We start from the raw sequence: 72089 nt of genomic DNA on the forward strand, positions 1-72089 counted from the left end.
GGTGATAATATACTCCTCCCCCAACCCAAAGGGTAGGATCTTTGTTTATTTTCTTTCTTTATAAATGCTTTTTGAAACATTATTTTTGTGAACTAACTCCCTTTGTGCTTTTCAGGCGAAGAGGTGGAACAACCAAAAGCTCTCGATCTCTAAACTGCTTTCTAGGCTAAGAAAGTCAGCTCGGTCCTCGTTGTAAAGAGGCCCAGGTTTACGAAGAAGGCCACCCCTATAATGGGGAACACCTCAAAATCCCCCTCCAAAAATAAGGAGACAAGCTCGACTTGGGAGCCAACTCCGATGGCTAAGGTCACTACCGAGCAACTTCCTCCTCCCCTACCTCGCTTCATGGCCCCTCAAATTATACAGACCGAGGCCCCAGCCCCCACCGTCCGAATACCAGTAGACCCTCAGGACCTGGAGAAGATCCTTGAAGCCTTTTGGGGTATCGTTTATGAGACTGCGACTCACATGGTGGGGCACGCCTACAAGGCCAGCATGAGGGACCTGAGGACCATCGAGGAACGCAGCATGGAGAATGTTATGGAATCAGCCATGGGGATGACCTTCACTGTAAGTTCTCTTTCCTTGGTGAATTTTTTTTATTGTGACTAGGTTTACATCTCTGACTTATTATGCAGTCTGCCCTGGCCTAGTACCGCAGCATAGCCTGTGCCAGGTCTAGAAATGAGGAGCTCCGGGTTGAACTGAATGCTGCCAAAACTGCCCTGACTGCTGCTCCAGAAAGTGAGCTGGCCGCCAAAGATGCTTTGATGGCTACTCAGAAGAATGAGCATGATGCCAAGGCTGCCCTCACCTCGTCCCAAGAAAATGAGCAGGCTACAAAGACTGCATTGTCTGCCTCCCAGGCTCAAACTACACAACTTCAGGCCGAGGTTGATGAGGTTAAAGCAAAGCTGCTCGAGGCCAAAGTCACAGCCAAAGAAGAAAAGGTCGCGTCATCATCGGCCATGGAAGAGATGTTGTACCATTGCTGGGCCTTCAACACAAATGGGAACTTCTCTTTCATGGAACCTGGGCTGTGGGATCCGTAACTTGCAAAATTCAAGGCTCAGCTCTTGCAAGAACTGTCAGAGATTGGTGATGTGTCTGGAATGGCGGAGGGAGATGGCGAGGAGGTCACATCTTCGAGGCGAGCTGATGGAGCTCAATAATATCTTTGTATTTGTTTTTCATTTGTAATTGTTTAACCATTTTTTGATATTAAACAATTGCCTTCGGGCTCAATTCGAGGTTTTTTCTTCTCATGTAATTTATTGGCTTTATTTCAATATATATCCATCTTTTGATCCACTTATATTTCATTTACTATCTCTCATGCTTGTGAATCCTTAGACCCTTACATTTGAGATTTTAGGAATCGATTTTTAGATCGAGATAGATTTTATCGAGCTTGGTTATGTCCAAGTTTTTGTTTGGTTATTTGTACCATACTTGTCAAGAATCAGGCCTTGAACCTGGTTATATCCAGGGTTTTTAATTTTTTAAACTTAGTTCGCGTTAGGTTGATTGAAACTCAAACTTTAAGAAGCTGTTGAATAATCAATTTTTCCAAACTTCTAAGTTTCGGACTTGGTTACGTCCAGGGTTTTAAATGATTTTAAATTTAGTTCGCGCTGGGTTTATTGAAAATTCAAACTTTAAAAAGCCATTGAATAATCAATTTTTCCAAGCTTCTAAATTTTGGACCTGGGTACGTCCAGGATTTTAAATGACTTTAAACTTAGTTCACGCTAGGTTTATTGAACACTCGAGCTTTAAAAAGCCGTTGAATATTCAATTTTCCAAGCTTTTAAGTTTCGGACCTGGTTACGTCCAGGATTTTAAATGATTTTAAACTTAGTCTGCGCTAGGTTTATTGAACACTCGAGCTTTAAAAATCCGTTGAATATTCAATTTTTCCATGCTTCTAAGTTTCCTAATCTTATCAAGCAGGCTTAATTTTTCCAACCTCAGGTTATGTGCCCCCAAGTAACCAGAATGTAGAAACTTTCTTGGTTGCTTTTACAAACATTTGAACACGAACTAATACAATCTTAAAATGAAAATTTATTTAATAATCCATCCATTATTTTATCAAATGGCTTTTATAAATATGCCTTACATTGATGGTGGTACTACTGATAATACTTTTTCAAATGTAGGGCTTTCCAGGTCCGTGGGACTATATCTTGAAAGTTCCTTCATGCAAAACCTCAACGACCTGGTATGGTCCCTCCCAGTTCGAGCCTAATACACCGCCCTTGGGATCCTTATTCGCCAAAAAGACCCTTCGGAGAACCAGGTCGCCCAGTCCAAATCTACGCCTCTTAACTTTAGAATTAAAATAGCGAGCGATTTTTTGTTGATAATGGGCAAGCTGTAACTGCAATTCTTCTCGTTTTTCTTAAGTCAGGTAGAGAGATGCGTTAAGTAGTTCGTCATTCTATTTCTAGCCGAATTTCATTTTCCTGTGGGTGGCTACCTTAGCTTTGACTGGAAGCACAGCCTCGCTTCCAAAAGTTAAGGAAAAAGGAGTATGTCCCGTGGAGGTTCTATGAAAAGTTCGGTAGGCCCAAATTACTTACGGGAGTTGTTAGGGCCATAATACTTTGGCTTCATCTAACCTCTTCTTCAAGCTCGCCTTTAGGGTTTTGTTCACAGACTTGACCTGCCCGTTGTCCTGCGGATATGCTACTAAGGAGAAACTCTTAGTAATGTCATATTTTTCACAGATGTCAGTGAAGAGATCAATGTCGAACTGTGTCCCATTGTCTGACACGATATTTTTAGGGAGCCCAAACTGACATATAATACTCTTCACCACAAAGTCTAGGACTCTTTTTGAAGTGATGGTTGCCAGAGGTTCGGCTTCTACCCACTTCGTGAAATAGTTGATCGCCACCACCGCTTAACGAACTCCTCCCTTTCCCATGGGTAGGGACCCTATTAGGTCGATTCCCCATACTGCAAATGGCCATGGGGATGAGATCATTGTTAGCTCAACTGGAGCAACTGGGCAACTATGGCGAAACGCTAGCATTTTTCGCACTTCTAAACATACAAGATTGAGTCTTTTGTTAAAGTGGGCCAAAAATAACCCTGCCTCGGTATTTTCAGTGCTAGGTTTTGTCCCCCAGCATGATCTCCACAAAAGCTTTCGTGAACTTCTTGTAAAATGGTTTTAGCTTCCTCGAGCAGAACACATCGTAGGAAAGGCAATGAATGACCACGTCGGTACAAGGTCCCATCCACTATTACATACCGCGGAGCTTGATAAAGTATTTTTCTTGCGTCCTTTCTGTCGATAGGTAGCCATCACGTTGTGAGGTATCCATTATGGCAGTCATCCAGGTCGGTCTTATGTCGATCATTTTGACCTCTATCATTTCTTTTGTCATACTTTGACTTTCCAAGAACTCTACTGGCACCACATTCAATGTCTCAGCTTCTTTGGTGGTGGCAAGCTGCACCAAAGCGTTAGCATTAGAGTTCTGCTCGCGAGGTATCTGTTCAACAGTACTGTACTCAAATTCAGACAGTTCTTCCTTCACTTTAGCTAGGTAGGCTGCCATCTTGGTACCTCGAGCTTGATATTCTACCAACACATGATTAACCACGAGCTAAGAATCACTATAGCATTGGACAGCCTTCACCTTGAGCTCCCTTGCCACTCTCACCCCAGCTAATAAGGCCTCATGTTCAGCTTCGTTGTTGGACGCCTCGAATCCAAATCTCAGAGTTATATGAAATTGATGCCCTTCTGGGGAGATTAAGATGATCCCAGCTCCCGATCCGTTCTTGTTTGATGATCCATCCACGAATATTTTCCATAACTCCTGCACCGGTTCCTTCAAGAGCTCCTCTTGAAATATGGTGCATTCAGCCATAAAATTAGCAAGGACCTGAATTTTGATTGAGGTCTGTGGCACGTACAATATCTCAAACTGGCTAAGCTCGATAGCCCATTTTAAAAGACGTCCCGACGTTTCAGGTTTTTGCAACACCTGCCTTAAAGGTTGGTCGGTCATGACGTTGATTAAATGGGACTGGAAATATGGCCGAAGCTTCCTGGAAGCCAATATCAGACAGAATGCCAGCTTCACTATCAGTGGGTATCGTGACTCAGCTCCGAGAAGTCTCTTGCTTATATAATGTACTGGTTTTTTAGCACGGTCTTCTTCTCGAACTAACACGACACTGATTGCATTTTTTGTCACGGCCAAATAAAGGAATAGAGGTTCTCCAGACATAGGCCTAGATAACACTGGGGGCTCGACCAGGTGCATTTTTAAGTCGAGGAATGCATGTCCGCACTCCTCAGTCCATTCAAATTTTTTGTTTCCCCTGAGCAAGTTGTAGAATGGTAGACACTTATCAGTTGATTTTCAAATGAAACGATTCAAAGCTGCCACCTTTCCAGTCAGGCTTTGAACTTCTTTATGCGACCTGGGCAAGGGCATTTCTAACAACGATCTGATTTTATCAGGATTCGCCTCTATCCCCCTCATGTTGACTATAAATCCCAGAAATTTTCCAAATGCCACTCCGAAAGTGCACTTCTGAGGATTCAGCTTCATGTCATACCTCCTCAATATCCCAAAACATTCTTCTAGATCAGACACATGGTTATCGTCAGTCTTTAATTTAACAAGCATATCATCGACATTCACTTCCATACTTCTCCCAATCTGATTAGCAAACATCTTGCTGACCAAGCGTTGATATGTAGCTCCGACATTTTTTAGCCCGAAGGGCATAACTTTATAACCATATACGTTATTTGGGGTCATGAAGCTAGTATGTTCCTGGTCTGTAGGATTCATCGCGATCTGGTTATATCCAGAATACGAATCCATGAAGGACATGAGCTCGTGACCTGCCGTGACATCTACCAATTGATCAATTCTTGGCAATGGGAAACAATCTTTAGGACAAGCTTTGTTCAGATCGGAGAAGTCGATGTATGTCCTCCATTTCCCATTTGGCTTGGGGACCAGCACGGGATTGGCGACCCAGATCGGGTATTTTGTCTCGCGAATAAATCTGCACTTTAATAGTCATGCTACTTCTTCCTCAAGAGCTTTAGCTCGGACCGTTCCCAAGCGTCTCCGTTTTTGGGATTTTGCAGGCACATTCTTGTCCAAATTGAATTTGTGCATTATTACACTCGGGCTTATTCCCACCATATCTTCATGTGACCAGGTGAAAACGTCCAGATTCTCTTGTAAGAAATTGACCAACTCCTTCTTCCTTTTATCATCCAGATTCTTCCCAACCTTTACGACTCTTGAAGCTTATTTTGGGTCAATATTTACTTCCTCGAGCTCCTCTATAACTTGGAGTTCTGATCTGTCTTCGCCTATCAGTGGGTCAATGTCATCGCGTTGGGCGACATTACTGTCCTCTTCTTGTTGAGGTTCTTCCGTCCCGCAAGTAACTTCTACTTCCTGGGACTCCTCACCTCCGTTATTTATGACCATAGCTTGCTGCCCAGGTTGTGATTTTCCCTTCATAGAAATGCTATAGCATTCTCTGGCAGCGAGCTGATCACCTCTGATGGTGCATATTCCCGCAGCTGAGGGGAATTTTATTGCTAGGTGGCGAATAGAGGTTATGGCTTCAAACGCCATCAGTGCAGGTCGGCCCAAAATCGCATTGTATGCAACTGGACAGTCGATTACCACGAACTCACGTATCTTGGAAACAATTCGTGAGTCCTCTTCCGATGTTACCACTAATCTAATCGTCCCGATGGCTACTGACCCTTCACCAGAAAACCCGTACAGAGTCATTAAGGTTTCCTTCAAATTAGTTACAGATAACCCCCTTTTTTCAAAGGTGGACTTGAAAGTAGATTCACAGAACTTCCGTTATCTACTAGTGTCCTCCAGACTCTCCGGTTGGTGAGCTGAACGGTTGTGACCAATGGATCGTTATGTGGGAACTGGACGTGGCTAGCATCCTCTTCCAAGAAAATGATTGGTTGCTTTTCCAATCGCTGTTGTTTCGACAACCGCTGTTTCGGGATGAACTCCACTCCGTTATGGGACTTCAGCTCGTTGATGTACCTCTTCTGGGCCCCGCTGCTCGTGCCTGCCAAATGAGGTCCTCCAGATATGGCGGTTATATCTCCCCCTACTATTGGAGGAGGGTCGACATGACTTGCTTGAGCTCCGATTTGACTTATTGGAGCTTCGGGGACTGATTGAGGGTTTGTTCCAGCAGGCTGATTAGGGACCACCTGATTTCGAGCGTACTGGGCCAAAGGTCCCGCTCTAATGAGAGTTTTGACCTCATCCTTCAGCTGTCGACAGTCATCAGTGTTATGACTGATGTCATTATGGAATCGGCAGAACTTTGAAGAATCTCTCTTAGCCCTCTGGTTCTTCAACGGTTCTGGCTTCTTCCACGGAAGGCGAGCAAAATTTTCCAGGAAGATGTGCTCCCTAGTGTCCGTTAGGTCAGTATAACTAGCGTAAATGGGTTTGAATTTCTCCCCAGACTTATTTTTCTTCGTTCTGCTCTGTTCGCCCTCACCATTTCCCTTTCTTTTGTTATTCCCCCCTTGGTTATTCTAGGTAACGGTTTGAGCCGTAGCTGCAACATCCGTTACCGCGGGGCTGGACAGGGGTCTGGCTGGTTCCCGCAATGGAAGCTCACGCTTCTTCTAGGTTAATCCACTCTTGAGCTCGGGCCAAGAATTCATCCACACTCTTAACTCCTTTCCTTTGGAGTTCTTGCCACAGGTCACCCCCGACGAGGATTCCTGTCCTTAGTTCCATGAGCTAGGAGCTGTCATCAGCATCCCTAGCTCGTGCAGCGACATTAGCAAACCGACTTAGATATGCCTTTAACGTCTCACCAGGTTGCTACTTTACATTGTTCAATGAATCGGTATCAACCCGAGCTTCCTGTGAAGCTCGGATTGCTTTTTTGATATCAGAAGAAAACTTCTTCCACGAGCTTATGGAATGCTTCTTATATTTCTTAAACCACTGCCTGGCTGGCCCGACCAGAGTTACAAGGAATAAAATACACCTTAGATCGAGTCCGACATTGTAGGCCATCATCATGATGTTAAACATTCTGAGGTGGTCTGACGGATCTCCATCTCAATCAAATTTTGACAAGTGTGGCATTCTGAAGCCCACCGGATATGTGGCCGCCGCAATATTTGGAGCGAAAGGCTTGAGCTCATCCTCTGAGTCTCAATCATCTTTGTCTTTTCTAGATAAAAGCCTCTTTATTTGATCTTCAATCATAGTTAACCTCTCGAGGGTTTGGTCTATGGTCCCTAGGTTATCTGGGGGCTGTTCAACAGCTCCCATCCTATCATATGTGTTTGATGGGTTATTTTCCCTCCAAGCTCGAGCTTAGTTTTGTGGGGCATTCCCATTATCACGTACTATGGATGGACCTCCCTCTTGTTGAGTATAACTAACATCTTCATTCTGAGCTGGATTCCTTCTCTGCGAATTCAGACGATCACGCAAATCGGGTTGTGGATCGTACCGAGGGCTTTGTACTGAACTCAACCTTAGGTCGCCCTCGGACCTACCACTACAACAACTTTCAGTCTAGTAACTCCCATTTGCGAAGCTTACAACTCGCGGTTGGGGCCAAGGATCTGGATTTTCAACACGTGTCCATGGGATGTAAGTATTGGCAGATGGGGGAGGATTTCTCCTACTGTCTCCATAAGCTGGAATGTCCCGTGTAGGACGAGGTGGCGTCGGATGTCTTATAGGTGACGGGGGATGCCTTATTGGTGAGGCAATCCTTGTTCCATCAGGGCGGACTAAATTAACCCGCCTATGTTCTACTCCATTGTCTCTAGCTCTCTACGCCTGGCAGTTTGATTGCGATGTAGGAGGGTTTGTTGGAACATTTTGTCTTTGTGAGCCTGTCCCAGCCCCTTCTCATGGATTGCCATGGGCATTTCTATGGACCTGTGAAGGAGGCACCGAACTTTGGGTTGCGGTTCTAACCGACCGACTGACATGCTAATGACCCCTATGAGGGACACTAGGTTGAGCATTCTGGCGATCACGCCCTATAGGTACAGAACTTGGGGGTGGCAGTTCTGACTGATCAACTTGGTTTGGATCAATTTTTCCTGTGGGACTTGTGAGACACACTTTGCCTCTTTCCGACATTAACGTCGGTTGCAAGAGGGGGTAACCAAGCCAAAACTTCCTCAATCTGGTTGTTTGCCTTAGCAAGATGGCTTCTTAATTGCATGTTTTCCAATTCGACGGTAGTTAGGTACTCTGGATTTGGATTCGGTGGCAATGACGCCGAACTCTCAGTGTCGCCATGACCCGTCGGTTGTTTTCCCGGACTCTGCTGGATCTCAAGGCCATGTTCGTTCAAAACAGCGGTATGATGGGCCTCCTGCCCACCAGGCTGTTCTATCTCATTATCGTGCATTGAGCGAGTGAGTACCATGATGAGAATCGAGTGGGATTTTGAAGAAGCACTAATTTTCTCTCAATGAAAGCACCAAACTGTTGACGCAGTATTTCACCAACAGTGTATTAAGAAATAATAAGGCAGATTAGTGCTTAATAAACTGTAATGAAAAATAAAATGAATTCACTCAAGAACACAATTTTTACGTGGTTCAGTGGTTAAAATCCACCTAGTCCACGAGTCAATATTATTGCTGTTTTTTTTCCTCTTTATTTTGGCAGAGTTTTGGTATTACAGAATAATGGTCCATTTTCTTGTCCAATATTCCCTGTATTTATAAGGGAATTTCATGGACAGGTTTGGGTAACCGTGTGAGTCAATCACGCATTTACATAATTATTACATTTAATACAAACAATTCCCATTTATATTAGGATATGATTTGATCACAAAGTAAATGTACTCCTAATATCTATGATATTAAATATGACAGCCTGGTCATAAATAAACGTATAAGGGGATCCCGAGTCTCCGGGGATCCTTGAGTAGGCAATATACTAGAATTACCACGAGCTGGATATCTCCTCCAAGTTCATGCTTTGACAGCTACTTTAACATTCTGAGCTCGCGCTTCATAGCCATTGCATCCTTAGTTCGAGTTAAACCCAGGACGCCTAACACCATGTATGACCACGTGAAACTTGAGTTGTCCACGTAGATAATAAGCAGATATCATTCCCTTGGTTATCTCTCTGTATATTTATTTGCTAGCTATACCCGAGCTGAGTGAATGAACTCGGGCTAAAATTAGGGTACAACAAGTGGTATTTCGGTTTCTTATGTATTGTCCGAAATATCCTCTCAAGATCAAGCCTTCGATCTCGTCTTTTAATTTTCGGTACTCATCGGTGGTGTGTCCAACATCCCTGTGGAACCTGGAGTACTTGTTGATGTCTCTCTTTGACTTCTGATTTCGCATTGGGCCAGGTCGCCTGAACGGGACCTCATTCTCATTTGCGACAAATATATTCTCCCGAGATTGATTGAGCTCGGTGTAAACCGTATAAATGGAGAAATACTTGTCTCCCTTCTTCTTTTACCCTCATTCCCCTCTGAGTTATTCCCTTCATTTTTCTTTCTTTTTGAAGGGTTATCTCCTGAGGGTCGAGACATTGATGGGGTAGCCGAGGTCGAGACGTTGATGGGGTAGCCGAGTTCGAGGCTGAGTTAACATTCGTCATTGTAGTTATAATGGGCTGAGGGGTAAGTTTTAATGTTGACCTTGCCTCTTCTACATTGACGAATCTCTGAGCCCTTTTGTTAAACTCGGTTATTGTTCTTATCAGTTTTCTCTGCATATCATCCCAGAGGGGACCACCTGGCAATATTCCAGCTTGAACAACCATAATATGACCACTATCATCAACATTACAGGCTCGTGCCACCTCTATGTTAAACCTCGCCAAGTAGCTTTTTAATGACTTTCTCGACTATTGTCTAACATTGGTCAAGGTCGAGGCCTTGGGCCTGACGCCTACCATGGCCTTGAATTATTTTTAAATTCCTTTGCTAATTGATCCCAAGACAAGATCGAATGTCTTCTGAATTTATCGAACTAATTTTTCGCTGGTCTTGTGAAAGTAGTTGGAAATAACATGCATCTGAGCTCGTAGCCAACGTTACTAGCTCGCATGATGGTCTTAAATGTGCTCAGATGGTTGTACGGGTCTGAGTTCCCGTCAAAAGGAGCTACATAGGGTATCTTGAACCCATAAGGGAATGGTGTGTTTGAAATATGTGGAGCGAAAGGCTCGAGCTCCTCATCAGAGTCGTCGGCCTTGTCCTTGTTCCTTTCGTCCTGAAGGAACCTAAACGCTCTTTCGAGCTGATTAATTCTCTCCTGGACCAAGTCCACTGGAGGTTGAGCTTGTGCTTGGGGTAGCTGGTTATTGTTTATAAAAAAAATCCAGCTCCTTGTCCCGGTATAGGGTTATGCTGGTTCCCATATACTAGTTGCATAGGTTCCTTTCGGCTATTCAGATGTGCACATAAATCGAAGTTCAAGGGATTAGCTTGCCTCCGACTCTGGTTCAGGTGATCTCGAAGATCAGGATTATTATCATAATTCCCAGTATTCCTAGGTTCGATATTATATACGCTTACAAACCTAGTGAGGTCTAAACTCCCACTCATAAAACTAACGTTTCATTCTAGTTGAGGGGCTCAATGGTTGCGAGGTGGATCTTCCATCGACTCTCTTACTCCAGTCATTTGTGATCTCGACATGTGGCTTCCTGCTGTTTGGGTGACCCTATGTCCTCGGGTTGCCTCTCGCTCGCCCCCGTGTCCGGGTCGAGTTCAACAGTTCCCGTCTCGACTGCCACTTTGAGATGGCCTTTATGGTGCATGCTCCCCTGTCCGGTTCCTATTAGGAGCTGTGCCTCTCGGAGTGGTGCCTCTCGGAGTGGTGATGGGTGTCTTATAGGAGACAGTGGATGTCTTATAGGCTATGGTGGTGGCCTTCCATTGTTGGTCCTGGAAGGTCTAGAATTGGCCCGGACTGGTTCCGGGTTATTTCTGACAGATTAAGGGTTAGTGCTCCGAGCTGTTGGAGGAGCTCGGTTATTCCTTGTTCCTGTAGTTACCTCTACTGTCGTATTACCAGCAGTATTAGCTTGAGTATTCCTCCCAGGGCGATCGTTGTCCATGTTTGGCCTGGGCCTTGGCTGGGTCTGCTAGGCCCCTTGTTCGACCCTCCTGGCAGCCGTGCTCCTGCACGGATGCCCTCTTTGCCTCTGGGGTGGTGTCTGGACCTCAGCGGTCTGCCTAGCCAATTCTTCATTGTGTCGTGTGGCCTCTGGCAATTTTTGGCACAGTTGGCGATTCTCCAATTCTACAATGGGAATGTACCTCGTAGGATTATAATAGAGGTCCTTGTCGGGCCTGGGAGCAGGCGACCCCCTGGAATCAGATGATGCACTCCCCTCGTATGGGTCGTGATCTGTCATTGGTTGTTTCCCAGGCCTTCGGGGATAATTCTCAGCTGGAGGATTCTGCTCCTGAGGTATTTGGGGCAACGATTGCCCACCAGCTCCTGGGTTGTTTACGGCGACCATTGACGCAATGTAGGAAGTTTGTGATTAAACAATGCAAAATATTTTCTTTATGCTCTCAATGAAAGCACCAAATTTTTGAGAGCACTAAACAATATTTCAGAAAAGAAGAAAATGACAGTAGAATTTCTACGTGGTTCAGTACTTAAAATCTGCTTAGTCCACGAGTCAATATTATTGATCTTAACACTCTCTCAAAGTTTTCTCATAATAATTTGACAAAGTATTCCCAATTTCAATTTTTGCCTCTCTACAAGTAAAAATTTCCAAGCTATTAATAAGCCTGATTGGGAGAATATCTTCCATTGATTCAGGAGAGTTACAAACAATCATTCAAATATGAAATGAATGTAAATAAATACAATAAATACATAATATCCCATGATAATTGGGATTTAATACCAGATAACAACAAATCCCTAAGGAATAGGGATCTTCTAACAGTTGTCGTGTGCAAAACACGTTGCTAACCTCGAACGCAAGGTTAACGCTCTTTCGAGACCGACCAGTACTTCGAGCTTGTTATCCTCCTCCTTAGTCAGTGGTTTCATCAAACTCAATCTTCATGAACAAATATCTTCGAGCTTACAACTTAGGGTTGCATAACACCTATATGTGTCGGAGAAGATTCTTTCTCTCGAGCCTGAACCTTAAGCTCAAATCTTTTAAACTTGTGCTCGAACGCCAACAAGGACATGTCAGGAATCATGCATATTTACACAAGTGTTCAGTCACTACTTATTATTTTCGAGCTTACGTCTTACGAGCCTACATTTCGAGACTCATTTATTCATCATCAAAATTTGGGTGTAACAATAATAATATATAATCCTAAATTTTTACTAATTATATTAATATGAATTCAAATATTATAAAATATTATTATAATAATATTTAATACAAAAATAATATAAAATTTAAATATTATAAAATATCATTATAATAATATATAATACATAATCTTAATTTTTATTAAGAAATTATCATTTATGTTTAAAAAGGATATCATATTATATATATTTAAAAAAATCATAAACAATATTTTGTTTTAATTTTTTATTTAATATGGTTATGATATTCTTTTATATATAATATTGTTTATTTATTTGAAAATTATATGACAATGATAAAAATTTAATAAATATAATTAATCAATTTTATAAATAAAATTAAACAAACGTGCATTGCAAATTGTTTGTATTTAGTATAATACAAAAATTTGAAGAAAAAAAATAATTGTCAAGTGATTATAATTTTTTATTTTACACTTTAGTTTATTATTAGAACAATGTTATGGGCAGCCACACCACACACTAATATAAGTCCGTAACACTAAATTATCACAAGAAACCTACATTTATATTAATATTAGGTACAATCAACGTACAATGCATATTTGCTTAGTTTTATTTAGAAAATTTATTAATTATTTTTATTAAGTTTTTATGATTGTTATATAAATCTTAAATAAATAAACAATATTATGTATAAAAGAATGACATAAACATATTAAAAGAAAATTTAACCAAAACATTATTTATGGTTTTTTTTTAAATAATACGATAACATTTAAGATCACAAGCTACCATATATTTAATGTACAAAACATTCATGATATTATTCAAATCACACCCTAATGATTGGAGAATAAACTTCTTTATTCTTGATATAAGATAAATGTTACTCTAACTTCTTATTTAGTTACATAGTCATACTATTTGTACACACGATACTTATGTATAATGTATTTATTATGTATTATATATTATTGTAATAATAATAATTTATAACATGTGAATTAATATTAATATAATTAGTAAATAAATAGTTTTGTATTAAATATTATTATAATAATATTTTAATTTATATTAATATAGTTAATAAATATTTATTATAGCAAAATTTTATAAAAATAGGATTATATATTATATGTTATATATTATTATTATAATAATAATAATATTTTATAACATTTAAATTTATATTGATATATTATTATAATAATATTATTTTATAACATTTAAATTTATATTAATATAATTAATAAATATCTAATGATATTTTATAATATTTAAATTTATATTAATATAATTAATAAATATTTATTTTTAATTAGATTTTAAAACATATTCCGTTAAATATTTGAAATATTCGGTTAAAGTAAAAAAACCATTAAAATAAAAAAAATTTGTTATCTATGCACTTTTATTCATATTTTTCACGTGATTATGAAAATTTCCCATACGTTTAGTCCAACATTTGTGAAATAAAAAAAATAGCCCAAAATATACATATAATCATTCTACTATGTATGTTAAATAAGTAAAAGACAAAACGGAACTGAACAAATGTTAACCTATAATTAATAAATTAATACCCAGATTATCAAAATTGAGATTTTGAGGTGTATTTTTCAGAGGTTAGAGATGTGCTTTTCTCATGTACAAGCAACTTCTATATTCTATTCTCAGTGAGATTGGTGACATTGGTCCCTCCAAAACAACATTCTATTATGAAGGCCAATCAATTGGGCCAAGTGCATTGCAATTATATGTTAGCAATACACACCCAAAATCAATCCTTTTCTCCTTTGTGGCTATTTTCCCTAAAAAGAATTTGGCCTAATAGAATGACTAAAATGAACTATCAAAAAAGCTAAGTTGCATAAGCGAATGAATGGGCCTATCTGTTAGAGACTATTGCTAATCCTTATTTACATTTTTCTGAGTCTCTTCAATCAATGCTTTGAATGCAACTCTCCATTCAGCAGTCTGGGATTCACTGCAGAATAATCTATGCAATATCTTCAGCTCTTCAGGGCTTGCCTTCTTCAATAGTCTTCTGACTACTACCTTTACCTCTTCATCAATTAAACTAAAACCTTTTTCTATAAATGGATTGTTATTGTCCTGTCCCTGCTTTATCAAGTTAATACCAAACAGTTTAGTCCTCGTTTCTCCAGACGAGCAAGTTGATTCGACCAAATGCTTAGGTGTCTTTTGCCTGTTGTCCCAGTACTCCGTGCATTTATGATGAGGGTCGAGAGCCTCAATAGCCTGGTAAAAAAAAGAGCCAATATAAGATATTCGATAATAAAATCAAGTTTGTTGCAATGTAAGTTAACATCAAATGCATGGCACAACATGGCAATAAAATAACAAGATATCCAGAGACACTGCATGAAATCATAGACGAGAGAAACAAGACGATGATTAAATGTTGTGCTGTGTCAAGAAGACCCTCGAGCCAAATAACAAATAATATGGAATGGGGAAGAAATCAAAACAGCATAGTGTACATTCTTCTATTCCCCCCTCTAACCATAGAGCCCAACAAATAGCCATGGATGCCGCAACAAATAGCTTCTGTTTCTTATCCTTTGAAATAAAGCCGAGCAAATCCAAACATTGTAGCTGGACCACCCACTGCACATTGAACTCCTGGAACAACTTACAGCTGAAATAAAATTCACAATGCATAAACAAATGATGCCCAGTTTCTCCAGGATATAGATTGATATGGCCTTCTTTAATGTAACACCTCATGAAACATAAACACCAATGCAGCACATTTACTTTGGATGGAGCTAAACTTTTCCACATGACATTAAATCTGTGAGCATCTTGTAGAAAATCCTGCACCTTTAGGCATTCAAAGGCTGATTTACGAGTGAATATTATGATAAGAGGCTCCTTTCATCCAACATAACTAGCAACTCAATAAGCTTTGGCACTTCTCTATCATTTAGATTTCTTTTGAGACGTAAGGATGCATTGATTCTTCCATCCACTTCACTATTATCCATAAAAATATCACCCAAAAGCCTATCACCAACCCACAGGTCCTTCCAAAACCTAATTTTTCCCCCATCACCAACCTTGAACTAAACTAACTTTGCAAACTAATCATAAAAAGAAGTGATCCCTATCCAAGGGTATCTAGAAGTCAATATCTCCCAAATTAAGGTCCCAATTATTCTCTTGGAGGGCATACCAACTTTTGATAAGTTTGTACCATAGAGAACGTGTTTCTAAAGGAAATCTCCCTTATTTGTTTCTAAATAACCAAGCTTCGCCTCTAGGCGGGTTTACCATAAAACTATTAGGAGAAACTAACTGAAATGCCCTATGAATCAATCTTTGCCAAATTAATTACCTAAACTGGTTAACTAGTCACTCAAGAAATTTGTTATTTTCATTTCTCTAACTTGTTTAATACTCTTGCAAGGGGATTGAATAAATCAGGTGCCATTAGACATCCGGTGGTAAAAAAACTGTAGTCTCCTCAGCTTTTCTGAACACTTCTACCTTAGGACTATTGACAGTTGCCCTTACATCACAACTGAAAGTAATTTAGTTCTTCTCTTAAGCACATGAAAATAACTCTACCTGGCTCAACTTAAAGCACAAACAAAAGTGAAAATAAAATCAACAATTTACCCTACCTGCATAATCGGTGGGGAGAGAAACCCAAACATTTCAAGCCCGTCTATGCTCTGAAAAGGCTGTAAAGGCAGCAGTCCTTGTCTACCTACATTACTTCCTCTCTTTATCTCCTCCTTCAGTCTCTGCAGAACTGTTTCCCAGCACTTTTCAGCTGAGGTATTGGAAAAAGTTTCAGCAGGGTTCTCCTCCAATGAAACCTGAAACACATGCTATGACATCAGGGACATAACAAAATAAAGAGAAAAAAACTCAATAGATGCTTGAATTTATATCAGCATTAAAGCTATAATAGTAACAGTGCAAACTGTACTAAATGATGAAAATCATGACTACTAGAAAAAGTTAAGCAAGTAAATTCTGTAAAACAATTTCCCATTTTTTACCATTGAATTGTCAAGAACTCTTAAAAACCATTTCACAAAACCAAAAAGCTTGAGATCAATCAAGCAATTTAAGACTAATCAACCAAAAGCTTGGTTTGGTAGGCCCGAAGCATATAAGGCTGTTAGGATACCACAAACTTGTCTTATGAAATAGCGCAACATTTTTTTATAAAAGTTGAGTGCTTAAAATATTTAGTACAACCGCAATGTTGGCTAACTTAGTTCTTCTATTTAATAATAACAAAAAGAAAAAACACAAAATAATATACTGCTTCATTAACGACCCAGTCTCTAGCATAGGCAATTAAATGAAGCTAAATATCATGAATTACACAATTTGGACCTAGTAGCCCTTAAGATTGGCTAGCTAATGATCATATAAACACTTAGGGCCTGATTGGTATCAGGTTTGGAATCAATTTTATGTTTCCAAATACTAAAAGCATGTAGGACCCACAATAATATGTGATTGGTTAGTCATTTCTTAAAACTAAATCTAAATCTGATTTTAAAATTTTGCCTATACAGTTGAAAACGATAAAAAGATGTTTTCTCTATTTCCTAATATTTTTAGTAAGATTTGACTTACTTTCGAGTATATATGTATATACATATATATATATATAAATATATGGGTGCATTTAAATGGTTACTACACATTGATAATTACTTTAATATTAATTATTGAATTAAAATCAAAGGTCCATATTTATAGTTGTTAATTAATATTTCTAAAAATAAATTTTGATTTTTTTAAATTTTTGGAAGGGTTACCTAATGAAAAACGTGTATTTATTATAAAAATATAATATTGTAAATTTTTTATTTTTCAAATGCATGTCAATTTCTAAATATAGGTAGTATCTCATCAGTTGGAAACAACATTAATTATTACAAAAAATAACTAAATTCAAAATTAATATAGCAAAAAAATATTTACCTGATTATACCAAGTTACTGTATTGTCACATCATCATAATTGTTAGTACTCTTTTATGGGTAGTAACACCTATATACTGAAGCAATTTTATGAATATAATCAATGCACTATTATTAAATTTTACTTAATTAAATCTATTGAAAAATTTAAAATCATACAACCTATGTATATAGAATATATAAAATTAAAATAATATTCAGATTCACTTGAACCAATCACAGATTCAGTTTTTTAAAACTCAAAAACAGTTTACAGACATTGAATCAATCACATTTTCAGAAACATGTTTTTAGTCACTAAATTCAGATTTTCATTTCAGAATCTCACTTTTAAAAAATACAGTTTTCTAATCACGAACCAATCAGACCCTTTGGCATCTGATAGGAAAAAAGTGAGTTCATATCCAATTTTTTTATTGCAAAAAAGTGAAGTTAAACTAAATTATCAATAAAAAATAAAGAGATCTACAACCGCAAATAAATATGTGCCCAGGTACTTTGGCATCTGATAGGAAAGTGTAAAAACACAGATAACCAGAGAGTAAGAAACAGAAAAAACTGGAAATTGAAGGCTAGTTTGTGTTGATAACCCGGTAAATTTGAGAGACTGGCCTCTCCTAGCCAAAGTGTCTTCTAGTAAAACATTCCTCAGCCCCCTCACACATTCCCCTAATTCTAGTAATAAACCAAAGAACCTTCTCTCCACACCCAGTCAGCTAATCATTGGTTCTCGTTCTGCTCTTGCTAAATTATGCTGAGGTGTCATTATCTATTGTGGCAGCCTCCTTATAAAGCTTAGCATACCTCCGGGAGTAGGTATACATGAATGAGGGTTTATCAGCATCCTAGAATGCTTTTATGTTTTATCGTTTCTTTGTTTTCATGTTATTTCAAAGTAAGTTCCAACAATATCACAACAAATTTTCCCATAAGTTCAGTGGAAATAATAATTCAAGAAAAGAAAAAAAAGTGACCCGAAAACTAATTGAATTTGTATCTAATATATCTGGATGTCCAATTGAACTAAATGTTTAAATGAAAGAGAAGAGAGAAAGAAACCTTAAACAGAGGTCGCCCAAGCAGTCCAGCATCAAGAACTTCTGATATATAGGTACAAACTGTAGTTGGACTCAACACATTATAAAATGTGACACGGCTTTTAAATCCTGCAACAAGAAATTTAGGATAACCCAATGAAGTAAAAACAAACCAAGAACAATAACAAGTAATTCTAAAGAAATTAAAGATATTTTAAAGGCAATACTCCTACAACATACCTTTAGGAAATATGGCTTGCTTGCTGCACCATAGCTTTCCAAAGACAATACACCCAATATTTATAAGCTCGATATGAGGATCCAATTTTGATAATGAAGCTTGTCGGTCAGCCGTAAAAGTTTTTACATCCAAAGTGTTCAAAATTTCTGTTTCAGTCAAGCTGCATGATGGAACTTCTGAATGAGAGTTTGACGATAAAAGATCAACACCAAACAACTTATTACAATCAAATGCCCGATTTATATCCACGTCCCTTGAACACATTGGGTAATCTTTGTTCAAAGTGTTATTAGTAGTCGACAAATGATGGTTACTATCAAAATCCTTCACATTTTGTTCTCTTCCTGCATCAGAAGCAGAACCTTTTCCTTCATTGCACAACATTGTGCAACTCTCCTCCACATCTATCACAGTATTGTTATCACTTTTATCAGACATACACACGAACCCACTTTCATGTTCATCAGAGGTATAATCAACATTTAAATCAATACAGCACTGTTGATCCACCTTATCATCATCTTTCATGATTGCAGTTTCACCGCTGTCATTTTGACTATGCATAGTGATATTAGATGTGTTTAAACTACAATTTCTCTGTTTGGTTCCTGATTGGACCTCTTTGGAAGAACCATTACTATTTGAGCTGCAAGAAGCATTTGTGTTCAACTTCTCTTCTGTTCCTGTTCCTGTTCCTGGGCAACATGATGAAGTTTCCCTTTGATCAAGTAAGTCGCTTCTCCAGTTACCATTTTCCATCTTTGGCTTGCCTACACTATAACCTTCTTTATCAACAGAAGCTACTAGATGTGCTGATGACCATACTTCTAAAGCTTCTTTGTCTCCTTCTAATGCTTCAATAAGCACATTTAGTTCATTAATGGGGTAACGAAAAAGGACACATCTATCATCTATTTCACAGGAACAAAGATGGTTCACATGTTTAAGACATGAAAATCGGTCAGGGGAGCACTTGCAGCTGACGGCAGATAAATGCAAGTCATAGAAGCAAGAGAAACATTCTCTTTCATCTTTCAAATCATAATCTGATTCCATTTTTTGCAGCTTCAAACAAATTGGCAGATGATCTAGTCTTTCCTCTTCAATCTTTACTCTAGTCTGTTGAAAAAATAAAAACTATAAAGCAAAAGAAAATTCTCCACTCATGAAAGACAAGACATAAATTATTTTATGTAACTAAACATCAGCTATAATTTTAAGAAACGAAATATAGCAAGTAGGAATGAACAAAACTTTACCTTAATTGCCTCAGTAAGAATCCCATCCTTCCCACACATACTTTGCCAGCTTAAATTCCTAGGAGTTTTATTTCCATGTATTGACAGCTCGTAAAGGGCCTCAACAGCTGCCTTCGCAGCCCCTAACAATAATTTATCATGGGAAATTGATGTCTTGCGACACTGCTTGCTGTAGAGTTCAACTGCATTCTGTCCATGCACCAACCAATCAACAGGGGCCACATTCACTGCCTCAGCACAGTTGAAACCACAATTAAATCCAGAGTGGTATGCCCTTGGAAAGGTGAGAACAAATTCTCCAGAATGTTGAACTGCTTGATATACAGGTACACCCTCAGATTTCAGAACTGAAGGAGACAGTTGAGTGACCTGCACAAGGGTATCAAATCAAAATTTTAGTGCCTGAAATACACTTGTAAATTTAAATAAACAAGAAAAGTTAAAGCCACACATTTCAGAAGGATTTGATGCGATCACAAAACCTGGTTGGATGAAACTAGGTAATATATAAATATATATATATATATATTTAGAGAATAGACTACTATTACAATCAGATATCAATATATAAGAACAGTCATGCAGAATTCTCTAATAGAGTTGAACCCAAAAATTAGTGCTAAGCTGCTTTAAGGAAGCAGGTTCAGACAAACTAAAGGATTGAAACCCTCTTCTGATGATTGAAACCCTTGTCTGTTGAAGGTGAATACTGAAGAATACATTAAGCAACTAACAAATAAGGTTGACACCCTCTAACAGACTCGACTAGAATGTTCAATTCTTTTTTCTTTTCTTCTACAAATAAGTTTTACCTTTTGCAAAGTACTTGATCAATTAAACATGTTTATCTTAATGCTTAAGCAGCTGTGCAATCTGGTAGTTTACTCATTTATTCATCCATTACTCATTAAACAAATAAATAAGATAAGATAGGAGACGGAATTATGTCATCTAAAAACTAATATCTTATTTCAATTATCTAAGGAAATCTCACAAGGAAAATTATAATTTCGAGAAATTTCCAAAACTAAAAAGTTAATTTTGATTAAGTTTGAGCAAAACATATATATTACCAGTTCGTTAAGTAAATGTGGTTGTTCCTCAAATAAATCCGGTAAGTGCTTTCTCATTGCATCTTCCAAAGCAGAAGCATGACTTCCAGGTACACCATACCATACTTTTGGCTCGCCCCAGTGGTGATAATTTAGTGAATATAGATGGTGGTCTTCAACATGCTGTCGAAGCCTCATGGAAGTTATAATTAGCATGAATTACAACAGGAAAATAAAAGCTTACTGATGCAAGAAAGTAGTAATAATACTGCATAGGTTGTGCAGTGCAATACAGATGACATAAGATTTAACCAAACATGAGAACAATCATTATGCATAGAAAGATACATAATTCAAGATAGGTGTTTTTAGCATGTCCAGAAGTTGGTAGAAAAATATTTTATAACAAACTCCCACCCTTTAGGGGATAATAATAATTTGTTGTTTTTTTGAAACTCTATGGGCAATAATAACGACACTAATTGACATATTACTGTACATATATAGAGTAGTGAAGCCCAGTATATTTAAGTAGTGAAAAGCCACAATTCTACCACCGAGCTCCAAACACAGGATCTAATTCATCCAACCCCATAAATCCCATTGATATCATAAATACTTACTGTCTATAAATAACTTATTCAAGTAGCAATCACAATGATAAATACCTACCCAGCAAAATGAAGAAAAGCACATCCCAACATATAGCCACGGAACTAGAACTCCAGATATATCACTTTCTTCAAAACCCAGAACAGAACCTGGAAGGCGTGCTAAGTTGTTTAGATTCCACCCTGATGTCACATACTGATCCACATCATTTTTAGTTTCCATAGTAGACGCTTTAGGAAACCCACTTCCAAATACTCCTGTTTCCAAATCAGCTCCATAGTACACCTGCAATGACATATCAACAGCATTCATCAATTGCAAACAGAGTCATACATACATATAAATTAAACTTAAAAGGTCAAACAAAACTATTTTAAAACCAGTGCCTTACCTCAACCTCATCTGTTGGTTGCTCAACTATTCTCCAATATTCACCTTCGATATCCTCCACAGACGGCTCCCATCTTTTATTATGTTCAAATGGACTAGAGTTTGTTTCCTCCTTGGTGTCCTTCATCCCAAAGTAACACTTCTTGAAATGATCAGCATATCTCTGATATTCTCCGAGTGTAAAATCCGATCCTGATTGGAATCCAAACTTCTCATCAGTCTCAGAAGCAGTATTAGCTTCTGAACCAGATTCTGTCCTCCTCCTGGTTCTTCGCACTCTAGAGCCCCTCCGTCGTTTACGCTTTCGACTTTTGCTTTTCTTTCTCATGGGCTCTCTATTCTGAAGCAAGTCCACGTGCTGAATACGTGTAGAAAACTTCGCATGTTCCCAAATCTTGACATCCTTAAGAGGGCAGGGTGGTGCCCAAGAAGGTGGAGGAACAATCCGGCATATACCATATGATTCTGCTTTTGGGCGTATCTTTGCTATGTAACCAAGTGTATCTTGAAACTCCTAAAAAATTTGCACACATATGGAGTTAGTGATGCAACATACCTAATTAAGAATATTTTGCTCAAAAAACAAATACCTCAATAGTAGGATAAAATATAGGTGCTTCAACAAGAGCGGGCCTGCATGCTTCATCTGGACACCATCTAGATGATATCTGCATCACACGAAAAGTCAGAATCCAACTTCAAGGTCACAAGAGAAAGCCATCCAAAGAATCAGACCAAATCATAGGCACTTAACATTAAATTATAAGCATACCTCTATAACAATGGTTAATTCATTAATAAATATATTTAAAAAAAAAAATCTCCAAACTTCAGGAATTTAATCAACAACCATTTGCTTACGACATACTAGGTCGTGATTCCAGCCCATACTCATAGTATTCCTACATACACAATACTGTCTCAACACTGAATAGTATTTACCTTTTGATTTTGAGGGCTGCCAGGGCACTCATGATCAAGGTCACTTGTTTGGTTATTCTTAGACAAATCATCCTGCAAAACAGTATTTTGCATAAACTCATTTAAATTTCATATAATATTTTTCTTTTCCTTGTAGCTTGTAGCTTGTAATACAAAAAATAAGTACCATTCTGGCGAGAATTAGTCTTCACAATGGCATAGAATCATAATATCAAATCAGGGGAAAACTAGAAATAACATAATCACATAAAAGTACTCTTTTGAATCATCAGATATAGATCTACAATTTCAAGCAAGTCAATGATGACAAATAATAAAATATGTTTTTACCCTCTCAAAGATTTGAAGACACAACATTTATATCAACATGAAAATGTAGATAATAAAAAGTAATAAACTAGCAATCTAACCTCTTTTGGTTGAGCTTCTTCAGCCATTTTGGATGTTTCTCAACTGATAAAGCTCATGAAAAACCTAATTTTACACAAAAAAAAAACCTGCAGCCATGAAAAAAGAAAAAAAAAACTTATGAATCAACCAATAAATCAAAGGTAAAAATCTCATTACTTGAAAAAAAACAACCCTAATCCAACAAAACTAAAATAAATTGAATCCATAAGAATCCATTATCCATAGAAACAAACTAAAGAAATCAACAAAAGCAAAATCCCCCTTTTTTTTTCTTTACCACTATATGAATCAATCAAACGAAACAGAATCAAATCCAATAGCATAAACTATTCAATAAAAATTAAGACTTTGAATTGCATTACTGTTATGAAGAGAATTAACCAAATATAATAAAATAAAATCCAATGCCTTACAATATAGAAAAAGCAAATTCCACACGCTAAAGAGACAATTTCTACTCGAAACCGTTTTTTTTTTTTTTTTGGAATGTTGAAAAGATAATAAAAACAAGAATTTGACTGAGTAAACAAACCTTATTGAAGGAAAAAAAATCACAAAAGGAATAGAGAGTTGTTCTCGGCAATGAGAATGAAGGCAATAGCAAAAATAACGTAGTTTTCAATGGAAAGAAAGAAAGAAAGAAAGAAAAATATACCAAAATAAATAAAAGGAAAGGGTACCTTACGAAGACGTGTAGGTGTAAGTTTGGAGCAAAAAAAAAAGGAAGAAACTTTAACCTCTCTCCTCTTCTATTTCTCTAACCTTATTACAACTTTTTATTTATTTATTTATTTATTTATTTTGTTTGGTTTAGAAATAATAAATATTGTTGGATGAGAATATAATTGTAGAGGAAAGTTGGATCTAATTCTAGAAACCAAAAATGGGTAATTAATTAATTAATTAGAAAACAAATGTTTTGATTGGAAAGTTTTGGTAATAAAATATTAAAGAGGGTGAGTGTGTGGTAGTAATAATAAAACGTATGCCGCACGCAGTATTTAACGGAAGGAAAGGCAGAGAAGAGAAGAGAAGAGAAAGGCATCAAAAACAGAGATCGTAACTTCCCAAACTAACAAACAAAAAAGTGATTCGAAGATGCCATATGATATGGTCTTATGGATGGACCGGACCCTCTCTTTTTTTCTCTTGCTTTTTCTCTACACGTTTTGGGTTTCAAGCTTAACTGAGATATTAATATGTAATTTAATTATTTAAATTATCTTCTTGGTATGATATTCATAAAGTACACGTTTTTTTTTAAATTATAACTAGTCAAATTGTTGGTCATAAATATATTATCAAATAAAAAATTATTATGGATACTTTTTTTAAAAAAATAACAATAATAATGATATTTTAACAGAAAAATGATTTTTTTTTTAAATAAAGTTATTTTTGGGAAGGAGAATTAAATTGAATTATATATGATTAGATCATTTTTATAATGTAATTTTGTTTTGAAATTGAAAAAGATGTCAAAAAAATTAATTAAACAACCTAATTCATCACATAGTAGTTTATAATGTTATCGACTTTATATCTATATTTTCTATACATAATTTATTGTTGGCAATTGATGAACTTAGTTATTTATTTTATAATTTTTTTATCTAATCAAACATTATTTTCCAAACATGAGGTAATAGTTTTTTAAAACTAATTATTATATTTAACAAAAATGAGGGTTCTCCTGTGCACCCCTAAAATGGGGCATATCGATGCACCCTCTTAGTATTTTTGACTCGGGAAATATTTTTAGTAAATTTTTTTTTATGATCGTGTATATTGTGGTTATTTAGAACATCATGCAAATTTTCAGAAAATTCTTACAGTACCGAAAATAAGGTTCAAATATATTACTTTCTACGCGAATAAAAAAACAATCATGCATGCAACAAACTATTTTAATATTGTTTTCGGCATTGTAAATTATTTAGAATTTTCTGAAAATTTGTAGGATGCTTTAAATAACTACAATATACAAAAAAAAATTCACCGAAAATACTTTCAAAGTCAAAAACACAAAAAAAAAGTGCATCGGTGTGCTCATTTTTAAGGAGTGCTACAGAAAAACCCTTAAACTATATGTATTTACTTAAAACATATCATTGTGAAAACACAATCAAAACTAAATTAAAATAAAATAAACAAAAAAAATAGAATAATACTCTAATAGTAAAAAGTCAAATCAATTTAAAATTAAATACAATAATATCAGTATTTATTATGATATTAAGTCTGTGTGGGTACGACTTTAAAATCATTTAAAGTCTAAAATGATATATATATATATATATACTTGGTATTGAATAGATTTTAAAAAGTAATATTTTTGAAATATTTTAATCAAAGAAATAGACAACCACTAATTATTAAAATAATATTTTTTATTATAAAATTATCATTGAGGATGGTTACTCCAAATTAGCAAATAATACCGTAACCACGTGTCAATAACCTGGGATTGAAGCTTTTTCAGTCAAATCAAAACTTGAACAAATAGATCTATGCTACACATTTTAGGCTAACAATAACAAAATGGATATTTCAACTACAAATTTTGATGCAGACCACTCTTTAGAGTATCTTCAATGGTAACAACTTTGTTGGTTGTAAAAAAAATTTAAAATTTACCAACTTATCATAAAATATATTTTTTTTTAATTTTCTCTCTCATCCACGTCATTTTTGACAATTTTATCTTAAAAATGATTCAATGTTAGGCAACTCGAAAAATTACCAACCATGGTGCCAATGCCCGGTGTTGTCAACCAAAGTCTTCTTATGTACTGTCTTGGCAACACCACTTGGCATAAGGAATAACAAAACTAAGTCAAGCAACACAAGCTGCACCCAGCGCTCGAGATGCTCTTAGTGCTCGTTAGAATTGTTTGGAAGATTTTTTTCTACATAAGAACCAACAAGAAATTGGTATATAATGGCCAAATTGACTTTTTTTTGTTTTATTTTATTTTTTAAAATGGAATAATGAAAATGATAATGATAATAAATTGTTCAAATTAATTATACTATTTAGATAATTTATTTATCCAAAATTATTCTTTCTTTTTTGTCAGAAAATAGTGTATTAGATCAAGATTGTAAACGAAATTCATATCGTACAACTCAAATGAGAGATTTTTTTTTCATCCAAAAACGTTTATCGTCTAACCTAATGGTGTGCTAAGTCAATCCTTGAGTCGCAATATTAAAATTGTAATCAGACATGAAAAAGAGATGCCGCAAAATTTATAGAAGAAAACTTTAATATCAGAAAATAACTCTTCTAGCTTGAGCCAAAATTTGTCCTTAAACACTACTACAAAAATACCATTTTAGGACATTTTTTTAAGACTCTCACCTAGATAAGAGCCCTAAAAACAGCTCCTGGACTTTTTAATGCTCGCGTTGCGAGTCCTAAAAAAATGATGCATGTCCTAAAAGTTTGAATTCTTTTTTAACAAAAGTTTCTAGACTTTTTTAGGACACTCATTGAGAGTCCTTAAAAGATTTCTTTTAGGACACACAAAGCGAGCCCTAAAAACTTATGTGTGTCCTAAAAGTTTGAATTTTTTTAACAAAACTTCTTGGACTTTTTAAGACACTCATTGAGAGTCCTTAAAGAATTTCTTTTAGGACACGCAAATCGAGCCCTAAAATCTTATGTATGTCCTAAAAGTTTGAATAATTTTTTTAACTAAAGTTTTATTATATATTAAATCACAAAGAAAAAAACACAACAGCTCATACTCTCTCTCTCTCTTTCACAAAACCCCACTGCCCAACCACGAACGGCGGTGCTCCGGCCACCCCCCGCCTACACGCGCCGGCCCACGGCGTTCCCTGACCCCCGAAACCCCCAGCCCCGCGAGCCCATGGCCTCACGCGCCCCCTAGCCTAGTCGACGGAGCCTCCAAAGTTTGAAAACTTATATGGGTTTCTCTCACGAAACCCCACTGTCCAGCCATGTACGACGGCTCTCCGGCCACCCACCGCCTACATGCATCGACCCACGGTGTTCCCCGGCCCCCGAAATGTTGGATTAGCTTATTGTTATCCAAAAAATAGGCATGGATGACATGGCAGACGTTTAGTACACGTGGCTGACATCTGGCAGAAGTCTTGTTCGACCATCGACCAGAAAGATGTCTATGGCGCAACGCTCAATGGTTATATACGACCAGCTTGGTCGTATACTCATTATATTTGGAGAAAATCTTATGAAATTATGATCATATCCAAAATTATCTCCCATGATTTCTTGAGTATCCGATTATTTAGGAAAGAATATCTGTAACAAATTAATGTAATCTTCCTTGAGCCTATAAATAGAGAAAGATAGCTCAAGGAAGTGGACTTTTTGGCTTTCTAATTATCTGAGATTAGAGTTTTACGAGTGTATTAGAGCTATCATATTTGATATATTGTTTTGTTCTTCAGAGGTTGGTGAAACTCATTGAACCCTAGTTCTTTGATCACTCCTTTGAATATTATAGCAATAACAGCTCAAGTGGACATAGGTTATTACCAGATACTGGGGCCGAACCACTATAAATTCTTGTGTGCTTTATTATTTTTGTCATTATTCTCGTTCTTCAGAGGTTGGTGAAACTCATTGAACCCTAGTTCTTTGATCACTCCTTTGAATATTATATCAATAACAGCTCAAGTGGACATAGGTTATTACCAGATACTGGGGCCGAACCACTATAAATTCTTGTGTGCTTTATTATTTTTGTCATTATTCTCATTTCAACATATCTGTCCACATCAAGCAATTTTGACTCTGTGTCAGTTGACCAAAATCAGGGTCAACATTCTGGTACTTTCATTGAGAGCTTAATACAAAACTGTTGATATAGTAATGGCGAAAACAACCAAGAAAACTGGACAGGCGGCTAACGCTGCACCATCTCAGCCGCCTCCTCCTCCTCCAAACGTGACCGAAGATGAGCCACATCTGGAATTTGATGAGGAAGAGTTAGATTCCGAGGCGCTGAGGAATACCCTGGGGGTATTGCAGGATGAACTAGCCAGTCTGAGGACCAGCCAAGAAGGTGTTGCTGAGATTATGGCGCGGCAGCAACAAGAGATCGAACGACAGCGCCAGGAATTAAGTGAAAGGCAGGCGGAGATGGACCGCCGTCAGAGGGAGGCCATGGCAGCCCTCGAAGCAGCCTTACAGCTGGCTAGGAATCAAGTTGCACCTGCATCGCAGCCTGATCAACCTACAAATGGCCCGCCCCAAAGGGGTCCCAATCCTAGCCCGCCTATCCAGCCCTCGAGCCCCCAAAGGCCCAAGCAGCCACTGATGCCTCAGGACGATGTCCCGCTAAGGGACCCTGAGGCACAGCCTCCATCCCAGGCTGGTCGAGGCAATCTCCCGCAACCAAGGCAGAATAGGGTCGGGTAGCCGCCCTGCAGTCCTAGACGCCATAGGGGCGAAGAGCCAAACCCTCCGAGCAGAGGACAGCGTCCTTCTGGCAACAGAAGGAATTCAGAGACAGGCTCTGCAGTTCGGGGCCCCCCACAGCATGATAATGCACGAGGACCTACCGACCAATGCAGGCCACCCTCTAACGCTCGGGAGGTTCCAGCCCAGGAAGGCAATCGAGGGAACAGTCGATCCCATCATAGCCAATCAAGATTCAAAGATGGCCATGATTATAATGAGGCCGACTCAGGCAGAGGAAACGTTGGTCGGAGAAATGAAGAAAGAGGTGGGGGCAGAAGCCTACCACCTAGGGATGACCAACCCGAAAGACGTGACGCTGGGGGGCAGCCCAGACAAAATAACGTCTTTAACCAGCTCGGAGCTAGCGAGCAACGGAGAAGAGACGAGGATTTAAGAGATGTACTCAATGATCGCTGGGAACGGCACGACTAGTATGTTCCCCCAGCACCAGAGGCCCCGGCGATTCCTGGCGTCGTGCAGGCCCAGATAGATGCCCTCAACCAGGCAGTGCAACAGTTGGTCGGGGGAAGAACATCTTATATCGATCACGATAGGAGAAAGGGCACTCATTTCGTTCAGAGGATAGCTATGGCAGAAACTCCTAGCAAGTTTAAGATGCCTACGCTTCCGAACTTTGACGGGTATGGTGACCCAGTATCTCATGTCAACAAATTTGAGATACAAATGGACATTCAGAAAGTGTCCGAAGACGCTCGGTGCAGGATCTTCCCTGCAACACTTTCTGATGCTGCACAGGAGTGGTTTTTCAAATTCCCTCCTGCAAGTATAGTTTCCTGGGAGATGTTCGTGAAGGAATTTTACGGACAGTTCTATGCAGGTCGTGTGCACCCAACTGAGGCAAATCAGCTGGTCGGAATACGCCAGCAAGACAGAGAACCACTGAAAGATTACGTCTAGCGTTTTATGCGAGCAGCTGCTGGAGCGAAAACAGTGGGAGACGAAGGCAAGATGATGGCCATAACTGCAGGAGTTAAGCGCCGCATGCCTCTCTGGAACAGCCTCAGAAAGCATGGGGTCAGGACTACCCAGGAATTTTTGGATCGAGCTGATCACTACATCAAGCTCGAGGATGCCATCGCCAGCGAAGGAAAAACCCCAGGAAAGGATAAGGGGAATGCCGAGCTTGCCAAAGCCGCCAATGGGTCCAAGCCCAACGGCAAAGGCAATGGCAATGGCAAGAATGGGGGAAAACGGCCGCACAATGAGCCTTCCACCTCTGACAATAAACGAGCCAAGGGTAATCGTTATGAACCTCAGTTCACTAACTACACTGCCCTTATTGAGTCTCGGGGAGAGGTGTATCAGGCCACGAGTTCCAGTGTGTCTTATAAAAAACCTGCCCCCATTCGAAAAGATATTTCAAGAAGAGACACTATCAAGTTCTGTCGTTATCATAATGACTACGGACATGATACAAATGAATGCAACCAGCTGAAGGATGAAATCGAGTTCCTTATTAGACAAGGACACTTGAGAAGATATGTACGGGCCTCGGGAAATTCCCAACAAGAGGCTCCAGGTGGCAACGAGCATGCGCCCGCACGTCAACGCTCGCCACCTTTGCAGCCTAACCCCGTAGCTGGCACTTTACTCACCATCTGCGGAGGCCCGCATCTTGCGGGAAGCAGTGGAAAGGCGAGGGAACGATATGCTCGGACCCTACGCCACGACCAGGACATCGAGATGATGACTGTGGAGGACAGGGCATCAAAGAAGGCTCGGTCAGAGGAGGGTGAGATAACCTTCTCTGATAGCAATGCCCAGCATGTCCGGTTCCCACATTCCGATCCGCTGGTCGTGGACGTTCAAATCGCCAATATGATGGTGAAAAGAGTACTAGTTGATACAGGAAGTTCAGTGAACATCCTATACAAATCTTCGCTGGAGCGCATGAAGTTGTCCGTGAAGGACTTGGAGCCCTGTAACCAAACAATTTATGGCTTCTCTGGTGAGGGACTCACCCCAGCAGGGTCAATCAGACTTCCAGTGACAGCAGGTACAACGCCCGCTACCAGGACATTACTCGCTACTTTTATAGTAGTCGATTGTCCTTCGACGTACAATGCCGTCATTGGAAGGCCCATAGTGGTTGATCTTCGGGCCGTCACCTCAGTATGGCACTTGGCCATGAAATTCCCGACAGACGCAGGGGTAGGACGCGTGTTGGGAAATCAGAGAGAAGCAAGGGAGTGCTACAACGCCTCAGTTACAAAGGTGAAGAAGGGAACGTCGAAGAGCACTCCCACAGATAGGTTGCAGATGGCTATTGATAAACAAGCCCAATCCGGTGATGGAGTCACCAAATAGGGTGTTGCCCAAAGTGAGGATAGAGATTTAGATCCTTGCTTTGGGGATTTTGAGGAAAATGTCGGACCCGTCGAGGACCTGGAAGAGGTCCAACTTGACGAAAAAGACCCGACCAGAGTCATAAAGGTCGGGAAAAACTTAGAAGCAATCACGAAGCATGCACTGGTGGAATTTTTGCGAAAGAACCAGGAAGTCTTTGCCTGGTCACACAAAGACATGGCTAGGATAGATCCTGCAGTTATCAGCCATGTCCTGAACGTTGACAAGAGTTTTCCACCCATGCAACAAAAAAGAAGGCTGCTCGATAAGGATAGATCGAAAGCCTTAAAAGAAGAAGTTGAAAGATTAAAGGAGAATGGGTTCATCAGGGTAGCTTTTTATCCGTCATGGGTCTCTAATCCAGTACTGGTTCCCAAGCCTAACGGCAAATGGCGAACTTGTGTGGATTTCACAGACCTTAATAAAGCCTGCCCAAAGGATTGCTTCCCACTCCCAAGGATCGACCAGCTGGTCGATGCAACTGCAGGACATGAGATCCTCTCCTTCATGGATGCCTACTCAGGATACAATCAGATTAGTATGCATCCCCCTGACGAGGATCACACCAGCTTTCAAACCGATACAGGGTTGTACTGTTATAAAGTAATGCCCTTTGGACTGAAAAATGCGAGTGCGACTTACCAGCGATTGGTTAACCACATGTTTAAGGAGTTGATAGGAGTAAACATGGAGGTGTATGTGGATGACATGCTGGTAAAGTAAAAAAAAACAGAAGGACATGTGAAGGATTTACAAGAGTGTTTCAACATTCTGAACAAGTATCAGATGAAATTAAATCCTCTCAAATGTTCCTTCGGAGTAGGATCAGGGAAATTTTTGGGGTTTATTATTAATTCGAGAGGAATCGAGGCCAACCCCGACAAGATAAAAGCCCTGATCGACATGAAATCGCCAATGAAAATCAAGGATGTGCAAAGTTTAACTGGAAGAATTGCCGCACTAAGTAGATTCATTTCCAAGTCGACGGATAAATGCGTCCCTTTCTTTAATCTACTTAGAGGCAACAAGAAGTTTGAATGGACAAGAGACTGCGAGCAGGCTTTCCAAGCCCATATGGCACAGCCTCCTATTTTATCAAAGCCTATCGAAGGAGAAACTTTGTTCATCTACCTGGCGATCACCGAAGTTGCTGCTAGTGCGGTACTGGTACGAGAAGAAGAAGGCGTACAAAAGGCGGTTTACTATGTAAGCAAGAGGCTAATCGGAGCAGAGTTGAGGTATCCTCCCATCGAGAGGTTAGCCTATTGTTTAATCTTGGCCTCAAGGAAACTACGTCCTTACTTCTAAGCCCATCCCATTACGGTCTTAACTGACCAGCCCCTTCGGCAAGTCCTGCAAAAACTAGAGGCGGCTGGGCATTTATTAGAATGGGCAGTCGAACTCGGGCAGTTCGATATTACATACTCACTGCGAGCAGCAGTAAAAGGATAATTCTTGGCTAATCTTATTGCTGAGTTCACTGAGCTCCCAGACAGCGAGCAATGTGAAGAGTCTAGTGCACCTGAGCCCCAAGCTGAAGCTCCTTCATGGAAGTTATTCATGGATGGGTCATCCAACGAATCTCACACAGGAGTGGGAGTGATATTGATAACGCCAGAAGGGCATCGATTTCACTGCGCTATTAGGTTCGACTTCACTGCGTCAAATAATGAAGCCGAATATGAAGCACTCCTCGCTCGGTTAAGATTGGCAAAAGACATGAGTATAAAGGTGCTGGATATTTACAGTGATTCACAGCTGGTAGTGAATTAGGTCCTAGGCGAATATCAAGCACGATGCCTCAAAATGGTGGCCTACTTAAACAAAACTAAAGATATGTTGGCTCAGTTTGAGAAGTATACCCTCCAGCAAATACCTCGGGATCAGAATTCGAACGCAGATGCCTTAGCCAAACTCGCAAGCACAAAAGACGTGACACTTTGAATATTGTGCCAGTAGAAAGATTGTGCGAGCCGAGCATACGAGTAGACGAAACCAATATGGAAATCCGGATGGAGGATACATGGATGGCACCATACTTGGAGTATCTCACGAATGGAGTACTACCAGCAGATAGAAACAAAGCCAGAACTCTTCAACGATAGGCTGCTAGCTATATACTGGTCGATGGTGTTCTTTACCGAAGAGGATATTCCATGCCACTGCTCAGATGTATTACACCAGAAAAAGGCTAAAGAGCTGATGAGGGAGGTGCATGAAGGCTTCTGCGGGGATCACGCTGGGGGGCAAAGTTTGGCAAAATAGATTCTGAGGCAGGGTTACTTCTGGCCGACTATGAACGAAGACTCAATGGAGTTTGTGCGAAGATGCGATAAGTGTTAGAGATTTTCCAAGATCCCACGCGCAGCTCCCAACGAGTTAAAGTAGATGCAGAGTCCTTGGCCTTTTGCAGTATGGGGTATAGACTTAATTGGATCCCTGCCAACGGGAAAGGGTGGAGTGAAATATGCAGTCGTAGCAGTCGACTACTTCACCAAATGGGCCGAAGCTGAGCCACTCGCTACCATAACGACCAAGAAAGTTCTTGACTTTGTCATCAAGAACATTGTTTGTCGATATGGCTTGCCTCGAAAAATTGTCTTAGACAACGGCACCCAGTTTGATAGTGACTTATTCACAGACTTCTGCAAAAGACATGGAATCGTCAAAAGCTTTTCTTCAGTCGCACATCCACAAGCAAATGGGCAAGTCGAAGCAGTGAACAAAACACTTAAAGATACCCTGAAGAAAAGACTTGAAGACGCTAAAGGAGCATGGCCAGAACAGCTGCCTGAAGTACTCTGGTCGTATAGAACGTCTCATCGAACAGCAACAGGTCATACCCCGTTTTCCTTAGCGTACAAGTATGAAGCTATGTTTCCCGTCGAGTTAGATCCCCCCTCACACCGACGAATTACATACAACTAGGACCAGAATAGCCAACTGATGATGGAGTCCCTAGAATCAATTGAAGAGAAACAGGAAAGAGCCCAACTCCGAGTAGCTGCGTACCAGCAAAAGGTCGCCCGGTATTTTAACTCGAAAGTGAAAGAAAGGAAATTCAACGTCGGTGACCTAGTACTACGACGAGTTTTCTTAAACACCCGCGACCTCACTGCTGGAGTGCTCGGACCAAACTGGGAAGGACCTTACCAGATTGAAGAAGTCCTTCATCCAGGCACTTACAAGCTTGCACGCTTAAATGGAGATCTCGTTCCACGCTATTGGAACGGAGAACACCTGCGCAAGTATTATCAATAAACAGTCCTTTTTAAAGGACTGACTTGTATTAATTTTTACATTTTACAAGTTTCTAAAAAGGGTTAGCCACGTTGATGGCTAATCGCTTATAAGTGTAAGATCTTTTTAAGATCACTCGTAAAGACATGTTTAGTCCATTTTTAATACGAGATTATAAGGGACTATGCGCAGCCAGTCATTCTTGCCAACCTTTGTAAATTTATTTTTACAAGTATTTGTTCATTACGTGTGTTGTTTTGCTGTGTTATAAGTGTTACGTTTCCTACCGAGCAGTAATGTTCGCACAGGTCGTGGTCAAGGCAAGTGACCAAGGACCTAAAGCTCCTCGATCACTTGGGGGGCATATAAGGTACATCGATAGCAAAGCATACCAATAGGTATGTAAACACATGAACAAAATGAGTGAAAGCATGCTACAGTACTTAGAGTATTTTTCAAATTTTATATTTTGTTAAATCAAGCCAAAGTACTATGCTAAGTTCGGTCATGCGAACAGATGTTATAATAAAAGTATTATAATATCAAAAGGCATTCTTTTACACCGTGAGCAGTACTGCTCGAATGTAATTGTTTAATTAAAAGTAAAAAGCTGCCATTGCAGCAATAAAAACAAATTGTCTTTACAATACGACCCGTGGGCCATGAAAACGAAATAAAAAGAAAAAATAGAAAATTTATTAAGGAGCTGGAGGATCCTGAGGATTGGGAGGAGTGCCTTGGTCAGCCAAAGGGCTAGCTTCAGCATCGGCGGCAGGCACTTTGGCATTTTCTTCTTCTTCCATCCGGATGGCGCACTGCGCCATCAAAGTCCTCTTCAACCGCTCGGACAGGTAGTTGAAGTTAGCCTCCAGGTTGTGCTTCCAGAATTCATAGAAGCAGAGGTAAGTGGCCTCCTTATACTTCTTCAAATTCTTGGCCCCGTCCTCCTCGAGCTCCTGCACTCGCTTTTCAAGCTCCCTCGTCTCCTGCCTGCTAGCGATCAGATCAAGCTCAAGCTGCTTACATTCTTGAGTGTTGAGCCTGACACTTTCCCTGAATTTTTTCCGAGAGTCGTTGGCTTTCTTCAAGGCATCTTGGGCATCCAGAAGCTCCTTGGTGAGAGTAGCTTGGTCCTCGCACAGTTGTTCGTTCTGTTTGGACAGCTCCTTATTCTCCTCGAGCAACTTGTTGTAGTCAGCCTCAAACGCTTGCTTAGTTTGGGCAAGCCTGGAGTCGAAGTTCTTTCCCTGAGAAACCAACGCCCCAACATGGCGCCAGCCAGCAGTTAAAGTTAGCAGCCCCTGAAGACAAATAATGAGATAAAGTAAGGAAAAGAAATTAGACATAAATGATAAAGTAGCAGGAGATAACTTACGCTAACTATCTCATTCAACCCTCTGTTGATGACTTGATCAGCCTCCATTGAGGCAGTTTCAGTAATGGTGGCCTAGCTGCATCTGTGCTTCGAGAGCTTGTATATCCTCTCCCTGGCTGAGCCGACCACGAAGCTGGGCAGGGTGCCTTCGGGCAAGTTGTCAAATGCTTCCTTGTCAGCAGCCTTAGAAGAAGGCTGTGGATTAACAGGAGTGGGAGTCGTCTGCTCGGAGGGGGGCGGAGGTGGTGAGTTCTCCTTGGAAGGGGCGGTGGCTGGAGCATCGTCTGTTCGAGCCTTCTTCGAGGGGGTCTTGATGCTTTCCCCTCGAGCCCTCTTGCTATCCTTCTTCGGGATAGAAGAGGCAGCGGCAGCCTGATAGTGCTCAAAGACGTCCTCGGAGTCCATACCTGCACAAAAGGAAGCAACGCAAGCAGTAAGACTAAATGATCATGCAGGATAAAAGAATAAAAGTAAAAAGATTATAAGTAAAGTACCCGCGCTACAACTACTGGTCGTAACATTATTTACTGAACTACCTAGTTCCTGGAAGAAATCTGAATTTAAGGAGGGAGCATTCCTAAAGTTTCCATCCCCATCAAATAGATGAGAGGGAATTGGCAAATGATTTAAAAGCGAGATTATTATATCGTTTTCATCCGACGAGTCGTCAGAAAGTTCGATAGGCTCAGCAGACTTTTGTTTTCCTTTGCCCTCGGGGGCCAAGGGTTTCTCTGCTCAACGAGGGACGACAGGTTCCCTGATCGTAACCCCAGTTGGTCTCCTCCGCGGAGGAGACGCTTGGGGTTGCTGCTTGGGTTCCATTTCGGCTTGGGCATTCTCCGCCGAAGGTTTGGTCGTCGCTGGTTGGGGATTCCAGAGGCCGACCAACCAAAGGTTAGCCTTAGTAACTAAATTTTTGACACTCTTATCAGCATTCGGCATGCTGGCTAAGAGTGCCGCCCTTGACTCCATCCCTGAAGTTGGGGTTGGACATAACCATGGGCCTGGAACATAGTGGAATGTCAAGACATTGTGGCAGAAAAACACTAAGCAAAGAAGCTAGTGACGTAAGAATTTTTACCTCCTCGAGTGATGGCCAGGTTGTCTGCGGCTAAGTCGGGAGTAAGGAAGTATTCTTGGTGATACCTCCCCACGTTGGAGATGTGAGTAGTGTCGGACAAGAAAGTGCGCCCGGTTTCTTGGTGACGAAAATGGAAAAACCCGGTCCCTTCTTGGTTAGGGTTGGACTTAAGGTCAAAAAGAAAGTTGACCTCGTGGGGAGTGGGCTCTGGCCATTTTCTGAGTTTGTAAAGGATATAGAGTGCGGCCAGCATTCTATATCCATTTGGGGTGATTTGAAAGGGGGCAACTCCAAAGTAATTTGCCACCCCCTGAAAGAACGAGTGAAGATGCAAAGTGGCACCTGCCTCAATGTGAAACCGCGACCAGGCGTTGTAGGCTCCGCCTAGCAGGTTGGCCCTCTGGTCGATGGAAGGTCTGACCAGGGTCACCCCTATCAGTTTATACTTATTTAAGTAGTTGGCGATCATCCGCATCGTCACTCTACTCTGGGGAACAACATGCCACTCGACATCCGGCTGAGCAGCGTGTTGAGGACGGGCATGCCTTTGTACGTTGGCATCGGGAACATTTTCACCTCGACCACTAGTCGAGGGGGCATCAGCAGTAGGCTGGCCTGAGGAGTTAGAGATTTTCCTTTTTTGAGCTTTTGTCTTTGTTCGAGCCATTCTTTGGGTTGGAACTGGAGAAGGGTTTGGGCTAGGGTGAGAGAAAGGGATATCTGGTATCAGAGTAGAGGGGTTTTCTTCGCCTTCAAGCAGCTGAGCTAGGAGGTTGTCTTCAATGGGTCTTTCTCCTCCCTAAGGGTCTTGCATATGAACTGCAAATAGACAAAGGAGGAGATAAGACACATAGCCTGCGGAGTTACGTGGGAGATTGGGATAACGTTGCTCGCGTCTATTGACCAGCAGCATCCTACCCACACACTAAGTTTGGTGCTAGCAGTTTGAAAAACATATAAAAAAGGGAATAAAATGTTTTCTGAAAATGAACTTTTTCAACTCCTAAAGGGCGGGCAAAAACCCAGTTTTTTCAACTAGCTTAAAGATTGAATTTTTACGTCGATCTTACGCCCTAAACCTATGATCCTTACTATCGAACTAGTTCCTAACTTATATAAAGCAGAAATACACTCTCTTACCAAGCATCATATGGTTTATACAAAATCCTCATAATTTCTACTCAAGAACGCAGGAAATCACAGAGCACAGTAACAGCATGCATGGCATAATAAAGAGTTTAAAAGACTAGGTGATTACCTGGGCAAAGATGGAGATTCAGAAAAACAAAAATTTTGAGTCAAAAGGATCTTCGGCAGGACGTCTGAATGATTTTGAAATTCTGGGCTCTGAAGCAAAGTTCTTGATTGGAATGGTGAGTAAAGAATTATAAGAAAGATAAAGAGGTTACTTATAGAGGCTAAAGTATGGCAAAAAGTGGCAATCATGACTTTCCCATTTTCGAAACGTGGGGGAGTGTATAAGCCGTCGAATTGATTTCTTGAAAACTGAAAAGGCTTTATTAGACATAATTATGTCACGGTTTTAAAAAACGCACGAGGATTCTGACAGATTTCGTGGGGCATATGAACGGTTGTTTCCCTAAAGTTTCTTTATTGCTGGTCGCACTAAAAAAACTTGGGGGGCAAATGTTATCCAAAAAACAGGCATGGATGACATGGCAGACGTTTAGTACACGTGGCTGACATCTGGCAGAAGTCTTGTTCGACCATTAACCAGAAAGATGTCTATGGCGCAACGCTCAATGGTTATATACGACCAGCTTGGTCGTATACTCATTATATTTGGAGAAAATCTTATGCAGTTATGATCATATCCGAAATTATCTCCCATGATTTCCTGAGTATCCGATTATTTAGGAAAGAATATCTGTAACAAATTAATGTAATCTTCCTTGAGCCTATAAATAGAGAAAGATAGCTCAAGGAAGTAGACTTTTTGGCTTTCTAATTATCTGAGATTAGAGTTTTACGAGTGTATTAGAGCTATCATATTTGATATATTGTTTTATTCTTCAAAGGTTGGTGAAATTCATTGAACCCTAGTTATTTGATCACTTCTTTGAATATTATATCAATAATAGCTCAAGTGGACGTAGGTTATTACCAGATATTGGGGCCGAACCACTATAAATTCTTGTGTGCTTTATTGTTTTTGTCATTATTCTCATTTCAACATATCTGTCCACATCAAGCAATTTTGACTCCGTGTCAATTGACCAAAATCAAGGTCAACACTTATACATGATCTTTATTTATTTTCATGTATATCTAATATTAAACAAATTAATACGAGATAGCCTATAACATGTTTCTAAAATTGAATTCAAAGAGAAACAAAGAATAGAATACTTATAGTACACGCAGCGGAATTAAAAAGTCATTCCTTCAGTTTCTCTAACTCTTGTATCTTCTCTGTCGCAGAGTATTATCAAGAAACTGAACCGATCTTCTATTTTCTTCACAATCTTCCAATGTATCCTTAGAACCACCTAGACTAGTGTGGGCAATTCTCAACACATGAGATAGATTTAGAGAGAAGAAGAGAAAATAACAAAGAGGCTTAGAAAATGACTTGTGTTTAGAGAGAATCTAAAACTATCAGAAAATCTGACTTGTGATTTATGTTTTGACTTCTCTCTAAGCACTCCTTTTATAGACTCAATTAGGCCATTTAATTTAATTAAAAAATCAATAAAATAATAGCAATTTTGAAGCCCTAGGTCGAAATCATCACGGGCTATTGGCCCGTGAAATTTCCCATTTGATTATAAGCCCATTCGACTTAAAATCAAGGCATGTATTATTTTCTATTGATTTAATTAATTAAATAGTTATATAAATCCTTTATCAAAAAAATTATTTATAATTTGAACCTTGATTTAAATTTATTTATTAATTTAGATACCAATTTATCTTAATTAATAAATCTGCCATAATTTCTCTTTTCTTCTCAAAATTACACAACTCTGTGAAACTATCCAAAATTGACCTGGTCAACTTTGATAATTCTAATTGATAATTAAATCAATTAATTGAGACTATCTAGATGATTTTATCCAAGGTACAATGGGGACCATGGGCCTATGAAATCAAGCTCCAATAAGTTATCATAAATCTAACAAATAAATTTACTAACTTATTAATTCCTCGTGACTCCACTATAGACTCGGAATTGCACTCTTGAATTCATAGAACGCTCTATCTATTCTTTTATTGATAATAAAATGAGATTACAAAGTTTTAATTAGGGCATAAAATCCCAACACGAAATCCCTAGCCCTGTGAGCCCCTAGCCTCATATGCCCCCTAGCCTAGTCGAGGGAGCCTCCAAAGTTCGGCGACCATGTGGGTTTCCGAAATATTTTGGGCATTTTCTGACCACCTCGAGCCAAATGAACACTACCACTGCATTCCTTGTGCTTTGGGCTTCAAAATCTATTAAAGGATCAGACCAAACCACCACCGTGGGGGGTGGTGCCGCCATCATTGTCGGAGCTCCGGTGAGAGCTTTGGCTATCATTTAATTTTTTTTTTAAATTAAAAATTAAATTTTTTAGTACTCGCAATGCGAGCCATAAAATTATTCTTGCGAGTCCTAAAAAATCTCAGTTTTTAAGGCTCTCAAATAGGCCCCGCAAGTCCTAAAAACTTTTTTAAGACTTGCTAGCCTTTTTTATAGTAGTGAAAAGAGTAGTGCTTCTGTTTGAAAAGCCAATAAGACGCCTCTACCACAAAACAACAAAAATAAATAACTTCTTAAAAATAAAATAAAAATGAAAGTCTTTTTTGAAATTTAGTGTATCCAAATCCCTTTGGTTAGACCCTAAGTAAAAGAGAAATAAAATAATATATTGGGTTACTATTCTAGCCGAATGAATTTATTTCAGTTAGAAAAATAAAAGGACTAACAATAATTTAGCCCCCCTATTATTTGCTAAGAGTTGTCATTTACCCTCTATGCTTTGCATTTGTGTCCACTTGCCCCATTATTTACAAAATGGGTTATCATTTGCTCCATTTTCATTTTAGCCCACCACCAAAAAAGATAATTTTTTGGCTTTTGATTTTTTTAATAATTAAAAAAATAACTATATATATTACTCTTTAATTATATCACCCTTAAAAAAACTACCCACCCAACTTTTAATTTTTCCAATAGAAAAAGAAAAAATATAGACAACTAATATATATATATATAGAGAGAGAAAAATTATGTGGTAGGAGCATTCAGAATAGGCGCATTGATGCACCCTATCGTTTCGGCCCGTGACAATTTTCGGTGAATTTTTTTTATGATCGTGTACATTATAGTTATTTAGAGCATCATGCTTATTTTCAAAAAATTCCAAATAATTTACAGTACCGAAAACAAGGTTCAAACAAGTTGTTGCACACATGACTAATTTATTTATGCGCATGGAAAATAACATGTTTGAACTTTGTTTTCGGTATTGTAAATTATTTAAAATTTTCCAAAAATTTGTAGGATGCTTTAAATAACTATAATGCACATGATCAGAAAAAAAAAATTGCACCAAAAATTATTCACGAACCAAAAACACCACAAATGTGTAACGGTGCGCCTCTTTTTGATGCTCTTATCATAGAAATACTCTATATATATAAACTCACTATATATATTAATTTATAAAATATATGCCCATATATATAGCTAACCAAAAATGGAAAAAAAATATAAAAATGTATTGATAGTTTTCTTTAAAAAAATATCTTTTAAAATCTAGTTATTACAATTTCAATTTTATACGGAGATATCTCTAAAGGAATCAAGCACTTTAATTGTAATAATACATTTTATTTCAGCTATTAAAACAATAAAATAATTAACTACTATTTATTTTTAGGAAATCTATAAAGCATTTTTACAATAATTAAATTCATAATAACACATATTAATTTTAAAAAAGAAATTAGCCTTAAATAGTTTATTAAAATTAAAACAATCAAAATTTAGAAAACAAAAGAAACCACCTTAAAATATTTCAAAATAACTATTTGTTTTTAAGTTCAGATATAAAATTAAATTAAGTTACATACAAATAAATAACATAATAATAGGAAATTCAATTATCCTATTAATAATTATAATAAATACTTTCCATAAGGAAATCAATCTTTAAAATATATAAGTGGTACTCAAAGGAATCAACACAATCAGAGATAAATGAACAGTTATATACTTAATAAAAATTTTAAAAACGAAAAAATAAATAGATCCTTTAACGTTTAAGTTTTAACTAGAAGCTAGATTATTGGAGTTAGTAATGGAATCAATATCTTAAAAATATTAATTTATGTAATAATAAATTGTTGCCTAAAACTATACAATTAGACATGAAATTTTTTTATTAATATTTCTACGTTATTGACCTATTTAGAATTCATAAGCAATTAAAAAATAATAAAAAATTAATAATATAATTAAAAGAAAACGTGTTTCCCTCAAATAGTGAATTAAATAGAATCATAACCTTATCACATTAATATATGCAATAATAAATTGTTGCCTAAATATTTTACTTTTGGATATGAAGTAATTTGATAATCTCCCTACGTTATTGACATTTTTTGAATTTCACAAGAATCAAATAATATAATTAAAAAGATAATGGGTATCATAAAATAGTCAACGAAAAAATCAATATATGTAATAATAACTTGTTGCATAATTTTTTTACAAATGGTCAAGAAAAGATGTTAATATTTATTAACATAATAGGTATCATGCAAAAGTCAATGAAAAAGAATCAAAATCTTTACAGTAATATATGTAATAATAACTTGTTGCCTAAAAAGTACACAAATAGGAATGGAATAATTTGTTAACCTATGCTATTGATAGTTATAGAAATTCAAAAACATTTAATAATATAAAACTAATGGTAATAATACCTTAGTTGTTGAAAGAGGAAATTTATGAATATCTTTTTATGGTTATTTCCAATAATTTTGAGGAGTATAGAGGTTAAATCTTTTAAATTTGACTATCAAATAAGCCTGATTTTATAAATTAACATGAATCTAAGATAATTTTAGACTAAAGCAATAATTTTGATTTTAATATACTATTCTACCAGCATACTTAATGCATTTTAAAATCAAGATTATACAATATTCAATCAATTTTGGAGAAATCTCTAAATTAATTAACCATATATTTTGTAAATTCACGATTTCATTAAACTAATACTATATGTATTATAAAAATAAATTTTCCTCATTATTAGGAATTTTATATGGCTATTATATCATATTTGATTTCTTTATAATATACTATTAATTCTGGCACTTTAGTGTGTGACACCCTATCACATCATGCACTTTTAATTTCATTTTCAGTTATAAAACCAATTTAATTTATCATAAATAATTTAATAATCATATAACATTATAAGAAATATAATTATCTATTATAATGATTATAAAAACATTCCATAAGGAATCAATTATTAAATTAAATGATAAAACATGTATATAATGGAATCAAATAAAAAAGGGTAAGAGGAAATAAATTAACGTAAGAAAATACTAATTAAAATATAAAAAAGTGGAAATGGCTTTTTATCTAAGAGTATTTAAGGCCCAAGTATTGTATTTATTCCTAATTACCGATTGGTAGGTAAGACCTAATTATTGTAGAAAAGTTTTAAATTATATTTAAGAGAAATTGTATACAAGAGTCAAACTAGAAATCCAAACAATTTCCTAACATAGAAATAATGCTATTAATGAAAATTCCTAAGATTAAGAAGATGTTAAAGGAGTAAAAAAGAATTTCAAATACAGAAATCAATAGAGTGTAATTAGAGGTTTTTTATTGACAATAAATTACAAATCAATTATGGTAATATTATCAAACAAATATTCTAATAGTATATTCCTTTAATGAACATTTCATAATATATTTTAAAATATTCAAAATTAAATTTCAATTCTCATTGCCTTTACATATGAAGGAGCCAATTATATAAATCATCATTTACAAACATTACAGCCATACACAAATACCTCAACTTCAAACCTTACCATCTAAAAGATGAATTCTCCAAAACACAATCCTACAGATGTTCTGCAGCTTCATCCCCAAGAACTCGAAGTAATTTCCACCCCCTTCCTTACTACAGAATCTGAAGAAATTGACCCTCCAAACATTATCTTTGGTAGAATGTTAACAAACAAGCCTTTCCAGAGGAAAAATCTGAAGAGCTTCTTCCAGGCATTATGGCAGGACAGGTCAGGGGTGATAATTGAGGATTACACTGATGATATCTTCATAATCACCTTTGAGTCAAAGACATTGATGAATAGATTCCTAAAGGGTCAACCGTGGCATTTTTCTGGTTATATCTTCGTCTTGATCGAATCGACTGGGACAGATCAGATCTCTACGGAGGATTTTCAATACATTCCTTTTTGGATTCAGATTCACGGAATCCCATTGCGAAACATATCCTCACCATTAGCGCTACCACTGGGGGAGAGGATAGCCAACTCTATTGGAAAATTCCTTGAGTTTGATCCAAGTAGGCGACATACCTTTCTGCGACTAAGGGTTCTTTTAAATTCCTCCCAACCACTGTCCAGAGGAATTTTCTTGAATCTAGAAAAAGAAAAGGACAACATATGGGTCTCCTTCCGATTTGAGCGTCTCTCTACATTCTCTTACTACTGTGGATTTCTAGATCATTTCTAGAATGATTGTGGTGCTCTTAGAGATGCAATCGATATGGGTTTTAATCCAACCTTACAGTGCGATGAAACACTAAAAACATCTGGTTTGACGAACATGATTCCAACTGCTTCCTCAATCTCTCCCTTGGCCTATGGATCAAAGAAAAAATCTATGGCACAGCGTGCTAAACAGGCGGCTTTATCTTATGCACAACCCTTATCTTTGGATTCGTTGGTCAAACGACAAAAAACGGGAACAATAGGTAAAATTCTTATCATTATTATTTAAAAATCTTAAAATTTTCTCTACGAATCATAATTTGTTTTATGAATAATATTTAGGAGAAAACTCAACCTCCTCGAACAGACAGTCAGGTACAGAGATTGCTATAGGAAATATGAAGAGCAATAAGCAAAATGAGATGTCTTTGGACAATGATAAAAACACCTTAACACAAAACAAGAAGCCACACAAGGAAACATATATGCCAACTCCGCAAGCAGTTCTTACAATCTCTTCCCAGGAGGTGCCTGTTCACAATGAAGGAAAAATGAAAGTCCCAAAAAGCATGAAGGAATTGCTTTAAAGATAAAGAAGATAAGAATGATGGTTGTCTTTCTATTTTGTCGGTTCGTATTTTGGATTTTATAATTTCAAAGAATAATATTGAGTAATTGAACTTTCCTTTCTTCCCCTCTTTTTTTCTTCTTTTTTGTCCTTATTGTTAACTTTTGTAAGAAGGTTTCTTGGATTGATTTAATAAGAACCATGGTTCTAAAACTTTTATGGTATGGGAGAAATATTTTTAATTTTCTATTACATATTGTTGTGTTTATGGATTAAGATTTTTTGTTTGGGAAGTAAATGTTATTTTGCTTCGATGGCAATGTGCATATTCATTTTTTCAGTACTAGGGTTGAAACTGAATTTATTATGAGGAAGAATTATTTATATTTCCAAATAATGTTTGAACAATTTTTATTTAATATAAATAATTATAATTAAAAATGAGAGGAGCTGGAAGAGTGAAAGTTTTGCAATATTTAATGTTAGATATGTAAAATAAAGTTGTTTAATTACTATATATATAAAGTTGTTTTTTAAAAGGTTAGATATGCAATATTATCTACATAGAATGAATGAATATGATATGATATACGTGTGTACAGACAAAAAGTTCTTTAAATTTTGGAGGTTTATGAAGGAATGTGTCATTATGTTGGATTCTCAAAATCAAAAGTTACTAACAATTTAAATAAGGTATGGTTATATTAGAGCCAAGCGGCATATGTTTTCTGACTTGAGTCTTGGTCCCTTGAACCACACACTCTCTTTTGTTACGAAGAATTAACCAAATAGTAATATTTTCCTCTCCTATATTTTATTTATTTATTTTAAAAAAAAAATATTAGTTTAATATTACAAGGAATGCCTTTTTTTTCTTAATGTATATTTTTTCTTCATTATGCTGTATTTATATGCAAGTTTTAATTGAGTAAATAATATTAATGAGTATATCTTATTTTAAGCTCGGTATCTTTATTGATCTTAATTTTTGTCCTTATTGTTAACTTTTGTAAGAGGGTTTCCTAGATTGATTTAATAAGAATCATGGTTCTAAAACTTTTATGGTATGGAGAAATATTTTTAATTTTCTATTACATATTGTTGTGTTTATGGATTAAGATTTTTGTTTGGGAAGAAAAATTTATTTTGCTTCGATGGTAATGTGCATATTCACTAGGGTTGAAACTGAATTTATTATGAGGAAGAATTATTTATATTTCCAAATAATTTTTGAACAATTTTTTATTTTATTTATTTATTTTTATTTATTTAATATAAATTTTATATAATGATAATTAAAAATGAGAGGAGCTGGGAGAGTGAAAGTTTTGCAATATATTAATGTTAGATATGCATAATAAAGTTATTTAATTACTATATATATAAAGTTATTTTTTGAAATGTTAGATATGCTTTTAAATTATGAAAATCAAAATAATAGTGGTCTAAAAATTGTAAAATAGTAGTAACTAAAAGCATGTATGTATATCAGCAATATATAATTGATGAAGTTGTGAATAAATTTAAAACAATATATAATCCAAAACTCAATTAAAACAACTTGATTGACATACATTTAGAAATTTTCACAATATTAAATGAAGTGGTGAATAAATATACATTATATTATTTGATTTTCATCTATAAATAAGAAGAAATAGTCAAAGATAGGTATAATAAATTAGAATATTGATTATTTACAAATAACAATTATGAGGAAACTGAATTTATTATGAGGAAAAGTTATTCCTGTTTCAAAGAATGCATGAACAATTTTTTCTTTAATAGAAATTTTATATAAATAATGACAATTAAAATAAAATTAAAAATGAGAGGAGATGGAAGAGCTGACGTTTTTGCAATAAATTAATGTTAGATATGCATATATAAAATTGTTTTATTACTATACATATATATATAAAGTTGTTTTTTGAAATGTTAGATATGCCTTTAAATTATGAAAATCAAAATAATAGTGGTCTAAAAATTGTAAACTAGTAGAAAATAAAAACATGTACGTATATGAGCAATATATAATTGATGGAGTGGTGAATAAAGTTAAAACAATATATAACCCAAAACTCATTTAAAACAACTTGATTCACCTTCATTTAGAAATTTTCACAATATTAGATGGAGTGGTGAATAAATTTAAATTATATTATTTGATTCTCATCTTTAAATAAGAAGATATAGTCAAAGATATGTATAATAAATTTAAAAATAAGAATATTCATTATTTACAAATGATATCAGTATAATAAGAAAAATTATCATAATAAATTGCATGAAAAATGATGGAAATATTCATAATTACTTATGATATGAAAGAGACCACTATTAATTATAATTAACTTCATGGAAAAATTTATCTAGCCTACAACAATTATAAATAAAATAGCAAATATTATAAACTTAGTCCAAAGTTTCAACTAATCCCATATTCGTTTTCTCTCCAAACTTTCTACTAGTCTTATATTTGTTTTTATCCCCAAATGGCTATCGTTAGTTGGAATGCCAGAGGACTCAATGGAGAAGAAGCTATGAGACAATTAAGATTCCTCATAAAAAATAATAGACCGGAAGTAATTTTTCTAATGGAAACAAAACTTACTAAAGATAAGGTAGCAACAATGTGCAAGCAACTCTCTTACGATAATGGCTTTGAGGTCCCGAGGATAGGACTAGGTGGAAGGTTAATGCTGCTATGGAAAGAAAATCTAATGATCTCAGTACAATCATCATCCTCAAATCACATAAGTTGCTTTATAAGTTTTGATAATCAACATTTGTCTTGGCACTTCAATGGCTTTTATGGTCACCCAGCAGTATCCAATAGACATATGACATGGGTGCTCTTACAACATTTGCGAATAGTAGCACATGGGCCATGGTTAGTGATGGGGGACTTCAATGAAGTTCTAAGTCAAGCTGATAAAAATGGAGGAGGGCTGCGAAACGAACACCAAATTGAAGCGTTTCGAAACACACTAGAGGTATGTAAATTACAACCCTTGGATTATAGAGGTAATCAATTTACTTGGCAAAGATTTTGTGAGGATGGCCTCTTACAGGAGAGGCTGGATTGGGCAATGGTCAATGAAGAGTGGAAAGATAGTTTTACTTCAGCCTCTTTAACACATCTAGACTTCTACCATTCAGATCATATAGCGCTTCTCTTAACTCTTCAAGATGAAACTGGGTCCGACCTTTTAAGAAACAGGAAAAGACCTCGTTTTAAATTCGAAAATATATGGTCAAATGAGTCAGAATGCAAAGAAATTATAAAAAAGTATTGGAAACCTTTTTCTTCTTCCTCCTCCCTTCTTGCAACTATGAGTAATATTCGGGCGTGCTCAACTAACTTATCCACATGGCACAAGTCAAAATTTGGATCCTTATCCAAAGACATCAAACAAACCCATTCACAAATTATCCGTTTGCAGAATTCACAAAAACATATGGAAGACCATAGTGAGTTACGACAAACAGAAAGAAAATTGGATGATTTATTGCGCAAAGAGGAAGTCTTTTGGCATCAACGATCCAGAATTCAATGGCTAAAAGCAGGAGACCAAAATACAAAATTCTTTCATCAAAAGGCAAGAGAGCGACAAAAGAACAATTCAATTAAAGGTATTATAATTGATTTTACTTTATATTTCGATCTTCACATATCTTTCACAAAATGCTTAATTATTGAGTGGTGAAATATTGGCTAATAGAGTCTATATAACAATTAAGGATCCTTTCAAGGCACAGTAATAGATAGAAACCAAAGAAAGTCAAGGAATAATTATAAAATAAAGATACAAAACCAATAATAAACTAATTTTCCTTTATCATACATAACAAGATATATATCATTAAAAATACAAGCTAAAATGGCCAGGCCATATAATTTTATTTATGAAAATAACATTTCCAATATTATACGATAGACATTTTCAATGATGGAAACGAATGGTGCACAAGTGATAGTGAGATCAGCGAGATCACAATGAAGTTCTACAATTCTCTCTTCACTTCTTCGTCTCCTTCAGAAGAAAAAATTGAAGAACTATTACAAGGAGTTCATACTTCTGTTTCAGATGAGATGAACATGAGTTTAGAAGCCTCATTTTCCTTGGAGGAAATAAAAGATGCAGTCTTCTCTATGCCTACAGATAAAAGCCCAGGTCTAGATGGTATGAGTGCACTGTTTTACCAAGAACATTGGGATATAGTTGGCCCGTTAGTATCAAAAACTATTCTAGAATGCTTAAATGGAAGTGAAGATTTGTCTACAATTAATTCAACATTGGTTTCTCTGATTCCAAAGGTGAAAAATCCAGTTACTATCAGTGATTTTCGACCAATTAGTCTATGCAATGTCCTATATAAATGCATTTCTAAGGTATTAATTAATAGATTAAAACATTTCCTAGCTTCACTCATCAGCTCCACCCAGAGTGCTTTTGTCCTAGGAAGACTCATAACAAATAATGCACTTATAGCCTATGAGTGCCTTCACAGTTTAAAATCTAAGAAGTCAGGGAGGAAATCATTCGCAATAACGAAATTAGATATGAGCAAGGCGTACGACAGAGTTGAATGGATTTTTTTGGAAAAAATGTTAATTAAGATGGGATTTCGACCTTACTGGGTTAACAAATTAATGAAATGCGTAACTTCAGTTCGATATTCGTTTCAAATTAATGGAGTAATCTATGGAGAAGTAATTCCATCAAGAGGGTTGAGACAGGGGGACCCTCTATCACCTTATCTTTTCCTGGTTTGTGCAGAAGGTTTTTCAGCTTTACTTCAACAAGCGGAAAGTAGAAAGGAAATAAAGGGACTAAGAATAGCTAATACAACTCCTTTCATTACCCACTTATTCTTTGCGGATGACAGCCTCATTATCGTCCAGGCATCTGAGAGATCTCTACAAGCTATACAAGACATTTTTTCTCTATACTCGACATGTTCTAGACATGTAATGTTTTTAACCATTGCAATTAAATTCTGGAAGACACAATAAAGGCATTCACTAATAACTAGCTCCAATTAGAGATATCAATACATATGTTTTTCCAATTATTCAAATATAGCTATAACTATTATCTTTCTTTTCTACGCAGATGATCAACTTTACAAAGTCTTTATTATATTTTTCTCCAAATACTTCGGAAGAGATTGCCACTTTGTATACATCCTCTCTAATATATGCAAAGAACTGATTCTATAGAAACATATCTGGGTCTACTGATGTTGGGAGGTAAAAATAAGAGAATTTTGTTTAATTCAATAAAAGAAAAAGTTTGGATGAAGTTACACTTATGGCAATCAAAGCTTTTTTCTCAAGCTGGTAAAGAAATCTTACTTAAAGCTGTTATCCAAGCCATGCCAACTTATCTAATGTCATGCTTCCGTATACCAGAAGGTTTGTGCCAAGAAATTGAAAGAATACAAGCTCGATATTAGTGGGGTTCTACTACTGAACAAAAGAAAATTCATTGGCGCGCTTGGCATAAAATGTGTAGACCAAAGTGTGAGGGAGGATTGGAATTCCGTGGTTTTATTCACTATAATCAGGCACTTCTGGCAAAACAGGCTTGGCGATTACTAATAAACCCTACATCCCTTCTTGCAAAAGTATTCAAGGCAAGATGCTACCAACATACAAGTATATTGGAGGCTAGAGAAGGTCATTATCCTTCAATAACATGGAGAAGTATCATCTGGGGTAGGGACCTTTTATGAACAGGATTGCGAAGACGTATAGGAAATGGAAAAGAAACTTTGGCCTTTAGTGATCCATGGATCCCAAGACCTCCATCTTTTCTCCCAAGTACAATCGATATATATGATCCCCTTAGAGTACATGATCTCATTGAAACTCCTGGTTCGTGGAACATGATACGAGTCCAACAATTTTTTAATGCTGCTGATGCCCAAAACATCTTAACCATACCTCTAACTCAATTTGATCATCCAGATTCGTGGCTCTGGCACTATACAAATCATGGGAACTATTTTGTCAAAAGTGGGTATAATCTAGCCTCAGCTATGGACATTGCACTGCCATCTTCATCTGTTACATTAATAGCAATGTGGTGGAAGTCCTTTTGGGGAATTAAAATACCACGTAAAATTCTACATTTTGTTTGGAGAGGCTACAATGAAATATTGCCCACTCTTAAAGGTTTAAATCGACGAAATATCTCTAAACACAGTGTTTGCCCACTATGTGGTTTTGGAGAGGATTATAATGCACATGCTGTCTTTTGGTGTCCTTCTTCTAAAGAAATATGGGATCGGTGGGATTATCCTTTCATGTCACATACGAAAGAGGACATTTCCTTTAAGGAGATTATACTCTATGCCTCTGGAATTTTGGAAAAAGAAAACTTTCAAAAAATGCTCATCATAGCTTGGGCAATTTGGTTTGAGAGGAATAAAAGAACCCATGGACATCCAACAAGACAAGGACACCAAGTATTTGAATGGGTAACCCGATATTGGGAGTCGATAAGAAGTACACAGAGAACGACGGAGCAACCCATACAAAATGCAACATCTACAAATCAAAGAAGAGAAGATTCGGGGAATCAATCCAATATCTTATCAGTAGATGTTGCATTATCTAACCAGACAGAAATGATAGGATTTGGAGCAATCATCCTCTCCCCAGAGAAGGAAGTTATTGCAGCTTTATCTAAGCCCTTAAAAGGTAAGTGTCGTTGTTCTTTAAGTTAAAACTTACTACAAAACCTCAAAATTAACTGATAAGAGGCATTCCTATAAGTGAGCAAAAAAGGTAAATGGTTATATCGATATTTGAAAACTTAACCAAAGGGATTCATCCCTTTGGTTAAGGTTATCTTATTGTTCTTGAGGGAGGTTTGTTTATAGTCTTTTCATTTCCTAATAAATCCCTTAGTTTTGTTTTTGCCTAAGCTCTCTTATGAATTATTTTGCAGGAATGTTGTCAGCCTTTCAAGCAGAAGCTATAGCACTGTTGGTCGCACTCAATTGGGCTCAAAGGCTTGGAATTCAGCTGGATGTTATCTTTTCTGACTCCATTTCTCTTGTCTTGGCTTTAAATAATAACATAAATTATCAAAATGAACTGGGGATTATTTTTTCAGATATTAAAACTTTATTGTCTACTTTTTCGGGGCAACTCTGTCACATGTTGGCCGAAAGTTTAATAATTTGGCCCATGGATTGGCAAAGTATGCCCTTAGGCTACACGATGAGTTTTGCTGGTTGGAGGAAACCCCCCTCCAATTTGTACTCTTTTTCCGTTACATTCTGAATAGTTATAAAATCTATTCCCAACAAAAAAAAAAAACTAACATATATATATTTTTGTAGTTATTTTTTTAATTATTATAAAAAATAAAAGTGAGAATTTTTTTTAGCCATGGTAACATAAAAATGGGGCAAATGATAACTTATTTTGTAAATAATGGGGCAAGTGGATACAAATACAAAACATATAGATAAATGAATAAAGAGGTTATAGGTTTGTTTGTCCAAAATAAAATTAATATACCATTATTATCATTGAGAAACTCATTAAATTTGTAAACTATAAGTCGATACAAAGTTAAATTTATGAATAATAAAGTAAAATATTTATAACTTAAATTTAAAAAATGATAAAATTATCTCAAACACGACTTTGAAAGGAGTTAAGTAAGAAGCCCGGAAAAAACAAATACCTTTTCCATTTCACCCATCAGAACAGGATACAATTGCATGCCTTTTCCATTTGACCCATCACAAGCTCTTGACTAGTACAGAAAAGATATAAAAAAAAATGACAGCTAGCATTATAAATTTGAAAAATACGAAGTTTTACAAAAATTATAAAAATACAGATAAGAGTTTGCTACGGTTCTGTAATCGTTTATTACCATATTTTATTAAATCTGTAAATATTGTTTACAAAATTATAATATATGGTTATAAACTTGTAAATTTTAATTACAAATTTGTAAACTTTAGTTGCAAAAGAAATGTATTGTTACAAAATTGTAAACTTTGTTTACAAAAAAAAAAAACTTTGTATTTACGATTATACCACTCCGTATTTTTATAATTTTTTTACCAATTTCATATTTTTAGTATTTTTTTTAAATCTTAGATATTTTTGTGAATTTCCCATAAAAAAATGGTGTTAATTATAGTAAACATTTTGTTTAATTATTATACTTAAATATATGACATTTGTACAATTTAAAACTTATCATCATAAGAATATTTTGTAAATTCTAAAATTGGTAAATTTTATAGAGATATATTTTTATTTAAAAAATGATTTTAAATTCCTTTTTATTGTGATTTTCAAAATTAATATTTTGGATTATTTGGTAATGTTTGCAAATAATTCTTTATTTGGTTTGATATTCTCACAATATGTTTATAAAAAGAATTTGTATATTGATTTTATAAAGAAAATATTTTGTGCTTGTTCAAATTCATTTTTGGAATATTTTCTATTGATTTTCGTACTTTCCAAGATAACTAACTACATGAAATACAATTTTTGATTAAATTAAATGTTATTTCTATCTTGAGAAATTTGATCTGACTTAGATATTAGCTGTCCCCGCAAAATCTGTGTCTGTTGGATCAGAGTGAACTAAATTGGCAAATCTTCATTAATCAAGAATATCTTCAAATATTCTTGCTTTTATTGGATATTCTTTCTTAGCATTTCTAAGCACGAAATTGTCTCTATAAATAGGCTTCTAAGACCTTGAGAAAAAGTGAATTCTTTTGTGTATAATTTTGTAAGTGAATTGTAATATTTGTGAGAGTTCATTGTAGTAAAATGAATGTTTAGTTTTACGGTGAGTCTATACCACATTCATGAGTGAGTAAATGTTGTAATTTGAACACAATTTTTATAGTCTCGAGACAAGATTTTTACAAGCCTTGTTTCGGGAGGATGCAATCACTTGCTGACTATTGAAGGAAGTTCAAGTGGTTAAGCGTTTCAATCAAAATCAGATTAGTTAAGAGAAATACAACAAAATTACAACAAATCTCATAAGGAAGCCTTGTAATTTCTTTAATACGTTTTTCACAACAATCAGATTTTCGTCAAGAGTATTATAGTTGGAATAGATTTCTTATTCTAAATAAATCTATTTTTATTTTTTCAAAAAACTCCCAAGCAGTGGGAGGAGCCCAGGGCTTTGATCGCGAGCCTGTTGAAGAATGAGCCGACAACTCATAGGCAGTGGCTTGGTTAAGGGAACCCACCGGAGCCGTGTTTATTTTAAGTCAATATTTATAAAGTATTAGTAATTTGATTTCTTCTCCACGAACTTAACAAGTAAAGCAAGTGGTTTTTTTAGTGGAGAAGAAAGGTCGGAGGCAGAACTGAGGCTGAGAACGGTGTTGGTAGTAAACAGACTTGCACCGGATTGAATGGTTGAGCGTGCCCGCTCGGCAAAGACCTATTATTAGGTTTGACAATTTTTTCGAAGACGCTGGTGAGTGGTGAGCCTGGTGTTCGTGGGTGCTCCAGTACTAAAGGAGGATATGGTCCACGCTTTTAATTCGTTTCTGGAGACTAAGTCTTCACACTTCATATATTGTATGAAAAAAAATGAATAGTAACAAATGAATGTTCAAAATTAAGAAAAAAAAATAAAAAGATGTATTATGATTATAATATATATTTGTTTAATTTCGTCAAGGATATGATATGCATTCTATAATTTGGAAACATATAAAATAGAAATAATCGTATATCATTTTCTTATTTAAATAAAATTTAACTATTCACGATATATTCTACATAATATGGTGTTGAGCCTTATAAGAGTACAGTACTCGTTCTTTTAGCAGTGCCAATACTTTTTAATAAATTTGACGCTTCGAATATAAATATAAACAACTTTTCCCTATAAGTAAATAAAAAACTTAGTAAATAAATAAATAAAATAGTATTTTTGTGGCATGTGAGGTCATGAATCACAACATTACTTGTTTAGTATTTATCAAGTAGATAACTAACAATGATAATAAAGAAATTCTAATTGGATGATTAATAAATATAAATAAATAAATAAATTGTGGCACATGATGTCATCATTCAATTGATTTAAATATTATACATTATTAATTTAAATTTAAAAAGATTATAAATTATTAAAATATTTAATGGGTTGTTTATTAGTTTATAACTTAAATATCTTTAAGAATAGTAATTTGAAAATTTAAAATTTAAAATAATTCTAATTGGAATAGGAAATTGGATCGGTAATCAGCTATAAAAGAGTCATTGTTTATCCCAAATTAATCAAGTTATCGATATGATCTCAATTCGTCTCTTGTCTCATAATTAGTCAAGGTATGTTCATATATATATATATATATATATATTATAGATAATATTGCTGTTTATATTAGTGATCAAAATATGAAATTCTAACTTATTTAATTTGAATTTACGTTTCCGATTAATGTTAGTTACAGATCGGACGTAGTTATGTATAATCTCAAATATTAAAATCATATTTCTTACTGCTTATCACTCAACTCATAACATATAAAATATTAGTAGAGAATATGGATGAAAACATCACAATTCAACTAAAACAAGGCATATTACTTGGCTAACAGTTATATTATAGTCTTTTTAATTTTTTTTTTTTAAAGTGATCAAGTGTAATTAGTCTTACTCTTATGATATTAAACAAAAATTAAACTTGATATATAATTTAATAATTTAATATTTTAATTTTGATGTTATTTATACAAAAGGTATAGACTAGTAGGTGAAAAAATTAGGGCTGTGCAGAAATTTTTACAACCCCTAATCCGAATAATCCGCCCAAACTAACCCGAAAAAACCGCCAAAAAACACAACTCGAATAAACCGACCAAAATTTAAACCGTCCAATTGTTACATTGGGCGGGTTGAAAATAATTATCAACCCGCCCAATATAACCCAACCCGCCTAATTAAGAATTTATTATTTTTAATATATTCAAATAAATATATAAATTAATTAAGTTTTGTTTTAATTTTTTTACTATAATTTAAAATATTGTTTTAAGCTTAAAAAGATAAACTTCACACTATTAGTACTAGTATTTAAAAGAAAAAATGTAAAAAAAAAATACCACTTTTGTTTGGGCGGGTTGACCTGACCAACCTGACCAACCCGCCAAAAAAAAAAATACAATTTCGGTTTGGGCGAGTTAACCCGACCAACCCGCCCAAATTATTGGACGGGTTAAAAAAAAAATTTCTTAATTGGGTAAGTTATGGGTCACTTTTGCTAACCCGATTATGACATTGGACGGGTAAAAATACCTTGTAATCCGACCAACCCGCCCAATGCTCAGCCCTAGAAAAAATATATGAATAAACTGTTTAATTTTTTAAAAATATTTACAAATAAAATATAAAATCTTACAACTTGTTTATTTATAAAATAAATATATAATAATACAACTGTTATCAAGTAATGCCATGTTTTAGTAATTTTCTTACTATGACAAAATTATTTATAGCATAAATAATATGTTAGAAATTTAAATAAAGAGAATGGAGAAAATTAACAAACATAATAATATATTATTAATTGAAGAACAGGAAAAAATAAATACAAAATCATAAATTATAAAACTGGTAATTGACAAGAAAGCCGAGGCACGTAAACACGTTTTTCTTAAAGCAGATTTGTCCCCTCTACCTGATTGGTGTTAAAAGATATGTGAGCAACCTCTTCCCAGGATACAACGACTAACGAGTAGAGGAATACACCACTTTCACTACTCCAGCGAACTCAGATTAATACATTCACTCTATCACCTTAAGACTTACGAAAAACAAAGAAGAAGAAGACAAGATAGCTTTTTAGTGAGTGACTCTATTTGTTTGTGTCTCTAGAATGAAAGGTGAAGCCTCCTTTTATAGGCTTCATATGGGGTGGAATACCAAGTGTGGACACAAGGGAATTAATGCCAAAAATCCCACAAAATTAGTGATATTGATCAATCACAATTTTTACCATAATTTCTGATATCAATCAGAATATTCACAATTACTACGGTGATTACATCTTTGACCAAATCTGTATTTATTAGCAGCTATCAATGGACCACATTTAAGGCATCAATTTTCCATTCACATATTAGCCTAAATTGGCTATTTATTATATATAAAATATAATTTTTCCAACATAATATACATAATATCATTATTGAGTTTTTCTTTTTTCTTTTTTTTGGTAGGAACCAACAGATTTCTCAATTTTTCTTCCCCACAAAGCTCTTATTACACAAAAACAAATAGTTTTTTTGAACAGTAATGTTCAAGAAAAAGTATCGATGTTACTCAATTTCCTGCACTAAAAAACTTGATTTGGAAAATGGGGACAAAATTATCATGCCACAATCAGCAGCAAACGTTCTCTGTCCTATGATAAGAAACTCTCCACTCTTTCTCAAGCTAACCAATGAAACCACTGGCCAAGTTTCACATTGTGGAGTCATAGAATTTTCTGCTAAATACGGTGTGTTATTGCCAAAATGGATCATGAATAAGATGAATTTAATAGAAGGGCACAGTGTCACCATCTAACGCGTCACTTATGAACTTTAGAAAGCTACATTCTTGAAGTTGCAACCTTGCAGTGAAGACTTTGTACAACTCTCCAATCCTCATGCTGTACTTGAAAAAATACTCGGAGGATTCTCATGTATGACTGGGGGGTGATACAGTTGTGATATTTCATAATGGAAAAAAGTTTTATATTAATGTGATCGAGACAAAGCCTGAAAAAACTGTCAGCATCATTGACACTGATTGCAGTGTTGATATTGTTGCTCCTTTGGATTGTAAGGACGCTGGAAATGAGACGTTTTCTTCGCCATCTTTGAATGAACAAACACTAAAGAAAGAAGAAGATGAAAATGTTGAGAAAGAGAAGTTGATTGAGATGTTTATAGAAATAGTGGAAAGAGAATTCACTCATCGTGGTCTTGAGTTGATAAATCTCAGAGATGATGAAGATGGTTATGTAGTTTCCATGCGGATCTTTCTTTTATTTACTTTGTTTTTATTTTTCTAAACTTATATTAATTTATTTTTAATTATTTTTTTTACATTATGATTTGTTTTTCTTTATGATTTTCCTATAATTATTATTTGATTAGATAATTCTTGTTAAATTTTTATTATTCGAGCTATAAATCTACATTACATTCTTTTAAAATAGAATGATTTTCTCCAACAAAAAACAATACTACTTAGCAAGATTTTCTCATCTTTATTAACCTTTTCTCATAAACAGTAAACACCTTTTCCAATTAAGATATATCTTCTTTGAAAAATATGATTATGATCTTCCTCAAAAATAAACGCTCATGCACAAGATATTTGAAAAAAAAAAAAACTTCCCTAGACTAAGTCAACTATAAATTACTTATTAAAACAACAAATAAAAATTACAAAACTACCATTAAAATTTTTACAAATCTCATATATTAAAAAAACTATAAAAATAATAACAAAATGAAGTTCTTACATTTGACGACAAAAAAATGCATATACCATGTAAATTCTACTTTATATAAGTAACACATCTAGCCAGCCCAATGAAAATTGTTAGCAATTTTTTATAACATGGAGAACATGTGTTATTTATAAGAGTAGTTTACATAAATATGTGAAAAATATATATAGTTTCTAAATTTATGGGGAAAAAAAATAATTATACAGAATATGGTAAGTTTTGGAAAAAAATGTTTAAAATATGGTAATTATTACCATAAACTTAATTATACAACTCTTTTTTTCTTCTCTCCCACGATATCTCTCTCTTATTTTCTCTTCTCTCCCCCACGATGTCTCTCTCTCTTCTCATTTCTTTCTTTCTCCTCCCCCATTCAGTGTCTATCTCATATCCTAAATGAATAAAGCCCAGATCGCAAAACCTTATTGAGACCGATGTTCTGAGTAGGAACCATGGAGTTCGTCGGATGATCGAAGGAGGACCAAACCATGGCAGACCGATTTTTCAGAATCAAATTTCCATTGTCCCCAACGTCAAGAGAAGACACACCGAGGTCACCGGTGTCGGAACTCCAGACGGCGGCACCGGAACCATTGATGAGGCTGAGGTTGCCAGTTGACTCGAAGTGAAGAGCGCCACCAGAGTCGACGACGATGTTGTCGTTGACGAGTCTGAGGTTGCCAGTTGACTCTGTTGCGTGACCCTGAGAAAAATTACAGGTTCCAAATGCATCCTCTCATCTCATGGGAATTCATTACTAGTTTTTATTCTTCTTTTTCTTTCTTCAAATATGGTTTTATTCTTTTTCTTCTTCTTCTTTTTCACACTTGATTTTGTACTTCATATTTGATTTTTCTGGGTTTTTTTTCCAAATCTGTTTAAGTAACCAGGTACCATAACACCTGATTCATTTTATTCATATCAGATTTTTTTTAGACCTAGGTGTAACCAGTTACAATAACAATTAATTTAGATTCTTTTGTTTAGATTTGATTTTGTTTTCACACTTGATTAAGTAACCAGGTACCATAGCGGTTCTTTTTTTTAGATTTGATTTTTTTTTCAAACTTCGTTGTAACCAGTTACGATTATGATTAGTTAAAATTTTTTGTTTGAATCTTATTTTTTTCCAAGTCTGGCTAAGTAACCGGTTACCATTGCAATTGTCTCTGTTTTTTTTTTTTTTCAGACCTAGTTGTAACCAGTTACTTTCAAGATCAATTTAGTTTATTTTTTTCATATAAGTTTTTTTTCTTCCAAATCTCACTAAGTAACCAGTTACAATTCAGTTGATATTTTGATAATGGTACATTACTTAAAAATAAAAATTATTTTTATAGCTGTAACCAGTTACTACAACACCACTTAAATAATAAAACTGATTTTTATAGTTGTAACTAGTTACCACACATCATTAAAAAAAATGGACAGTGGCATACGATTATGATCACAAAAAAAATCAAAATTGTTTTGATGGTAGTAACCAATTACTGTTGATAAAATGTTGATTGAAGAAGATAATGGCGTCACCTCTACCTATACTGGAACTATACCTCATTCGATTGGGGAGATTTCGTCATTGCAAGTGATATTCCATCACGATTGTGTCATCTCAATGGCCTGCAAATCATGGACCTTGTTGGGAATAAATTAACAAGAGGGATTCCACGTTGCTTATCGGTATGGCTACAGAAATAAATGAACACTGTTTGGTTTTGGCTTCTCCCCAGTGTTACAGAATATCCGAGAAAGCATATCATATTGCGAGTGAAATTATGGATTTCGAAAAATTCAGGAGCGAGGAAATGATTTTGGCATCCATTACTAGAGAAATATTTTATCAAATATAAATGATAAAAATTAACACAAATAAATTAAAATTATTAAAATAATCTCAAAATATATCAAAAATAGGTACTAAAAAAATATAAAAGATAAAATATGGTATACAAATAAAATTTTACAAATATATGGGAAAAAAACTCCCATAAAAAATGTAAAAAAAAAAAATATGACATAAAAAACTTTAAAAAAAAACTGCCATATTTTTCAAAATTTATAAAAAAATTTCATATTTGGTGTAATTTCCTCTATTTATAACATATGAGAGTATGTTATTTAATATAGGTCCAAATCCATTTAAGTATGGAGGAAACTACACCAATTATGAGATTTTTTTTAAACTTTGAAAAATATGATAGTTTTTTTTTCTTAAGTTTCTTATAGCATATTTTTTTTGTTTACATTTTTATGGGAGTTTTTTTCCCATATGTTTGTAATATTTTATTTGTATATCATATTCTAATTTTATACAATTTTAGTAACTAGTTTTAATATGTTTTGAGGTTATTTTTATAATTTTAATTTATTTGTGTTTATCCATAAAACAGCTGTTGATGATGTGGCAAGGATTTTCGACACGTGGCCGACACGTAGCAGAGATACTGCTCGCCTATCGACCAACATTATTTCCACATGAAAAGATCAAGTTTTATATACGACCAGACTGGTCGTATACTCCGTTCATTTATGTAAAGATCTGTACAGTTGTAATGATATCCGAGAATATCTCTTCATTATGATTTCCTAATTCATGTAATCCTTCTTGAGCCTATAAATGCACAAGAAATAGCTCAAGGATGGGGATCGATCTTTTTCTCTTGAGCCGAATTAGAGTACTATTATCCATCGTTTGTATTGTTTTCTTCTTCTAAGGTCTGTGAAACTCAGGAACCCTAGTTCTTTGATCACACCTTTGGAGCTCAATACTAATAATAGTATCAAGTGGACGCAAGTTATTACCAATCACTGGGGCCGAACCACTATAATTTTCTATGTTCTTTATTTTCCATTAGATCGTTTTCTCAAGCTCTATATTATTTTTCTGTCGTTTTTTAGACTCCGTGTCGTTGACCAAAACTAGGGTCAACATTCTGGTGCTTTCATTGAGAGACTTGAATTCAAGAAGATCTAATGGCAAAAACTACTAAGAAGACTGGACAGGTTGCCGCTGGACCATCCCAGCCTCCTCCCCCAAATGTGGCTGAAGATGAACCTCATTTGGAGTTTGATGAGGAAGAGGTGGACTCTGAGACCCTGAAGACAACACTGGGGGTGTTGCAGGATGAGTTGGCCACTCTGAGGGTCAATCAGGAGAGTGCCGCCGAGATAATGGCGTCACAGCAGAGGGAGATAGAGCGCCATCGCCAAGAGCTGAGCGAGCGACAAGCGGAGATGGACCGTCGGCAGAGGGATGCCATGGCAGCCCTTGAAGCGGCTCTCCAGTTGGCTAGGAATCAGGCTGTGCCAGCCTTGCAGCCTGATCAACCCCTAAGCGGGCCACCTCAAAGGGGTCCCAATCCTAGCCCTCCGCTCCAGCCAACAAGCCTTCAGAGGCCGAAGCAGCCACCTATGCCTTAGGAGGATATCCCACCTAGGGATCCTGAGACGCAGCCTCCATCCTAGGCTGGTCGAGGCAATCCCCGGCGCCCGAGGCAAAATAGGGCTGGGAAACAACCTCGCAGCCCTAGACGCCCAGGGGGTGAAGAGCCGAATCCACCGAGCAGGGGGCAGTGTCCTTCTGCCAACAGAAGGAACTCAGAGACAGGCTCTGCGGTCAGGGGTCCCCCACGGCATGACAATGCACGGGGACCCACCGACCAACGCAGGCCTCCCCCTACGCTCGAGAAATGCCAGTCCAAGGAGGCAACATAGGAAATAGTCAGTCGCATCATAGCCAGTCACGGTTCAGAGATGGCCACGGCTACAATGAGGCCGACTCTGGCAGAGGAAATGCTGGTCGGAGGAACGAAGAGAGAGGTGGAGGCAAGAGCCCCCCACCTAGAGAAGACTGACAAGCAGGTCATAATGCTGGGGGGCAGCCCAGACAAAATAACGTCTTTAGCCGGCTCGGAGCCAGCAAGCAGCGGCGAAGAGACGACGACTTGAGGGATGTACTCAATGACCGCTGAGAAAGGCACGATGAGTACATTCCCCCGGCACCAGAGGCCCCAGCAATTCCGGAAGCCGTTCAGGCTCAAATCGATGCCCTGAACCAGGCTGTGCAACAGCTGGTCGGGGGGCGGACATCGCATATCGAGTACGATCGGAGGAGAGGCACCCCTTTCGTACAAAGGATTGCTGTGGCAGAAATCCCCAGCAAGTTCAAGATGCTGACTCTGCCAAATTTCGACGGGTATGGAGACCCGGTATCTCACGTTAATAAGTTTGAGATACAGATGGACATACATAAAGTCTCTGAAGATGTTCACTGTAGGATCTTCCCAGTGACACTTTCTGATGCCGCCCAGGAGTGGTTCTTTAAGTTCCCTCCTGCAAGTATAGTATCCTGGGAGATGTTCGTGAAGGATTTTTACGGACAGTTCTACGCGGGTCGTGTGCACCCCACCGAGGCGAACCAATTGGTCGAGATACGCCAGAAAGAAGGGGAACCTTTGAAGGATTACGTTCAGCGCTTCATACGAGCCGCAGCAGGAGCCAAGACTGTGGGAGATGAAGGCAAGATGATGGCCCTAACCGTTGGGGTTAGGCGCCATTCTCCCCTCTGGAGTAGCCTCAGGAAGCACGGGGTTAAGAGTACCCAGGAGTTTTTAGATAGAGCTGATCGGTACATCAATCTCGAGGACGCGATTGCCAATGAAGGGAAATCGCCAGCAAAGGACAAGGGGCCTAAAGAAGAACCCGCCAAAGCCGCCAACGGGTCTAAGCCCAATGGCAACGACAAAGGCAACGGGAATGGCAACGGTAAGAATGGTGGAAAGCGGGTGAGCGGCGAACCCTCGACCTCCGAGAGTAAACACCCCAAAAATAATCGGTATGAACCGAAATTCACCAATTACACCGCCCTTGTTGAAAGCCGAGCCGAGGTTTACCAGGCGACCAGCTCGAGCGTGCCCTACAAATGACCCGCACCAATAAGGAAAGATATCTCCAAGAGAGATTCAACAAAGTTTTGTCGTTATCATAACGACTACGGGCATGACACCAATGAGTGTAACCAGCTGAAGGACGAAATTGAGTTCCTGATAAGATAGGGACATTTAAGAAGATATGTACGAGCCGCAGGAGGTTCTCAGCGAGAGGCTCAAGGTGGCAACGAGTCGGTGCCTACACGCCAATGCTCGCCACCTTTACAGCTAGCTCCCGTGTCAGGTACCCTACTCACCATCTGCGGAGGCCCACATCTTGCAGGAGATAATGGAAAAGCGAGGGAACGATATGCTCAAACCCTACGCCACGACCAGGACATCGAGATGATGAGTGTCGAGGATCGTGCACCACAAAAGGCTCGAACAGAGGAGGAACTGATCACCTTCTTTGACGACGATGCCCAGCATGTGCGATTCCCACACTTCGATCTGCTGGTCGTGGATGTACAAATTGCGAATATGATGGTGAAAAGGGTGTTGGTCGACACAGGAAGTTCGGTCAACATCCTGTATAAGTCCTCGCTGGAAATGATGAAATTGTCCGTAAAGGACCTAGAGCCATGCAACCAAACCATTTATGGTTTTTCCGGAGAAGGACTCGCCTTAGTAGGGTCAATTAGACTCCCAGTCACAGCAGGCACTGCACCTGCTAACAGGACATTACTCACTACTTTTATAGTAGTTGATTGTCTTTCAGCGTACAATGCTATGATAGGGAGACCAATTCTAGTCGACCTTCGAGCCGTTACTTCTATATGGCACCTCGCCATAAAATTCCCAACGGATGCAGGGATAGGATGCGTGTTGGGAAACCAAAGGGAAGCGAGGGAGTGCTATAACGCCTCGATCACCAAGGCAAAGAAGGGTGTATCGAGAGATGCCATCGGGAAAGAGTTGCAAATGGAAACTGATGTTCAAGCCCGCTCAGGTGATAATCTCACCAAATAGGGCATTGTCCAAAGTGAGGATAGAGACTTAGATCCTCGCTTTGGGGATTTTGAAGAAGAAGTGGGACCCATCGAGGACCTTGAAGAGGTCCAACTCGATGAGGAAAATCCGACCAGAGTTGTGAAAGTCGGTAAAAACTTAGAGACAACAACAAAACAAGCACTGGTGGAATTCTTAAGGAGGAACCAGGATGTCTTTGCTTGGTCGCATAAAGACATGGTTGGGATAGATCCTGCAATCATCAGCCATGTCCTGAACATTGACAAAAGCTTTCCACCTGTGCAACAAAAAAGAAGGCTGCTCGACAAAGACAGTTCAAAGGCTTTGAAAGAGGAAGTCGAGAAGTTGAAGGACAATGGGTTCATTAGGGTGGCATTTTATCCATCATGGGTATCCAATCCCGTACTCGTGCCCAAGCCGAATGGTAAGTGGCGTACGTGCATGGATTTTAAGGACCTAAATAAAGCCTGCCCCAAAGACTGTTTCCCACTCCTGAGGATCGACCAGCTGGTCGATGCCACTGCAGGAGACGAGATCCTCTCATTCATGGATGCATACTCTGGGTATAATCAAATCAGTATGCATCCCCTTGATGAGGATCACACTAGCTTTCAAACCGATACAGGGCTCTACTGTTACAAAGTGATACCCTTTGGTTTGAAAAACGCTGGTGCGACTCACCAGAGACTCGTCAACCACATGTTTAAGGAGCTGATCGGTGCAAACATGGAGGTTTACATCGACGACATGCAGGTTAAGTCGAAGCAAGCAGAAAGGGCATGTAAGGGATTTACAGGAATGCTTCAACGTCCTGAATAAATATAGGATGAAGCTAAATCCCCTTAACTGCTCCTTCAGAGTAGGATCAGGGAAGTTCTTGAGATGTATAGTTAACTCAAGAGGAATTGAAGCTAATCCCGAGAAAATTAAAGCCCTGATCGAGATGAAGTCACCAGTAAAGATTAAGGATGTCTAAAGCCTGACCGGGAGGATTGCTGCTCTAAGTAGATTTATTTCAAAATCAACAGACAAGTGCGTCCCATTTTTCAATCTACTCAGAGGCAATAAGAAATTTGAGTGGACAGATGAGTGCGAACAGGCCTTTCAAGCACTAAAAACACATATGGCGCAACCACCCATCCTGTCAAAGTCGGTCAATAAAGAGACTTTGTTCATCTACCTGGCAATCACGGATTACGCTGCTAGTGCTGTTCTTGTAAAAGAAGAAGAGGGTGTGCAGAAGGCTGTCTATTACGTAAGCAAAAGGCTAATCAGAGCAGAATTAAGGTATCCACCCATCGAAAGGTTAGCCTACTGCTTAGTTTTGGCCTCAAGGAAGCTGCGACCTTACTTCCAAGCTCATTCGATTACGGTATTGACCAACCAACCCCTTCGGCAAGTTCTGCAAAAGCCAGAGACTGCCGGAAGATTACTAAAGTGGGCAGTCAAACTCGGGCAGTTCGACATATCTTACCTGCTACGAGCAGTGATAAAAGGACAAGCCTTAGCTGACTTCATTGCCAAATTCACAAAGCCCGCAGGTAGTGAGCAGATTGAGGAGCCCAGCGAGCCTGAATGTCAAATCCAAGCACCCTCGTGGAAATTGTTCACAGATGGTTCATCTAACGAATCCCACGTAGGAGTAGGAGTGATATTGATAACGCCGGAAGGGCATCAATTTCACTGTGCAATTAGATTTGACTTCAGTGCTTCTAACAATGAGGCTGAATATGAAGCATTACTCGCTGGACTGCGATTAGCCAAGGATATGAACATAAAAGCGCTTGACGTATATAGTGATTCTCAGCTAGTCGTGAATCAAATCTTGGGAGAGTATCAGGCGCGAGGATTGAAGATGGTCGCCTATCTGAACAAAGCAAAAGATCTGTTGGCCCAGTTCGAAAAATACACTTGTAATGCCCCGGATTCCCTAATGTGGTTTAGCGGCTGGATTTGTAGGCCGGGAGGGCCATAACTGCTTAATTACATCATTTAATGTGTTTATGCATGTTTATGAGAATTATATTATAATATAATGTTAATTGTATGCATGTCGGTGATATATGTTGAGACCACATTATGATGTGGGTATGTTCGAGCAGTTCGACATGAGACGATCGTAGAATACTGATTAGCGGTTTAGTCACAACAGGTTTAAGTGTCGGGACTTGGATTGAGTCTCGGGGTGATTTTGAGGGTTAGAGCGTTACCGGGAGACAAAGGGTAACGGGATGTGAATTATTGGTATTTGAGAACATTGAGAATAGCGGGAATTGGAGAGCGTTAATTATGATTAACGAATTAGGAGGAAAGTACCAAAAATGCCCTTGGGAGCCTTTAGAAAGTATTGATTGACCTAGGGGTAAAATGGATATTTCACCCCTAGGATAGATATAACACTTGGTGACTGAAGAAAGTGATGGAAAACAGAGTATACCTTAGAGTTCTCCCGTACCTTCTTCTCCTCACTGTTCTTTGTGGTTTTTGAACCAATTTTGAGGATTCAAGCTTGGGAAGCAAGCCTTGGGAGTTTGGGAGTGTGTTCCACCATTGAAGACCATCATAAGCCAAGCTTTGGGTAAGTTTCTAACCATGGTTTTCTCTGGTTTGCTTTGTTTTGGTTTGTTTTGCAGCTGAGATTACTAGGATGAATTCATGGTTTTTGTTGGGAGTTTTGGCTAGGGTTCCCATGCTTGTGATGTTTGGGGTGTGCTAGGATGGTTTTTGGGTTTATTTGGCATCAAGAATAGGCTTTGGAAGCTTGGGAATCGAGTTAGAATCGAAGAAGTTGAAGAAGGTCGGTTCAGGGGTGTTTGGGCCTGGAGGTAGCGCTACAGTGCCCACCCTAGGGCGCTATAGCGCTCCTCAGGAGGCTTTCTGGCACTTGGGAGGTTCTGAGTAGAGCGCTGTGGCGCTAGGGGTTGAGCGCTGTAGCGCTACCCTGTTCCTTCCAAACCCCGTTTTGAGTGTTTTTAAGGGTTTTTGACTTGGGGTTTCAATCCTTAAGGCCCGGGATCGAATCTACTCACCGTGTGGGCATGTTTCGGGGTCCCGAGGGTGGTGCTTAGGTTAAGACCCTATTATTGTGGATTCTCATTAATGGAGGTTATAATTGGTTGTGATTAGGTAACCGCTAAGGAACTAAAAGACCGATCGTTCTCAGGGGTCGTCTTTATCATACTTCTCGCTTGAACTTGAGGTAAGAAAACAGTGTATGGATACAGTTGCACCCTGTACAGGTATACGACATGCATGGTTTGGTATTGAAGCATGTTGGTTGGCATATGTGATCGTGGATTGCATATTAAATACTAATGAATGCTGATTACCTGTTTAAGACACTGACTAGTCAGGGACCGACTCTAAAGTCGATGATCACGCATTGAATGGCTCTATGGCATTAATGCGGGACCGACCCTAAGGTCGAAGAACTTATAAGCGCTTGCCTGGTCTACGACCAGATGTCTATAGCCAAGGTATACGACCCCGGTGACCGTTAGTCACGTGGCTAAGGGACGTTGTCCATAGTTACGACTCCAGAGTCGTGAGGAAGGTTATGTTGGTGACTAATCACCATACACCTATTCTGATCAATTTATGAGAGGATCACTTATCAGTTAAGCCCTGGTGACCCTATCGTCACATGGCTAGAGGGAGCGCTGCTCGTTATTGTGACTGTTGGCTATTGTCACCTATTTGTTGGGCTGATAGTCCTGGATGATTACTATGATCGTTGTTGATATTATATCATGTTTTATTTGTGTTTTCTTGCTGGGCCTTGGCTCATGGGTGCTTTGTGGTGCAGGTAAAGGAAAGGAAAAGCTTAACAACCCCTGAGTGGAGAGCTTGGGCGACGTTGTGTACATACAGAGCCGCTTGACCGCCACGGTCAAGGAGTTCTCAGAGGGACTAGGGGTTTACCCTATTTTTGCTGCTTAGGCCGGCGGAGTTTGTAAATTTGGAACTGTAGCGACTCTTTTGTACTACGAACTACTTGTAAACATTTTGAAAGGCTCATGAGCAGTTTATTTACTTAATGAAATGTACCCTTTCCTTTTTACTGGTTTTACACCTTAACCTGATAACAACACTTAGATCATGTTTTTAACCAAAGGACTCGGGTAGCGGGTCAAATTTCTGGTTCACCGTAACTGTTCTGGGGTAACCAGGGCGTTACAACACTCTCCAGCAAGTACCTCGCGATCAGAATTCCAACGCGGACACTTTGGCAAAGTTGGCAAGTGTAAAGGACGCTGACACTCTAAACATAGTGCCGGTCGAGAGACTTTCTGCACCAAGCCTCCAAGCATCAGAAACCACTCTGGTCATCCAGATGGCAGATACATGGATGGCGCCATATGTAGAGTATCTATCAAGTGGCGTGCTACTAGCAGACAGAAACAAAGCTAGGACCCTTCAGTGGCAAGCTGCTAGGTACATCCTGGTGGATGGAATCCTGTACCGAAGGGGATACTCACTGCCACTTCTCAGATGTATTACAAAGGAGAAAGCCAAATAGTTAATGAAAGAGGTACACGAAGGTTTTTGCGGGGACCACGCTGGGGGGCAAAGCCTGTCAAAAAAGATCCTAAGGCAGGGATATTTCTAGCCAACCATGAATGAAGACTCAATGGAGTTCGTGCGAAGATGTGACAAGTGTCAGAGATTTTCTAAAATCCCACGAGCAGCTCCCAACGAGTTAAAGTAGATGCAGAGTCCATGGCCTTTTACAGTTTGGGGAATAGATCTAATCGAATCTTTGCCTACAGGTTAAGGTGGTGTAAAGTATGCAGTGGTTGCCGTCGACTACTTCACCAAATGGGCCGAAGTTGAGCCACTCGCGACCATAACGACCAAGAAAGTGCTTGATTTCGTAGTAAAAAACATCATCTGTCGCTATGGATTACCAAAGAAGATAGTCTCAGATAACGGCACCCAGTTTGACAGTGATCTATTCACGGACTTCTGCAAACGTCATGATATTATCAAAAGCTTTTCTTCAGTCGCTCATCCCCAAGAGAATGGGAAAGTCGAAGCAGTTAACAAAACGCTGAAGGATACCCTAAAGAAAAAACTCAAAGAAGCTAAGGGAGCATGGCCAGAAAAGTTGCCTGAAGTCCTTTGGTCGTACAAAACTTCCCACCGAGCAGAAACAGGTCATACCCCATTTTCCTTGGCATACGGGTATGGAGCCATGTTGCCTATTGAGTTGGATCCACCCTCGCACCGCAGATTAACATACGATCAAGATTCTAACAGCCAGCTACTGATGGAATCCTTGGACTTGATTAATGAAAGGAATGAACAAGCCCAGCTCCGAGTAGCTGCATACCAGCAGAAGGTCGCCCAGTATTTCAACTCTAAAGTGCGAGAAATAAAATTCAATGTTGGAGACCTTGTGCTCCGAAGAGTTTTCCTTAACACCCGCGACCAAGCTGCTGGAGTACTCGGGCCAAATTGGGAAGGACCTTACCAAATTGATGAAGTCCTTCACCCAGGCACTTATAAACTTGCACGCTTAAACGGAGATCTCGTTCCTCGCTATTGGAATGGAGAACACCCATGCAAGTATTATCAATGAACAATTCTTCTTAAATAATTGGCTTGTATAAATTTTACTTTTTACAAGTTTTGGAAAAATGTAAGATCTTATTGATCGCTCGTAAAGACATGTTTAGTCCATTTATTACGAGAAATAAAAGGGACTGTGCTCAGCCAGTCATTTATTGCCAACTATTGTATTTATTACAAGTATTTGCTCATTACGTGTGTTGTTTTGCTGTATTATAATTCTAATCATACTACTACGAGCAGTAATGTTCGAACAGGTTCTGGTCAAGGCAAGTGACCAAGGACCTAAAGCTCCCCGATCACTTAGGGGGCATACAAGGTACAAGTAAGCAAAGCATATCGTTAAAAGGTATGTAAACACATGAGCAAAATAAGTGAAAGCACGCTAGGGCACTTAGAGTATTTTTCAAAATTTTGATATTTTGTTAAATCAAACCAAAGTGCTATGCTAAGTTCGGTCATGCGAACAAATAGATGTTATAATACTATGCAAATATATTATAATATCAAAGTGAGTCCTTTTACACCACAAGCAGTAACTGCTTGGATGTAATTGTTCAAGTAAAAGTAAAAGCTGCCCATGCAGCAAACCAAAAAATTATATTGTTTTTACATCACGACCCGTAGGTCGTGTAGTTAAAAAAGAAAAAAAAAACATAAAGAGAAAAGACTAAGGAGCTTGAGGAGCTGGAGGATCCTGGGGAAGATTTTGGTCGATAGCACCCGCAGCTTCGTTGTCTGCACCATCCATCCCAGTGGCCAGTGAGATTTCGGGGGAGGCAGGGACCCTCGATCTTTCTTCCTCAGCCAACTGAGCCGCACAGTGAGCAAGCTCGGCATCCCTTGCATTCTCGGGAAGATAGTCGAAGTTGACACCCTGATTGTGCTTCCAGAAATCATAAAAGCACCTCAGGGTGGCATTCTTGTACCTTTCCAAGTTTCTGGCGTTGGTCTTCTCCAACTCCTCAACCCGGCCCTCCAGAGTTGTGGTCTCCTGACTGCTCGCGATCAAGTCCAGCTCAAGCTATTTGGCCGCTTTGTAGTTAAAGCGGTTGGACTCCTTGTATTGGTCCCTCTACTCATGGGCTTTCTCTAGAGACTTCAGCTTCTCCTCGAACTCCTTAGCCAGTTGGGCCTTTTCCTCAACCACCGCCGCCAGCTGATCAGCATGTTTGGCTTCAGCAGCTTTGAGTTCATCCTCGTGCCGTTGCTCCGAAGTCCTGGCCTGCTCGGTGATGGCACCCAGGTGGATGCGGCTGGCAGTAAGGGTTAGCATGGCCTGCAGTCAGAATAGAAGTTAGGAAAATAGTAAACTAAAGAGGGCCTGTTTCCACAAAATAAGATGAATTACACTGGTGAACTCGTTCAGGGCACGGTTCAGAATTGGGTCAGCTCCCATTGTCTCCGTAGCAGCCATTGCCTCTCGGCAGCGGTCGTGCTTCGCGATATTGGTGAGCCTCTCCTTGATCAATTTAAAGGTGCGACCAACCATCTCATTCCTAGTTGAAGCAGGATCAGCCTACTGAGGTTGGTCAGTCGGAGCCGAGGGAGAAGGAGTCGACCCGGTTGCAGCAGATGGAGTCTGCTGCTCGCAGACAGAAGGTGGAGTCATGGTGGCAGAGGGCCTATCCTCCGAAGGGCCTGTGTTCCAGGCCTTCTTCGCCTGAGGCGCTTTGCTACTCTCCCCGGGGTGTCTCTTACTTGTTTTCTTCTTGCTTGAAGGAGCCGCGGCAGTCTCTGGAGCGCTGTAGAGGTTGAACACATTGGCAGATTCCATGTTTGAAAAGAAGGACAAAGTTGAACAGTGAGATAGCATGAATGACCAAGTACATTACATCAGAAAAAGAAGCAAAGAAAGATTGCAAAGTCAAATACCCGAGCTATTATTACTGGTCACTACACTACAGACTCTACTAGTCTTATACTCATTCTTTGACATGAAGAAGTCTGGACCTAAATGTGGAGCATATTTAAAATTGCCGTCCCCGTCGAATAGATGACAGGGAATTGGCAAATTGTCTAAAAGCGAAATAACTATACCATTGTCGTCCGAC

General features: G+C 37.6%; 1 protein-coding gene across 3 annotated transcripts; it reads right to left on the minus strand.

Moving 5' to 3' along the window:
* Positions 1-13866: 13866 nt before the first annotated feature.
* Positions 13867-23946, minus strand: LOC133801953 (lysine-specific demethylase JMJ18-like). 3 transcript variants are annotated; one of them, XM_062240189.1, is made up of 12 exons: positions 23915-23946; positions 23236-23319; positions 22826-22897; positions 22474-22551; positions 21885-22397; positions 21554-21778; positions 20903-21064; positions 19830-20198; positions 18570-19689; positions 18352-18458; positions 15970-16167; positions 13867-14581 (listed from the first exon to the last, which is right to left on the minus strand). In XM_062240189.1, exons 2-12 carry the CDS (start codon positions 23260-23262, stop codon positions 14228-14230), a joined length of 3225 nt encoding a protein of 1074 aa, XP_062096173.1. In that variant the 5' UTR covers positions 23263-23319; positions 23915-23946; the 3' UTR covers positions 13867-14227. The 3 variants fall into 3 exon arrangements, with proteins under 3 accessions (XP_062096173.1, XP_062096171.1, XP_062096172.1); XM_062240187.1 differs by lacking the exon at positions 23915-23946 and adding an exon at positions 23765-23899 and having other exon boundaries at positions 23236-23317; XM_062240188.1 differs by lacking the exon at positions 23915-23946 and adding an exon at positions 23769-23881 and having other exon boundaries at positions 23236-23322.
* Positions 23947-72089: the final 48143 nt, after the last annotated feature.

This window comes from Humulus lupulus, chromosome 9, assembly GCF_963169125.1.
Source record: "Humulus lupulus chromosome 9, drHumLupu1.1, whole genome shotgun sequence".
Taxonomy (NCBI): domain Eukaryota; kingdom Viridiplantae; phylum Streptophyta; class Magnoliopsida; order Rosales; family Cannabaceae; genus Humulus; species Humulus lupulus.

Excerpts from the sequence above, each read along its gene's own strand:
- LOC133801953 (XM_062240189.1), bottom strand. The coding sequence starts at position 23,262 with ATGGCTGAAGAAGCTCAACCAAAAGAG. Across the intron at positions 19,690-19,829 it reads TTCTTACTGAGGCAATTAAG|ACTAGAGTAAAGATTGAAGA; the intron begins GTAAAGTTTTGT and ends TTTTTTCAACAG. Across the intron at positions 14,582-15,969 it reads TCTCCCCACCGATTATGCAG|GCTATTGAGGCTCTCGACCC; the intron begins GTAGGGTAAATT and ends TTTTTTTACCAG.